Genomic DNA, 71,815 nt, shown 5'->3' on the forward strand with positions numbered 1-71,815 from the left:
CCGCAAGCCAAGGAAGTGGGCTAATTGAATTTGAGTCTGTTAGATCTCAGGGGGGTGATGGACTGAAAAATTCAGGTCCTTCAGGAACTGGGCTATGGCTTATTTATTGGAAAACTGACATGCCATGTTTTGCCCAGAAGAGGCTTCAGGGTAGCATACAAAAACCTGCAATCCTAAAACATCCCAAGCTGAAATCGTAAAAACCCCAACAAGAAAAAACTGCAGTAAGAAAAACAAACTGTTTAATTGCAGTATTGATATTTTCTAGCCAGGTTTCTTACATCTAAGAGCAGTAAATCAAGAGTTTCATAAATCAGAGTCCCCAGCATAGTTCAGCTCTTTTGGGCCCTGCTGAGCTGGCTGGGTTTGGTATGCCCTCTTTTGAAGCACATGGGGTTTGGTTGCCCATCCGAGACCCCGGATTGTTCCTCATGATGACATGCCATGATTCCCAGGAGCCCTGTGATTGTGAATGTTTCAAGCACGCTTCGCTACCATCTATAGTTATCCACAATGCTGTTGATGAAGCAGCGCCCCAGGGCATGGTGGGAAATGTAAATGGCGGCATCTGACCCATCACTGCTTGAGTGCAGCCACCCACTTCTGCTGTCCCTGCCAAATACTCCTGCCTGCACTCACCCTCCAGCAGAACTACAGTTCCCAGCCCTCCCCAGGAGCAAGAAATGACTGCTAAAGCCATTCACACTGATCTTGTAGATAAGCCCTGAGTAAAGAGCGCTCAAGGAGTAGAGAAACTTCAGCCTGCTGCATAATCTCACAATTTGGAGTGAGCCATTTGAAAGAGGCTGGGATTAAAACCCTTCCCTTCCACTGGCAAAACACAACGCGCAATAAAGCTCTTATACAGGAGTATTTTGTATGCCCCGTGCTGTTGACACAAAACCAGTGTCCTCATTGGCAGCGTGGCCTGTGGGAGGGAGGTTTTTATTTATCTGAGACGTATTAGTCAGCGCAGGGCAGGGCTGAGGTGATTCCTGCCTGTGCAATTAATATTGCTCAAGTGATTGTGTCTTGTTGTGTCACTGAGAGGTAAGCCAAGGTGCTCCTGTACAAAGACTTCTGGCCCCAGGGCTAAACTCCTTGTTATTATGAACTTGGAATGACGGCAGCCACCATGTTCTGCTGGGGGAGCACATTTGAGTGTGTGCGTGCCCGGCCTGGGCTTGTTCACCGGCCCTTTGCCCACCCTTTAAAACAAGGGGCGGCCAGTTCACAAAGGGCGGCTGCTTCTGCATTGCAAAAAAGAGAAGCCGTGTGCCAGTTTGCATAAATCTGGGCAAAGGCGTGAAGAGAAACATGATGTCGTTCACCGTGGTGGGAACACTTCTGTGGCCAGGTGACCCGCTCCGTCTGCTGCCCAGTTCCTAAAAGATTACTGCACCGGCTGAATATGGGTGGGAGGGAGCTGTTGCGTTCAGGTGGAGATGGCCGGCCACTGTGGGAACAGAGGAAGGGAGGCTATTTTGGAGGGAGAGTCTATGCTTGACACCCAGAGGGTCCCCAGATGCCCCCACCAGCACTTTTTGTTTTTGTTTATTTATTTATTTATTTATTTATTTATTTATTTATTTATTTAAGGTTTTTGTATGCCGTCCCAATTACTAAATAAGTCTCTGGGTGGCTTACAGAAAGCGCAACAAAAACAGAACCCATAACAATGACCAAAGGGGGGCACTGCCTCTAAAATAGGAATAAAAACAAGAATAAAGCCAGATTGATTATTAAAATACTGGGAAAATAAAAAGGTCTTCGCCTGGTGCCAAAAAGAATAGAGCAATGGCGCCAGTCGAGCCTCCCTGGGGAGCAAATTCCACAGTCAGGGTGCCACTGCTGAAAAGGCCCTTCTCCGAGTAGCTACTCTCCTGATTTCCTTCAAAGAGGGCTCCCAGAGAAGGGCCTCTGCCTCTGATCTCAGGGAGCAGGCCGGCACGTAGGAAGAAGGCGCTCCTTCAGGTGTCCAGCACCCAAGCCATTTAGGGCCTTCCTGGCGGCAGGAAAGACGCCTGCCGGAGACTCTGCAGCTCTGCTGCCAGTCAAAGCAGGCAGCCCGGGGTATAATGAAGGGCAGCTACACCAAAAGCAACCCACGCGGTGAGAATGTTTCTTTCTAGCATGGTCCAGCCTTGCAAGAGATGGATCTGGCAGCAGTGTGGACGGGGGCCTGCTGAGGGTTGTAGCCCAGCATATTTGGAGGGCAACAGCCTGGGGAAAGCAGGCATGCCCCCTCCCCTGACGGAAAGGCAAACCCAAAGACCGTGTGACAAGGCAGCGACAAAAGCAATCCTGTTGTTAAGTTCGCTACCTAAACTCCAAAGAATTTCCGCTGAGAAGCCTTTCCCCAGAGGTCACACCAAGCTCCGCAGAAGTCGCAGCTTGACACTGAAAGCAACGCAACACTAGAAAACCTTATTTTACCTGCACAGCCCATCTCTTGAAGGCTTCTCGCAGGCCATCGGGGCCCTGGCTGAGTTTACCCTGGCTAACCCATCTATCTATCTATCTATCTATCTATCTATCTATCTATCTATCTATCTATAGTGTTTATATGCCATCCAATATCACAGTCTCTGGACAGCTTACAAAAAAACCAACAACATACCAACAAATAACACAACATTTGAGCAGTGTTGCACCATCAATGGCTGCCTCTTCATTTGAAGATGGAGGAGGAGGAGAAGATGGAGGGGAGGGGAGGGGAGGGGAGGGGAGGGGAGAGAGCAACCCGTTCATCTTCAGTTGCTGAAGTCAACTTCCTTAAGCAACCACAAAGTGAAAGGTTCTCGTGGGAAAAGCAATGGCAGACTTCATCTTTCATTTTTGATGATCCTGATTAAATCTGTGAACCTCATCATGCCAGAGGAAGAGAAACAGATGAGAGGGGAGGAAGGTGGATCCCCAACAGTTAGTGAAATATAAGCCCTTTCAGATGATGCATCGTAAGCGCGTAGGTCAGGCTGCACCCCGTGTTGGTTAGCAGGCCCCTGTCTGACGCCTGCACCTTGGGGGCATGGCTGCCTGTTGGCTCCCTGCCCCAGAAACCCCCCGTCCCCACCACAGGAGCCAAGCAATCCAAACTCGGCCAGCGCAGAGCCTGGGGGCCCAGCGTGTGCTTGGAGGATTGCAGCTAGAAGAAGCAACGCATAGCCCTTTCATCCCCAAGCCATTTCCTCACTTTCAGCCTCCCCTCCCATGCTAGCGGTGTGATTTTGAATGGGGTTGCCCCCTCTGGCTTGGAGGAAGATGAGGGTGCCCGGTCCCGATGTTTGCCTGGCTCAGACACAGCCACAAGCTACGCAGCGGGGTCACGCTCAGCTGCCCCACTGCAGTTCCCATGCGGCACCCCCTTGCCCCTGGCCTTCCCTCCTGGCTGCTGAGCTCCATCCCCAGAACAGACGTCTCCCGCCATGGAGCCTCCGAGAAGACGGGGAGCTGCATGGAGTGGGTGTCACCAGCCTGCCCCTGACAGCATCCCTTACTGGGCAGATCACGAAGCCTGCCGAGCGCCTGTCCCATCTGCAGCGCAGACAGCTTTGATCCGCAGCATCTTGGTTGAGGGAGGTGCGGGAAAGTCCAGCCAGAGATCAGCCATCGCTGACCCAAGTGGAGACTCCGGGCCGACGCTGTGGAGCGCAGCCACGCGGGCGCCAGGCTTTCGAGGGCCTCTGGGGTGGCAAGTCTCCTCCACGACAACCCTCACGGCCATCGCACTGCTGTCGCAGCCCTGCCGCCTCTGCTGCTCCTCCTTCGCACCACCAGGAACGCCCAGGCCAGACTCAGAGAAAAGGGAGCAAAAAGGCCACAGTGGGGAGGAGGAAGAGCAGCTGCAGCGGTCTCAGCGGTGGCCCCTGCTGGAGTGTGGGCCCTCAACAGGGGCCCAGCCATTCCTGCCCTGAAAGCTGCTCTCCATTTGGCTCAGGGAGTTTTGCATTCCGAACGCAGAGAAGCGGTGCTTGGGCTGAATCAAGCAGCGCCTTTCCCCTCCTGTTCCCCTGTTGCAGAGAGGGACTGGCGTGCAGCTTCAAATGCAAGCTTTTATTTTCACTCATCTGGTTCTTGAAACATCTAACCAGCTTGCTCAGCGTGCCTGTGTTGCCATTTGTATTTCAATTTTAAAAACTGAGTTCGAAATGTGTTCTGATATTTGATATTGTAATTAAAATAGAAATATCGAGACGAGGTACCCAGCTGCAATGAGCGCATACCTACACCTCAGACCGATGCTGGTCTTAATACTCGCGACTTCACCTCAGGGCAGTTTTGTTTTGAGCAGTGTGTGAAAGACCACACTGAGAATATCCAGCTGGGGAAAAAATAACCAAACTGCATTTCTCAGGTTAGGCACCAAATGAGAACTGTTGGCCTATCTGGTTTAGTATCGTCTACATCAGGCTAGATGACTTGATGCCCTTTTGGCTACAACTCCCATTATCCCTGACCACCAATGGTGTTGGGGAGTATGGGGGTTGTGTTCCAAGCCCTCTGAAGGGCACCAGCTTGCCTGTGTCTGCCCTTGATCTACACTCGCTGGCAACCTCTCCGCAGGTTTCCAGGCAGGGGTGTTCCCACGTCCCACCTGGGTCTGAACGCGGGACCCGTGCAAGCCAAGCATCTGTGTGACCACATCCAAGGAGGTTAAACAGGCCTAAAACACCAATGCACATTTGGAACATAGGTATGCCCTGGGAAATCCAGGGGTCCTCCGTGCTTAATAGCATTTTTGGTGGGGGATTGGGACTAGAAAATCCATACAGAGGGGAAAGGAGAAAGCCCCTTGTGTCGTGGCCCAAGCTGGGTCTCGAGAGGCTGCTTTGAGGAAAAGAAAAGATATATCGTGATTTAATCCCAGATCATTCACAGTGTATCATTTGGCCCTTCCGTCAGCCCCCTGAGCAAGTTCTATGGCCAGATGTTTTTTGAAACTGGATCCTTATTGATGTTTCCTGCCCTGGCAGCAACTGACGTGCAGGAACAAGAAATTGCAGCTTTAAATGCACACAGCTTTACACGCAATATTAAATGCATGCAATTCTTCCTCCTTCTGCCAGTCTCAAATAGTCTCTTGTCCAGAAGCGGCCAGATCCTGTGTACTGTGATCATCCAGAATATGCTAAGTCCTCCCCAGTCCTGGTCCCCTCCAGCAGCCCCCATGGACACTGGCTATGCTGTCTGGGAATGATGGGAGTTGCAGTCCAACATACCTGGGGAGAACCAGTTGAGGAAAATGCTTTTAATGCATGGAAAATTGACTTAGGGCATGATCCTACGTGCATTTAAATAAGGAAGTCTGCTCCAGTTCCCAGCATGTCCCAGCCAGCACAACTGCAAGAAGCAAGAGGAGTGTTGTAGGTGCTTTTTTCCTGTGAAAACTTGTATTGAGTGGCTCCCTTGGGAAACTCAGCATAAAAAGATCTGGGGAATAAAGTGTGAACAAAATACACTTGTGATTCACCGTTGCTCCCTGTAGCCACGGGCAGTTAGAAAAACTAAAGGATTATGGAAGCCGTAGTCCAACACTAGGGAACACGGTTTGCAGTCCTCTCTTCCCAACCACATATATTCTGTACAGTTCTCCTCCTGACAATATCAGGCGGACTATAGTCATGAAAGCACATGCCATAATGAATGTATTTTTAGTGCCACAAGACTCTTTGTGGTCATTTGTCCCTTATTCTGAAAAGCACTTTGTGCAACGATGACTGTATAATAATACCAAAAAATAACAATCCCTAGTGTTTGGGGAACTGAAATATTTGTTTGCATGTATTTTTTTAAAGTGGGTTCTTAAAAGCAGACAGACAGAAAAACAAAACTTAGATTTATCTGCAGTGTCTTAATGCAAAACTTTGCTAAGCACACTGGCTACAGGGACCCCTTTAAAAGACACTGAATATTATGCGATAGAAATGAAAATAAATCACATGGTGAACGAGGATGAAGTATGAATTACATTTTGCAGGGAAAGTCTGCCACCTTGTGGTGAACGCGGGCAGTGATCAGTCTCGTCTCCATCTGGAGACAGGATCTTGGAGTTCTTGCGCAGTCCGTATCTCGCGCTGTCATCCCCGGTCCCTGTTACTGCTATTTCTGTCACCTTTGTCTTTTGCTCCTGGGTCAAGGGTTCTGGGAGGATCTGGGGTGAGGAGGACCTCTATTATTATTTATTTCTTTCCTTTATACCCCACCCCATAGCCCAGAGGGCTCTCTGGCAGCGCCATCTTAACAGCATTATGGGCCCCGGACAAAGCAGTGTATTGGGGCCCCTGCGACAACTACAACTACTGTTAATTTTGGAAGTTTTCTAATTTTCCAAGGGTTAATATACACAGATTAGTATGGGCCCCACGGGCAAGTGCCCATCAGGCCCATGCGGTAAGACGGCCCTGCTCTCTGGGTGGTTAACAATAAGATACGCTAGAATCACCAGTACGTCAATAAAACATAATGAAACAATAGGAAGCAATTAAAAACAGCACAAAAATCTGACAGTTAACTGCCAAATGAAGATAATAGCAAGGCATGCAGCAAATAAAAAATAAAAGTGAAAAACCGATTCAGTTACTACAACACCTGGAAAATAAAAAAGGACTTTGCCTGGTGCTTAAGGGAATCAGTGACGGCAGCAGGCAAACCTCGCTGGGATGCATATCCCACAGTTGCCGCGCAACCACAGAGAAGGCCTTCCTTCTCACAACCACGCCCTCACTTCTTGGGGGATCGCTCGCTTACCTAACTTACTTAATTTGCACTTTCGAACCAACATGCAAAAATAGCAGGCATTCTCCAAATTTTGCAACTGAATTCTTCAATCACAAAATGTGTACCAGAAAACCCTGCAAGTATTAGGGCGTGGACATGCAAAATCCAAATATTAATGAAAATGACATTAAAATGCACTATACTGGGAATACTGCTTGCAACAAAAATGCATGTAATGGAAAATCACATACAGAAATGCAAGCATCAGGAGAAATATTAACAACAATTGAATACTGTTTCCCCTGGATGTGTCCATGTGTGGGTTTAGGAAGGAGGTAGCTCTGTGACCCCGAAAGACAAGACTATGCCAGCATCTGTTTACATTCCTGTAAAATATGATAAAAAGGGAAGCTGTCCCCCGCCCCTGGAGGCTCCATTTTGTCTGCTTTGTGCACAGAGACCTTTTTCTGCAGAATAAAGCTTTTTCCACTCCAAACCCCGGACTGCTTGATCAGCTATTGCACACGCCAGGACTGCACCCCACTTTTGTGGACAGCACAATGCATACGAATGTCCGCTGCACTTTTCAAAGATCTCAAAAGGCAGCCTCTGACCTACGCCGTGGCCACCTAAATAGCCTCTATGGGGTACAGGACTGCACCTTCAGTTTTGTACAAACCAAAGCTAAAACTGTTCGGCATGAACTGAACTTAAGGCCAGAAAAACAAGAGGTAAAGAGAAAGCAAGAACCCTCAGGCTTTTCCATCCGGAAGCGTGAGTGCCTTACACCTCATCCCCAACACTTTTGGATTTTCTGCAAGGGAAAGAGGAGGCGCAAGTGGGTCCCATACATGCAGTGGGGCAGCTCACCTGTCCCTCCCATTTGAGGGACTGCAGTGGGGGTTTCACTGCTGTAACTGCCCCCATTGGATGAACCTCCATCACTGTCCCCTGACCTGCTGAAGGCAAGAGCGTGCTCTGCAGCTGATACTTTACCTACGGAGTCCCAGAAACAATCAGGTCCATGGCCATGCATAAAAAGGCAGGCATGTCGGTTTTACCAAGCACGATCATTTACTTGCAAATCAGCAAATCAGTCGTAACTTCCCAGCACAAACAAGAGGGGGGTTTGTTGGTTCCTCCCCATGATGACATGAGGATATAAAACAAATGGTTCAGGTGCCCAACAGAAATCTCCCCTAGTCCAGGACAGATTGACTTTATCACTGAAGGAGAAAGAAGATACTGACTTCTATCAAACTCGGGACCTTTTTTATGATTGGCTGGAGAAATGGGACTTGGCTTAGATTTAAAGATGTTTTTAAGTTATTATAAATCAATTTGAATATGACTATAGACTGTTAAAAGATATGTAGCAGGGGGCTGACCCAGTACATCCAATGTATTTGATGATTGATGTTTTTAGTATTAGTTTAAAATCTTAATAAAAAATCTTTAAAAAAAAAGAAATCTCCCTTAGTCCAGCATTGTGTTCTGCTCTGGATAACCAGATGCCTATAGGAAACTGACAAGCGGGATAGGAGAGCAATCGTATCTTCCCACTCATATTCTCCAGCAACTGGGCATGAAGGCAAACTGCCTCTGCTACTGAAGGCACCGTCTATCCACCTGGGCTGGCAACCACGGATCGCCTTCTCCTCCCCACATTTACCTAGCTCCCTTTTAAAGCCATCCCAAGTTGCTGTCTGTTGCTACATCTTAATCTTTGCAATCTATCTGGGGCGTTTTGACTATTGGGCAATGCAGAGATGGAGTCAATGGAATGGAATGGAATGAAAACTTGTAATAGGGAATTCTGTAATTTAACAGGGAGCTGCATGAAGACCTCCCTTTCATCCGTCCTGGATCTCCGGCCGTCCAGAGCCGTCTTCGGGTATTGTGAGAGAGGAACAAAAATGCCTCTCTACCTGCTTTCTCCAGATATCATTTCGTGCATCTGTCTCTTTCCCCCTGGTTCTTATTCATGCTTTTTCTAAGCTAAAACAAGTTATCTGAGGTTGTCAGGCGAGGGCTTAAATATAAGTCTATAGCACAGAACCTATTTATTGAGTAGATCAATATTGTCTTGAGGCTGGCAAAAGCATTGTTCTGTTAAGAATGTGTACCGTGTTCCAGGTGGAAATTTGGGTCCTCTTAGAAATACTAGTCTGGTTTTCATTCATTCTTTTATGTTCCTCTTGAAATTTCTTCATGATATATTTATTCAATTCCTACAGCACCCATTAGTCAAAATGTCTCCCTGGGTAGTCTACAAAATCATAACAGATAATGCATACAATAGAAACCATAACATTTGATCAAACATTGAAATATATCAATAAAATAGTAACTATAAAATATAACAAAACTCCCCAAATGGCCACAACTTAAATTAATCCAGGAGTATAGTAGCAATAGAATATAATAAATATGAACTAGATTAAAAGATTAAAAGTCCTATTTTTAAAAATCAACTATTAAAATATTGGGCAAATAAAAAAGTTTTGCTTGGTGCTGAAACCCTCTTTGGGGAACGGATTCCAGAGTCATGGTGCCACCATATATATATGCCTTTAAATGTCCAATTATTTCCATATATATAATGGAAGTGTGTAATTTAATGCTTAGCTTGCTAAATTTGCTTTTGTTGCTACTGCATTGTTGAGAACGATATTGTTGGTTCCAAAGAGGAGGGACCAAAACTCAGCAAGAGGGAACAAGTTTTGCGCCCAGAATGTCCCAGTTTCAATTCCTGCCATTTAGGAGGATCGAAGAACAGCTGGTGGGAAAGACCCTCCACTCAGTTCCAAAAGAGGAGCTCCCATTAAAAGTTTGCAATGTCCAGCTCAGCTAATGTGGCAACCCATTCTCAAGGGCTGGGCATGGGTTGAGCATGGCTTGTTGTTGAACAATCAGATCTTCTGAAACCAGCTGAGATAAACCACGGGAGCAATCCACAGTTCACAACTCAACAATAAACCATGGATGCTCTTCACATACGAAGCGCTGCCAAGGCCTATGCAAGGCCAAGTCAGTTGAAATGTTCTTTGGTACCATGAAGGGAGCTGTTTTCAGGAATACTTTAATGTGGCATGATATACTTCACAGAGTGAGCTTGTGCCATGAACAGAACATCTCAGTTTCCAGCTGATGTTTATCCACCAAGGAGGCATGTGATAATGTTCCCATGGATGTCCCATAAACCAGTCTATATTCCATGCCCCATCAATTTGCCCATATGACCAAGAAGGCTGCAAGTTTGTTATGGGGTTCCTCATTGTTTGATGTTATTATTAAACCACGATGGAAAGGGACTGCTTTCCCAGAGGCAGACTCTTAGGATGCAGTCCTTTGCATGCCCAGATAGAAAAAGGTCCTACAACTGCCAGCATCTGGGGGAGTCCTAGGATTTTTTTCCTGCCTAAACATGCACCTGATTGCACTCTGACATCGTTTAACAACCCTTTTCCAGTCAGAGGATGATGGCTGAACACGATAGCTTGGAATTCTGCTGCTTTCTGAGAAAAGGGTTTAGGTTTGATTTTATAACACAAAGGCCCATATAGGCAAACTTTTTCTGCAATGATTTATTCTGAATTCCCCAACAGCTCGAACCCGTATGAAATAAGGGAGCACTCCAGAACACACCCCAGAGTCCCTTGCAATGCATACAAGTTCCTTGGACAGAAACAAACCTTGATGAAAAGAGGCGTGGGTGGAGCCATTGTCTTCAAATTTCTGTTTGTGTTGCTTCTGACTGATGGCCACCCCATGAATGAAAGCCCTCAAAATGACAGGCTCACTCAGCTCTTCTAAGTCAAGGCTGTGGCTTCCTTTACAAAGTCAGTCCATCCTTTTCTTCTTATATTTACTTCTAAGCATAAACTGAACAAGGCAGGAGCAGATCGATGGAAAACCAGAAAAGGAGGACACAAAACTGGCAACAGCTGCAGACCTGGAGGCTGGGCCTCCGGCAACTGCCCAAGGTTTCCAGGCCTCAGTTCCAGCTCTGCTGACACTTTAATTCATCTCTCTAACTCAGCACTGTCTTAATTTTATCAGCTATCTGCTTGTTATCACAGGTAACCCCTTTTCCGTATTCTGCAGAACTTAGCAGGTGATTGCTTACAGTTCCAGGCCAAAAAAAGTGTGTGGGGGGGTGGGGGGGGCTACCAATCATCTTCTGCCTCTGAAGCTTCTATTAAAAGCTGAGAAACGATCTGGAGCATTGCTGTCGTCTGCTAGGAATCTTCGCTGAGGTGAGGTGCAAAGACAAGCCCCTGGTTGAATGTGAGGGCACCTGATGTGGAAGCACAGGAAATGGCACCGGATGAAGGTGAACACAGTCTTCCCCACCAGATGCATTGGACTACATACCCCATCATCCCCAGCCAGCATGGCCGTTGGGGTAATGAATGTAGTCCAACACATTTGAAGTGCAGAAGACTGTCGAAAGCATCTCTAAGGTTCTGCATGATGCCTTCATTTCTAGCCTCACCTCATGAATGCCTCAACGTCAAATAGAAGCTGGCCTCTTGAATTGCTGTGGACAAATTCTAGGGGCGCTGTGGCTCATGGGCCCAAGAACCACCCGAGGCTGCATCTCACCCTACTAGCTGGGGGGATGTTGGGAGCTGTAGGACTTATTTCTGCCCAGTGCTTTTTTTGTAAGAAAAACGGTGCCAGAACTCATGAAATTATTTACCTTTCGCACATAGTCAATCACTGAACACACACCCACACACATCAGTTGTGTAACAAAACATAACGGTCGCTGCCTGCAGTATGCACTCAGCGCACGACCACATGACCAATCACAAGCCGAGCAGCACCAACACAACCAGCGCGGACGAAGTTCGCATGCATCGGATTCGACACACAAGCAGCCCCCATGCACCGTTTTAATGATTTTGCCGCCGACCTGCTACGCTCGACATGGCAATTCAAATCCACGTGGACCAAACATCAAATTTTCAAAAGTTACTTTTAAAACTTGGAAAATCTGTTGAAAAATGGTGCCGGAACGCCATTCTGGTGCATTCTATGACCAAAAAATAGCACTGTTTCTGTCTAAATGTGCACAGGATCCATTCACTAAACCTTGTGCAGCTCGGTTTGCAGCACAATCCCATGTGGCTGCCAGTAACCCTCTGGGCTGGGCAGATGCCGGGCATCCCATTCAGCACAGCAGGACTGCAGGTGAAGGCCGCCCTCTGGTTTTGCCATCCCACAAAACACCCAGAGGGCTGATGTGGTACCTAAGTCTTTTGCACCAGCTCAAGAGGACGATGGGCTGGGGTGCCACCAGGATGCTCACCCTCCCCTCCGGGGCCCTGGAATGTCCCCCAGCTCTCCCCGAGGTTGGCCTTCCATCCCTGGAACTGCAGCAGGCACAGTTCCGGCCATGAGGGTGCAAGAGGGCACTCAAGATTGGACTTCCAGCTCTGGCTGCACACGCCTTTCTGAGGCCGGAGCTGGAACTCCCTCGTTTTCTGTGGCCATCTAGGCAGCGCCTCACCCCCAGGGCTTTGCGCCCTCATTTACAATAAAACGGGCATTCGACTTCTGATTCAAACATGCACTGCAATTGTGTTCGAATCAAAGCTTGACCCTGTGAAGATTTTAACCAGCTAGGCAGAGCCATTATGTGCAAAACCGGATTCCATCGAAGACCTTAAGATGTTTGTCAGAGACGTTCCTGGACTGTGATCTTTCATTAAGATATATTTATGCTTATTATGGACCTTCCTCATATTCAGATGATGATATTGGTGGTGGTGGTGATGATGATGGTAAAACTAACCGAAATAAGTAGGGCAGCCTTTCCATTCCTGTTCACGATAAACCACACATGCAAAGAGTGCAAAGTCCAACCCAGAGACAGAGACCTTCAGGGCACGTGTGGTGAAGAGGCACCAAGAAGAGGCAGAATAGCCTCATGGAGACCGTCACCGAGCGGACAGATGGAATCCGGGTTGGGCCAGGAGAGGAATTAGGACAGCACCCGCTCGCCTCACTGTTCTCTCCCCATTCCCAGTTACATGTGAGCTTACCCCGGGCCGCTGTGCACACTGCTAGTGTTGCAGAAGACAGAACAAAATAGACCACCCTGTGACCCCCACATGCATTCAGGGACCGGTGCGTAAGTGTGGGGCAAATGGGACCTCAGACATGGACAGCAGGAATGGGGACGGTGGCTGCAAACACGAAGCACCCAGCCACCCTCCACTTTCTGAATGTCGCAGGGCTCATGTAGTGACCTGTCAGTGCCAGAAGATGGCATCCTTAGAACAATTCTGTAGTATTATCCCATGCATGAGCCGAGATTCTGTGCCTTTTACAGGAACAGGAGAGGCGGAAAGTCAACCGGTGAAGCTCTCCCCGGGGTTGTATCCGCTAGAGCAGGAGGAGGCAGAAAGCAGATTGCCTGATGTTTAAGACTGCAACTCCCAGCATTCCTGACCATTGTTCAGCTGGCCGAGGCTTCTGGGAATTTGTCCAAAACATCTGGAGACCTACCTTCTGCCCACCCGCTTGGGTTAAGGAGAAAAACCCTCTGCTGTTGATATTCTGTTACCTTTGCAGCTGCAATGCCACTGCGCTCCTGGCCATGGAAAAAGCAGAAACTCTGCTGCCTACGACCCAGCAGTAACAGATGCAACCAATCAGCTAAGCCCGCAACTGATTGCAGGAGCTGCAACTCAGCTTTTTGCAAGTCTCTTTTTTGCAACTGCTCCAAAGTGTGCTAACATCTAAATTCATTGCAAAAACAAGTCAGTAAATGCAGAGTACTTAAATGCTAAGCACTGTTTCTGATAGCATCGCTATACATTATCTTAGCAACTCCCGGAACACCCTGTAAGGTGAACCACAATTACTGCGCCCGCGTTACAGGTTCGTGGATGGTATCGACCAGTATCAGAGCCTTTACACGACGGCAGGATGCAAAGCGGGCAGGGGTCCGGCATCCTTTAACTCTGGGGTCGCAAAGGCCATTTCAGCGGCGCAGCCCGCCAGCGCGCAGCCCCAAATGCAAGCTCCCCTCCCGCGGGATTGCTCACGGTGACGGAGCCGCGCCCGCTCGTGCCCCTCGCTCCCCTCCTTGCCTGAGTTTGGGCAGAAGGAAGACTGCGCTGCGGCTCTGGCGGCTCATTTCCCGAACTAGTAGCCCACGCGGCTGTGAATGCAGACCTCAGGCTGACGAGAGACTGCCTCAAGGGCGCAGCCGCCTCTGTCCTCTTCCTGCTTTTCCTCAGAGGAGGACCGGGCAACTCACCTTTGCATCCTGATCCTGAGAACCTCGCTGGGGCAGCGACAAATCCGGAGGGGTCCCTCTTCCCCCTTTGCCATCTTCGAGAGCAGCTGAGCTCCAACCCTGCTGCGCCGCTTCCCCTCCGCCTCCTTTCCTTAAAGAGTTGCTGCTGCCTCCGGCCGTGAGGGGAGGAGTTTCTTGACAGATCCGCGGGTCCGTGTCCAGAGCTGCCTTCTCCAGCCGATGTCTTGTCTTCCCGTGAGGGTCACCTTCGGGCCATTTTTAAGCTGTGTGTTTATTTTGACTGACCCCGCTCCACAGGAGCTGCCCGGGTCACCCAGAAGCCTTGTGAGGGTTTTCCTTCATCTCCAAGTTTAATAACCGGCGATTAATTACAAAAAAGAACATGAAACTCCTTAAAGAAATAGCCATACATTTTTAAATGCTTTCCCACATGTATCTGAGAGGCCCGAACATTATGGAAGACTTTTATTATTATATTATTCCTGGCCACCTGAAGCCAGTGATGCTTCTGCTCTCCTGACCCGCAATCTAGTTCTCCATATCCTGAACATTTCCGTGCTGCATATTCTTGTCCGGATGTAGCAGAACTCAACTTTTCTCTGCCTGGTGTGCTCCAAACAACTCCTGGTACTGCAGACTTTTGGCCACACCGCCTCTGCTAACGGGTTGGAAGAATCAGAAGGGTACAGGCTGGAAAAGTTGCCGCAGTGCGTGGCTTAGTGCCAGATGTCAGCACGTGTGACTGGCCCCCATCTGGCCCCCGGAAGTGATGCACAGGGTTCAGGCCTGGGGATTCTGCTGAATGTAGTGACCAGTGGTGTGAGACAGCAAGGGGGATGCCCGGAGCTGAGCCAAGGCACCCATGCAAAGCAGAACCCTTCCGCCAAAAGAGGCAGCTCCTGGATCCAGCCTGGTCGTCCATCCTCATGGATCTGCCCCAATACAGAGGAAAGCAGGATCCCTTTCCGTGGCTGATGGATACGTGCCTGCCCATCCTTGTTGGCAGTGGCAGCAAGCAGCTGGACGGCGTGTGTGAACGAGGCATGAGAGATCAAATGGCACAGAGCCGGGACACCCCCAGGTCCCTTCATGAGGAAGCGATGGCCTGCAAGTCTGGAATCTAGTGGACTGTCTATTCCAGGATTCAGTTTGAACTTGTCCGTGGTGGTGGACCCTATCCCCAAAATCGGATCAGCCTTGCATCTGATAACAGGCCAGTGCCTGGGGATTCGGCAGGGCCTTCCTTGAATGGGGCCAGCTTCTCCTCACTGCTGCTCTCCATAAGAAAAGCCATGCTGGATCAGACAGAGGTCCATCCAGTCCGGCACGCTGACAAAGCAGCTGTCCCCACAATCTCTCCAGACCTCTGCTTGCCCAAACTCCTCAGCAACGGGTGCACACAGGCATGTCGCCTCTGGCAAAGCGGGTAGCCCATGCGGGTAGCCAACAAGGCCAGTAGCCACTGATAGCCGCCTCCTCCTCTCTCCTTTGCCTGCCCTCCTTCCCTCAGCCCAATTTACACAGCTTGCCCAGAGGAAGAGGGTGAGGGGGACAGAGGCTGCGGCTCCCTTTTGTGGCCCCTGTCACTGCTTCGAGGGGTCCAGGGAACCGGGAGTGGTGCTAAGAGGATCTAAGAGAGGCGTGCAATCAGGGGACACCCCATCCGACCCCAGAACCCACCAGGTGGGCACAAGTGGCCCGGGGCCCGGACCCTTGATCTAAGCAGAGGCTGCAAGAATGGCTTTATCGCAAACTGCTTTGTTCTCGACGAGCACCTGAAAGGCTATCACAGAGAGGGAGGACAAGGTCTCTTCCCGTCCATTCCAGAATGCAGGTCACGGAATAAAGGACTTAAGTTAAAAGGAACCAGAATTAGACTAGACCCCAGGAAGAATTCCCTCACTGTCAGACAATGGAATCTGTTACCTGGGGAAGCTGTGGGCTCTCCCTCACTGGAGACATTCAAAAAGTGTCTAGACAGCCACCTGAGTGGGATGGGTGTAACTTGGTGTCCTGCAACAGCAGGGGCTTGGACTCGGTGGCCTTCATGGCCCCTTCCAACTCTACTATTCTTTGCTCTTGTCATTCTGTGATTGGAATTCAGGGCAGGAAGGCCTGGAGGCCTGGTGCTCGGACCACATGCAAAGCACAGCCCACGAAAAATGGGTTAAAGTGAAGCAGCTCCACCCACAGCAGTAAGCAGCTGCTTCTTCCAGAACCACTACAGCCTCCCCCAACCTGGCTTTCTCCATGTGTGCTGGTCTGTAGAATCACAGAAACAAAGCAAGTCAGAGGGGGTCTCCCAGACCATCTAGTCTGACCCCCGACTCCAGCCGGCTCCACTCATGTAGTCCCCAACATGTGGTTTTCAAATCTTTCCTTGAATGCCTCACTGATGGGGCCTCAACCTCCTCCCTTGGAAGCCCATTCCGTATCTTAGGGGTCCTAACCATCAAGAACTACTTCCTGACATCCAGCCTGAATCCTGGTTCCTTGAGTTTTGCCCCATTGAATGCGTCCTGCCCTGCACTGCAGGGAAGAACAGGTCACAGCCCTCCTCCACATGACATCCCCTCACATACCTAGAAGTTGCCAAAAGAGTCTCCTCTTCTCCAGGCTGAAAAGATCTAGTTCCCTCAATTTCTCAACCCAGCTCCCAACCCGACTACCATTCCTGTGACACTGTGCTGAACCAATTCTAACCTAGCTATGTCTCTTCTATAATGTGGAGCCCAGAACTGGATGCAGTGCTCCTGTTGTGGGCACACCAGAGTCATGTAGGACAGGAACAAAACCTCCCTTGATCTGGAAGCCACGCTTCTGGCTATGCATCCAAGGGTGGTGTTTGCCTTCTTAGTCACTGCATCACACTGCTGGTTCATGTTCAGCCTGCTGTCAACTAGTTCCCCAAGATCCCTTCCACCAGTGCTGCTCTCCAGCCACTTGTCCCCCATCCTGTACCTGTGACACCTATTCCTGTGTCCCAAGTGCAAGACCTTGCGATTATCCACATTGACTATATCACCCATCACCTTCATCCAGCATGATCGGAGGTGTTGTCTGTCCTCTGGAAGACACCAGCTTGGAGAAGGAGATCCTGGTTTACAATGATCATGAATGGTGTCCGTTCAGCACCTCGGGGATCTGTTTTGAATTCAATGTTCAACACTGGACCCCCCTGGGACCCCCCAACCCTTAAAAACATTTCTGCTCACAATGGTTCTTTGTCAAAGAAGACATGTACACGCATCATTGCATTTCTTATTTTCCCCTTTTTAAAAATCCCACGCCCATTTATTCACATTGGTGACTGCTGCAAGTTGACAGTTGCAGTGGGTGATTCTTTAATGGGATAACAAAGGCAAATACAGCAATGGAAGAAAAGGGAACTGTCCGGCCTCAGGCGGCCAAGGCCAAAGCAGCATCCGCTGGCAAAGCAGGAGGAGGAGAACACAAAGGCAGGGGAAGAGAGATGAGAGAACGGGCAAACAGAAGCCGCCTGGGGCAGCTGCTTGAGCGCTTTTCTCTGCTGTCTAGAGTCGGCAGTTGTTTTGTGGTGAGTTTTTCCTATTTCGGTAGCACAGGAAAATCTTCTTGAAAACGAAATACAACAAAACGGCAAAGCAGAGTACGTGGTGTTTCATAATAAAATAGAAAGCCAGCTCCCTGACTGTGTAGATAACATGGATAAAGATGAAACAGAAAAAAAATAGGGCATACTGGTTCTGGGGCTGGAGTAATTCATGGAGCTCTTGTCCAATCTGAAATCGGAACAAAGGGAAAGGATGTGTCTGTCAATAAAGCGCTTGCCTCCATCCGCTGCCCCAGCACTCGGTGCATAAACCGCCGAAAGGGCACAAAGCCGTCTTTTTCACGTCTGTCCGGAGGCGAGCTCTGCTGAATGCAGCGGGACCTGCTCCGGAGTGAGTGTGCATCGCACTGAACTCATTTCTGAAGAGACGCGCCCAGGATATTATGGGAAATGTGCCTGACTTGGGGAGCAGGCCTACCACCTCATGGCAGATGCTCGTGAGCTTCTGGACGCGCATGAGCATTTGATGCAAGGCATGCCCGTGAGCAGTAGGGAATCCAGCCACGACCGCATCTCACACTTCTTTTGTCTAGACGGCTGTTTTTGGCCATTTGGACTGAGCGTGGGGGAAGGGGACGGGGGGAGGAGGCTGGAGCACTGATGGAATCAGCTTTCCTCCAGTGGCAGCACAATGAAGCAAAAACTCAGCGGCCAAAAAGCAGAAGCTGGGTTGCATCTAGGGCTGGTGCTGCGTTCCACCCCCAGGGCACTGCTTGGGAATTTCTCCTTCCTCTAGAGAGATGCTGCCTAACGTTCCTGCCCTCTCCCCATAGTTTTTCTGCCCACAAAAGGGGTGTGGGGTTTCAAGAGGCCCTTTGCTCACAGCGATTCATTCTTGTTTGGAAACCTGGGAGCAGAATTTTTGCATAAGGGGACCCTTTACAAAGAACCAGCCCAATTCAGAGCCGGCCCTGTTCTTTGCCTTGATGGCAAAATCCTTTGGGCAGGCCTTGGCCAAGCTCTCAGGATTCCCAGGATCCTTTAGAGAAGGGCACCATCTTAAGAGATACAACCTGGATATGCTGGAGCAGGCTGTCAAGGTGCTCCACAGGTGGAAGCAGCCTCCTGAGCCATGCCGATGGCCATGGATTTGAGGCAGAATCCTAAGGCCTCCTGAGAACATCTGAGAGGCTGTATGATTATAGGATTAAGCCCCAGAGGGGAGAGGGGCATGCCTGGGGCAGGGAGGGAGGGCGTTCTGGCCACAGCCTTGCACCAGCGCCAGTGGTGTCCCGACCTCCTCGCCACCCACATCCTTAGTGGCCAGGAACGCCCATCTGGATGAACAAGCAGGAGAGAGGCACAGCAGCAGCTGAGATGGCCACCACAGCATCTCTTTCTGGGCATAGGGGGCTCATGGGCCTCTGAGTACAGAGGTGGGCAGGCCCTCCGGCCACAGGGCTGAAGCCAGCACTTTAGCCAGCGCAACGCTTATCGGAGGGTTGCGTAGCCTGCCCGCTCTCGCACATCACTTACGGATCGTGCAACCGTCCGCTGACGCAGCTGCTCCATTTTCTCCTCGTGCCGCCGCCGCTTTTCATTATCCTCGTGTCTGTACTTCAGCCTGGCCATCGCACCATCCAGCCTCAGCTTCTCCAGGTCAAGATCCGCCGCCGTGATCTGCCGGCTGCTCAGGGGACCCATCCCTTCCAGACTGCTGGCCACGCCGATCCGGGAGTACGCGCCGGTCTGCAAAGCACTGGTCCCCCGCTGAGTGCTGTTGGCCAGGCGCTCTGCCTGGCTCTTGTTTTCCAGGGTCTCCGTCATATCATCAGGGATGTAGGAAGAGGCGGGGGTGTCCCTTGCAGTGTCCTGAAAGCAAGGAGGACAGAAGAAGCGACTGTGTTGGCACAACGCTCAGCTCAGCGAGTTGCCGTTTTCAGCTGGCATGGGCGGTTTTTCCCATAAGGAACTTTTCTGCAGTGGCTGCCTGAAGAACGGAAGATGTTAAAAAGGGGCTGGTGGGCTCAGGCAAAGGTCCGTCTCATCGCCGTCCTCTTTCCCATCCCAGCAGCCAACCAGTGGCTGTGTTTCTTCCCTAGCAACGCCTCGGTCCACTTTAAGTGCTCCTGGCCAAAGGGCCAAAACTCTCCCCTTGAGTCATTTGCCGGCCTTGTCGGCCTGGCACAGGGATGAGGTGGGGACATGCAGGGCACAGGTGGCCTGTGCCGGGGCCCCTTCACAGGGGATGCTGGTGTCCTACTGGGAAATTGGAAAAGGAAGCTCCCTTGGCGCAGCGGAGGTGGCCTCGCTCCAGCTGTCTTCATGAAGGGCTGTAAGGCACAAGTGCTCCTCCCTCTGTATGGTTCATTCCCTTATCTCAGTCCTGTGATGGGTCTGTTAATCATGAGGCTTAGTTAACAATTGTATCTCGAGAGCTGTCTGAGGATTACCCTCTTTGTGGGTTGGCTCCTTGGGAACGCTACCCAGCTTAAGATCTGAATGAGAAAAGGGTTGTGAAGGGGAATAAAGCCCCACAAATGGAAGCTTTCCTAAGCGGTCCTTGATGGCTGTGTTACTTTTGCAGAGTTGTTGCTCAACACCTGGTATTGAAGCGACTCACCTGGGACAGGTAGTGGTACCATGACTGGTGTGAAAATTTATTCAGCTTTCACCTGAATGTGAATTTACCACATTTCAAAGCAATGGATGAGCCAAAACTTATTTATCCTTCAACATTTGCACTTTGTCGAATTTTGCAATGGATTTCTACAATCCAAATATCCATATTAATTTGCGTTTATTAGGGGAAAGTGCACACACAGCAGAGTGGACTTGTGAAAATAATGTTAAAATCTCATTACGTTAGGAAGGTTGCTTGCCAAATATGCCTATATCAGGCAAAATCACAGTAAGAATATGTGTATTTGGAGAAATGCACAGAAAAATGTGTACCAATTTTAATGCAAAGCTTTTCCTTAAAGTTCAGGAGTAACCAAATTTAAGACTGGAAAAATTGTGTTTGGGACAAACCAAACTTAAAACTGGAAGAATGAGAAACTGACAAAAGCTGAGATTTCACCCATCTCTTGTTCAAAACCAACGTTTTGGAGCAATTGATTCAGACTGTTGTCTTATTCCATCAGCTGCTTGGAAGCTGATGTGCTTGGCTGGACCTAATTGGGCACTTGTGCTCTGCTAGTTGTATCTTTGTGAGTAGTTTCAAATCATTTGATGCTGCTGGCTTGCTTTGTAATGCATGCCTTGCCTTCTGCATTTGCACAGACATTCTTTTATCAGTTGCATTGGATCCAAAAATCTACCATCTGAATAAAATGGAAGGGTATTTTTCTTTTTAAAAGGAAAGGAAATCTCAGGTAATTATTATGGTGGGATTGACCTGCTTTTAGGAACTTATGGTGCAATTGCATCCAGGTTACTTGGAAGGAAGTGCCACTGAATTCCAAGAGGCCATATTAGAAATGCATGCTGATTTGACCTACCTTCCAGCACTACAAGAACACATGAAGGGGTCGGAGGACCATGCAGGCTAGCGCTGGCGGCCAATGTCCACGCAGTTCATGTCCCCCTCCAGCCACACACTTGCAACTGTGAGAAGTGCCAGTCTGCCTGCAGAAGGATCCTCAGGACAAGTGGAGGCCCTGCCTGGACTGGCACCCGCTTCCCATGAAGGAGCCCCTTCACACACCTGGTGAACACAGGGTTGTGCAGGGCAGCTCACACACGTGGTGCTGAGCACTGCGGCCAGCAAACTGGATCCTACTCCCCGAATCCTCATCCTTCCCCCACCAGTCAAGGTTCCTGGTACCCATCCCCTGCCCAGAACAGCCTCTAGCACTTCCCCAGTCCCTGGCTGATCATTATTACAGTTATTGTTATTATTTAAAAAAAGATCACTGAGCTTCCAAAGTCAATCAGCTTATTCGAAGCAGGTAATGGGTTCCCCAGCAGTTGTTTTTCTTCCATTTTATGTTTAAATTCCCCCTGCTCCTGCAGTTGTTTTCAAGGGAGAAACAATTAGCTGTGCTGTTTTAGGGTGGGGGGAGGTAAAAGGCCCAGCAGATCCATGACTGAACCACCCCAGAATGCCCTGAAGGTGGTGATGGGGGACCTCCATCTGAGGAGCTTCCTCATGAGGTTCCTCACTCTCCTCAGCAGACTTTCTCTCCTCCTGTGAAGGCACCTTCTGCACCATCCCCTCCGGCCTCTGGTCTCTGCCACTTACCGGTCTCTGCCACTTACCGGATTTTCCCTGTGCCTTTTGGGATCCTTAATTGGCATTATCTGCACAGCAAACTCAATTCCTGCCTGCATTTCCTTGAACTCTGCATTGCCTCCTTGGTAAGAATAGTCAGACCCTTCCAGATTGCTGGTATGATCCAGATCTGCTTGAATCTCCTTGTCTGTGTGATGCACAGACTCTGTCTCGAAGTTGGAGAAATCAGAGGATGAATGGGGCTCTTTGGCTGTTTCCTGGGGGAGATGAAAGGAGGGTTGGGGGAGAGTTTGCATTTCATCTCATGCAACAGCAATGGCCAGAAAACGGCCAAGAATGTGGTGAAGTTGCCACAGGGAGCTGCCATGGCCACAATTTATGTCAGGAATAGGAACCTCTGACCCTTGGGTTGAATGTGGCCTGCCCAGAAAGGAGTCCCAGCGTTATCTCCCATTCCTGATCAGAGATAACCTCAGGGATTCCCATCTGTGCACCATGCGCCACCCAAACTGGGATGCTGAGCAGCAGATGGAGGAGGCCCCAGCCAAGTGACAGTTCCTGTGCCGCTTACTGGTCTGACTGGGAGGGTGAGCGGTGCTTGCATAAGGTCCATGGAAGAGCGGTTCCTCCAAGTGCCCTGCCATTTTCCCAAAATGGGTGGGGTGGGGTAAGGATGACTTCAGGGACAAACTCGACTGCCCTGGTGCAGCCCAGCCACCAGATTGGGGTGGGGGGCAGCGAATCTAGCCCTCGGGCCAATAACAGTTTGATATCTCAGATTTCAGGTGGATTGGCTTGGTTAGTTTATATTAAAGGGTATTGACTGGTTTCCTGACAAATTGTCAGTAGAAGGGTTTGCAGTAAAAATCATGATAAACCCACAACCGCACAGCTTTGCAAACTTGGAATGGGCTGGGAGGAACCGTGGCACACGATCCAGCCAAAGCGAATTACTTCAAAATGTCCAGTGGTTTCACTGCTAAGGATCTGCCCAATCGTCTAGAAGTCGAACCACTGGAGCTCGCCCTCCACAACCTGCCTGGAGTCCATCCCGAGCTTGCAAAAAGGACTCTGTGTGTGGCCAGTCTTCTCATGTCAGCTCCAGGTCTTTGAAACCCCACCTACTTCTGTGCAGCTTTAAAAGAGAGCGACCGACTGCCACTTCTTACCATAGCAGATTTAATCCTGGAAAGAGAATGTGCATTGGATTTCTAGGCAGACGCCTCTATTTCCCTGCCTGCCCCATGTAGAAGAACTGAAACCAGCTGCCCAGTTTGAAGCAGAAATTCACTGCTCACATGCGAGCCACCGGCCCTTTCTTGAACTGCCACAATGGTGCCCACTGTGATGACATCATAATGTGGCTGTAACTACAACAGCAGGGCAAGTGTTGCTAAGGTGCCCTCTGTAAATTGCCAAGGAGCCCGGCTGGATACACTGAGTAGAGGGGCCATTTTCCTTTTATGATGAATCGGGGCCAGATGTGTAATGAGGCAAGCTCCCCCAGCCTGGCGCCTTCCAGATCTTCTGGATTGGGACTCCCCATAATTCCCAGCATCAACCAGAAGCCCCAGCCAGCATCACTTGTGGCCAGGAGTGCTGGAAGCTGAAGTCCAAGACATTGCAGGGGCGACTTTCGGCCTACCCCTGCCCTAGGGCCCCGTGCGGCCTGAAAAACACGCCTGCGTGTTTATCACTACTGCCGTTGGCCACCTTGGAGCCATTTCCTAGAGAAAGGCAGAAGAAATGTGACTCGAATGGACAAGCACAGTGATATAATTAAGAACACCATCCTATGTGGGTTTAAATCTAAAAAAAGAGTCTTCCACTCTTAGCCTACACATGCATGGAAGTACATCCTGAAATTAGGGGATTTAAGGTGGGCAGATCAGAGACCAGAATCTACCGGTAGCTTTCTGAGTGCTTTGCCATAGATAAGCCAGATTCCTGACTCCCAGCAAACAAAATGAACAGGTTTTTTAAAAGAAACAAACCAAAAAGCCCTTCCTCATACATCGCTTCTATATATCTTTCCAGTTCTGTGGTTCCAGAAGCCATTGGAAAATTGCAGCGATATTTCTTTGATGTCCCAAGGTCACTGTCTGGCACTCTGAGAGACGTGATAATGCTGCCTTTATCCTTGTTTGTTGCCTGTCACAGACTGTGGCACTCTAGCCCACGTGTAGAAGGGAAAACAAGAAACACAACCTGCCCCCACTCAGTTTTGCCCTTTTCTGGGGGCCTCTTTCTGCTGCGATTGGATGGAAATCTTTACTCCTCTTGTCTGCTTCTACCAAACAAGCCTTGGAATTCCATGAACCTCTGTATCTTCTTTAGTGTCCGTTGGCCATGAGTGTGTCAGAGACACACCTGCTGCCAAGCTTAAATTTCCCCTCTATGGTGTGATTCCTGAAATTGTTTATTGTGGTAGCTTGCTTTTGAGAAGATGTTGCAAGTACACAGAATTGGAGAAGAGCAGGGACCATCCAGCCCAAGTGAATCCCCCGCCACCCTTTCAATTTCAATGAAAAAGTTAGAGAAATGGCTGAATTTCTTACATTAAAAATGGACACCTTGCTTTTTCTCCAGGTAATCAATAGAAGGCAAGTTGTTTTTTCCTCATGTTGGCCTCATAACAACCCTGTAAGGTAGGCCAGGCTGACATACAGTGCGAGCTCCACGTAGAAACATTCAAAGTATATATGTTGATTAAGTTTATGCTATGTGTTATCTCATTGCAGCTTTTTGAACAATTGTGCTTCAGTTTTATAACAAAACATTTGTATATTTAGTGTGGATGGCAAGATGAAGGACCCTTGGGTCCCAAACAAGTTTACTTATAATACAAACTTCCTTTATCTACCCTAGTTTGTTTGCGTCCTTGGAGGCCAAGTTTTGTGGTTGCCATCTTGCTTGGATTTTATTGGGTGAGTTGCGTTTTATCTGGGGAAAACCTTCTGCAAAGTTTCAGCTGTTGTCAGTGTATCAAGAACTTTTGCAGGGGGAAGGTCAACAAGCAGTGACTTGTTCATCTATCCATCCTTTTTATTTTTATTTAATGTATAAATTGCTCTATAGGGTATGTCAGAAACCACCGCATTTCAAATGACATCATTTAAATTTGAATGAAGAAAAGTGTCAATAGGAAAAAGATTGAAAAGCTGAATAGACAAATGCACAACATGCACAATTTGGAGGGACCTCTGTCCACAGTTGTGTAGTTTATTCAATGTATTTAGCTCCTTAGTTTTTTTCAATTGTTTAATTTGTACTGAGTTTAATGCTATTTTCATTATATCTGTTTTTTTGGTTTTTAAGCATAGTAAGTGCTCAGAAAATTTTAACTATTGGATGGTATATAAATGAAATAGATAAGCAATACTAAAAGAACATATAAAGCATAAAGCAGTCAGGGTAAACCTGTCCAGCTAACTTCATAATCTCCTCACCTCCTGACCTCTACATTCTTTCAAATCTTTCAACCTCTAAACTATTAAGCTTTTGGACGGAATTTACAAGCCTGTGTTCAGGAAAGATTTAACTCCATAGTATTGCAAAAGTAAGCTGAATACAAAAATGGAGGAGGGTTCTGTTCTTTCACAATGCTTTTTTGTTGAATTGACTTTATTTTTTTCTGTTGCCAAAATTCAGTTCTGGTGACTTGGCCAGCAAGAATTGGTCTAGCTCGTAACACGTGGCAGCTTTATGGATTAAGAAGGGTTCTTCTGCAGCTTGAAGCACATTCCCAGCCGGTTGCACGTGCCTCCAAGTCCTTTCTTCCTTGCTCCTGCAGCCCTGCAGTGCTGATATCCCTGCCGCTGGGGGTTCTGGGAAATGTAGTTTTTCAGTAATATCCCACGTGCAAGATGCCCAAGGAAGGGAGTGTCCAGTGGAATTGGCATCTCTGCTAAAGACTCTCAAAGCCTTTCTGATGCCCCTTTCGGACAGCTCCTTATCCATTGCAGCTTTCATTTTGAGCTTTATAGGCTAGTGCTCCATGGTGATGAACCTAAAGGGTGGGGGGTCAGCACCACAGATAGATCACCAGCTCTCAGAGGGGTAAGGAAGGTTTGTTCTTTTTTAATTAGCTTAATTCTGAAATTCATGCCTGCTACATGGCCAAGTGCCCCCCACACACCAAAGTCTTTATGAGCTCTTTTTAGGGCCATGGCCCACAGAAGGAAAACAATGCATGACTGTGAAATTCCACAGGGGTCTCTCTCTCTCTCTCTCTCTCTCTCTCTCTCTCTCTCTCTCTCTCTCTCTCTCTCTCTCTCTCTCTCTCTCTCTCATTTTAACGGACTTCACAGAGAAGAAACAATGGTGCCAGCAAAATCAGTTGTGTTTTTTCGGTTCTTCCAAGAGTGCCACATCATTGTCTAGCAGATTTTCGAAATCCATTATAGGGTGCAACTAAAGCACATCAGAGACTGTGTAACATGAGGTTGTTCAAACCAGGGAATTCTCACAGAGAATTTTATTTATGTGAGCAGTTCCTACTCCCAGTCCTGGAGAACAGCAGCAAAAGTGCACTCTCTCCTAAAAAGATAACAAATTGCCAAACCTGCATTAGGAAAAAAAAGTACACTTTTTAAAAGAAAAAATATTTTTCTTTCTTTCTTCTAAAAAATACTTTTCTTTTGAAAATGTATATTTTCATCCTTTTCATGGGGGAAAGTGTGCATTAGGGTAACCCCCTCTTTTTTTAATGATGCACATTTTCCACATTTGAAATGTGCTTTTTTTCCTGCTTGAAACCAATAAAACAACAAAGAGTGTAATCAAACAGAGGACACAAGGTGTGTGGAGACTATTGGCCACTCCACAAATCCCTCATGTTGCCCAGAAAGCAGACAGGTTCATGTTCTGGTGTGCGTAAATCCCCAATGAACACGCAGCAAGTGTGTGAAAAGTTAGTTTACTCTACAGAATAACAACACTCAGTGAACTGTTCCAGCTAAGCGCCCCGTGTGGCCCTTGGAGCATCTTTTGATACATCATGAATGTAAAAGTTAACATGCTGTACACCTAACTCTCTCTGGTAGGTTGCGAAGGTGTTTTCGTGGTGGTGTGATCTTTCCCACTTGCATACTAAATGAGGGGCTGCTCCAAGACGAAGGGGAGCGAAGGAAGTGGCGCTTGTTCGTTAATTGCTCTTTGTTGCTCATCTTCGTACGTGCCTAACAGCCTGCATCTAAATGGGCATTGCAGTGCAGTGAGAGTCCAAGGGAGCAGAAATGAGAAACTTCTTTCTTGTGGCTGCGGATCCCTGATCTGTGTGCATAAGCCTGAACCAATTCGTTCCGCTCATCACGAGCCCAGCCTTGCCTTCGCAGGCTGGCAGAAGCTTCCCTGACTCTCAGAGGGCCGTCCCTTGGGGCTTTCCGCTTTACACGCCTGAGCCTGAATCAGGGGCTCTTCCGGCGTGCCCAGCATGTGTCCTGCTGCGGAGCTAAGATCTGGCCTGGCCGAACCCGGCCTGCTGCACAGGGTGGGTGCCTCTCGCCAGGCGGGTGCTGGGAGAATGTGGCGGCCGCTGCCTGCGCCTGGAATCTTGTGACCTCATGAGACAGTTGGTGTGGAATGTGGTTCTGCGCCGTGGGGCGGCAGGGATCTGGCCGAGCGGGGGACTCGGGCCGACAGACGATGCGTCTCTGCATGTGCAGGGTCCAAGTCGCTCTGTGCCCAAGCTCTCCATGGTAAGAGCCAAGCCTGTCCTCTTTTTTCTCTGGCCTTTCACTTTGTTTTTACTCTTTTCAAATCTGTGTATATCCTGCCTTTCTATCCTGGAGGTCAAGGCCATGTGGATGACTCACATCCCCCTCCTTCATTCTGTACTCACAAAAACCCTGTGAGGTAGGTCAGGCTGGGAGTGGCCCAAGCAGGGTTGGCAGCAGGCTTCAGAGGGGCACCAACAGCAGAACTGGGAAAGCCTCTTCTCCTGCCAGCAAAGGAGAAGTCCCCTTCCTAGCAAGTAGAAGGAGTAAATCCTCTTTTCCATATGGAGGCTCTTCAAAGTTCACCTCCCCTTCTCTATGTGGGAGGCAGGCATCAGCCAGCAACAGAAAATGCTGGTCTGCCTGCTGGGAACCCACCATTTAAGCCCCTCATCAAAGCTTCTGGGGCCATTTGGTCCCATGGTACAGGAACTAAAATGGCGGCTGCAAGAGCGGCATCTGCCAACTAGGCTAGTGTTCCTCTGTTCCCTTTTTGCTGCTGCAGTGTCCCACCTGCACCATGGGAAGGGAAAGGAAGAGGAGATGGGTGTTTCGAAGGCCTCAGGCTGGTGGCAAATGTCTGATAGTGCCCAGCTCTGCTACCAGGCCAGGAGAGCTTCAGGCCCGAGGGAAGTTGAACCTCAGTGTCTCTGTATGAGCCCTTCCCAGCTTTATGCTCCCCAGCTGTTTTGGGCTGCAGTTCTCATCCATGTCAGCCAGCATGCCCTGTGGTCTGGAGTGATGCATTTTAAAAACAAAAGTGAAACTGGAGGGTCATGAGGTCAATTTCAGACAATCAGCAGGGAATCCTGAGTGCACAGGAAATGCCTTGTATAAAAAGCACTCCATCACAGTAACCAGGAGAGGAGGGCCATTTCCTGATTTTCTCCTGCAATCGGTGGCCCTTTGTCCACTCGGTTGTTCTTCCCACAGATGTCCTTGCAAACAACAGAATTCCCCTGTACTCACTCACCTCCATCTGCCCCTCAGGGCTCTGGCTTCAATATCCTTCTGGTCAGGGTGAACCATGCACACAGCCGGCAAACAGAGCAAGCCCCTCCAGACCAGGGCACAGCAGAGTGGCTTCACATGAGACGGTCTCCTTTATATGTCCAAAAACTAAGACAAGGAAAACCTCACTTTCCTCCTCTCTATGTGCCGTTATAAACTTCTGAGACCCATTCTGTTAATCACAAAGGTTTTCTGAACCCTGATCTATCCTGGAACAAAGTCTCCTGTGGAATAGAACTTTTCCAACATGTGCAGTAGGTCCATTTAGGAGTAGAACATTGCAAAGATGAGGGAGGGAGGGAGGGCTGGCTGGCTGGCTGGCGGGATGGAGGGATAGATGATTGATTGATAGTTGTCCCCTGTGACTTTATTCATTATCCCCTCTCAGAAGTGCATGCTTCATTTGCTTCCCTCCCCACATGCCTTAGGATGCCAATGGAGATCCTCCAGCACCGCCACTGGTACCCACAGTTGTGGCTGATATCCTGGCTAATGGAGACCAGCGAACACCATTAGAGACCAGGAGGCAGCTGGAAGCCATCCATAACCCTTTGCAATTAGAAGCCATTGCCAAGGAGGGTAAGAAGGACCACAAAGAGGAAAAGCTCAGCCCTCTGAAGGAGGCGGAGCAGGGAAATGCCCAGCATACCCATGGAAATGGCAGCGAGGTGGAGAAGATGCGCCTGGACTTTGAGATGGCCATCCTGAAGCATCAGCATGAGGAGAATGACAGGCAGCGTCAGCATGAGGAGAAGATGGAGCAGATCCGCCAGCAGTCACCATCCCGGACGGGGTCCCATGGGGAAGAGCAGCGGCTCGTGAGCAAGCTGGATCCAATCACAGAAATTGAGCTAGAGAAGATGCGCATGGAGTTTGAGCTGGCCAAGCTGAAGCAAATCTCTGAGGAGAACGAGAAGCAGAGGCGGCACGAGCAGCGAATGTATGAGGAAAAGGAGAAGCAGCGGCAGCATGAGGAAAAGATGGAGCGCCTGCACCAGCGGCACGGAAGTTTCCGAGTGGTAAGCCAGAAAGCTGCTGTCGGTGGCCTGGCCGAAGCTGCAGGAGAGGCATCGTCGGTGGCCCTTGCCGAAGCTGGAAAGATGAGGCTGGAGGTCCAGCTGGCTGTGGAAGTCTGCTTGCCAGAGACACATGACCAGAGACCGCCCTGTGAGATGGGCAGGCCTCGGGAAAGCCCCAAGGCAGAACCACGGGGGGAGCCTCTCCCCGAAGCAGGGAACCCCCCAGAGCAGCAGAATGATGGGGTGACGGAACACCTGGGCCTTCAGGTGCCCCGCATTGTGGTCAGCGGGGCAGAGCCCGAGTGGTCAAGCAGCAGGCTGGACTTGGCCATTGAAACGGAGCTGGAGAAGAGGCGGATGGAGTTTGAGCTGACCAGGCTGAAATACGAACACGACGAGAACGAGCGCCAGCGCCAGCACGAGGAGAAGATGGAGCAGCTGCGCCAGCAAGGGCCTCCCAAGGCGGTGCAGCAGCAGGCCTGGTGTGTGACTAAGGAGAGGGGCAATGTTTTGGGCCAGTTCCCGAATCCAGAAGGCCCTGGGCAAGGGGGTGTTTTGGGGACCCAGCCTCTGGGCCCCAGCAGGCTTACTCGGCAGCCATAGCAGTGGTGGAGCGGTGAGGTCAGGTTAGCCTTTACATTTCCCACAATGCCCCAGTGAGCCGCAAGTCAAGAGCTTTGTGGGACATACAAGGGCAGGCTAGATGCCAGGCAGAGGTAGAGGCTGAGCATGGGGCTTCTCCTGACCGTGGTCGTGCCCCCAGAAGGAGTCCAAAAATTCAGGCAACGGCATTGATCCATCTCAACAAGTCTCTCCCAGGAGCCGGTCTTCTGTATTTCATGGGTCTTCGTTGCCCACTCAAGACTAAGCTGCTCCTGAAATGTAACAGGGAACACTCCATGGCTGCTGGAGAGAAAAATTGCTTCTTCCCAGCTGCTGTGAGGAATGGGAGTATGCTCAGGAGGAAGGGGGCATTTGTGTGCACGGCTGAAGGCAGCATCGGACCTGCTGGGGAAGCGGTGCCAGCACCGAGTCCCGGCAAACCCCGGCTCCAGCACGCCACTGCAGAAGAGGCCCAGCCTTTGCCCTCCAAGCCTGAGTCCTTAATTCCAGTTGTGGGGAGGGAAGGGCATTTTGCACATGCTCTAATACACTCACTTCTTTCTTTCACAAGTCCTGGGCACTGAAGATAGAAATGGGACTCGGCTTCCGTAAGGGCTAGCTTGAATTAATCTGAGAGGGAATACAATGATATACATCCTTGGATCTGGGGGTGTCTGCATTGTTCTAAGTGAGGGTGAATATGGATGTAAGTTTTTCAGAGTGGTAGCATGATGGTTCTATCACTGCACATTTTTATTTACACATACCTTTGTATTTCCCTTTTTGTCCTTGGGTGATTTTCAGGGAGGGTGGGAAAAGGGAATCAATCTGTAGATTTTTGACGCAGTTCAGTTCAAATCAGAAAAATCAGGTTGGTGGCTACCTATTGGCCAGTGATGTCACGAAAATGCATGCTTGCGCATGCACACACACACGCACATGTGCACACTGCCACTTTCAGCCTTTGTGAACATTTTTGGTGCTTAAGAAACATAAACATGCATTTATTTATACAAAAAAGCATGAACAAGCGTGGTTTGAAGATTAAGGGGGGTTTGGGGTTTTTTTCTTTAAAGCAAGTAGACTGCCTGCTTGGCATAAGAGGCATGAGAAACATCTGTGGGTGCTTCTCAGATCAGCTGAGGTGTCCACGCCCCAGGCAGAAGCATAAGAACGTGAGAAAAGCCATGTTAGGTCAAATCAAAGGCCCATCTAGTCCAGCGCTCCACACACCCAGTGGCAAATCCTATGTACGTCTAGGGAAAAACAAGTCATACCAAAGTTGTAGGCCTTGTTTCTGCCTAAACATGGGCAGGATTGCTCTGTAACTGGCTTATAAGTTGGCTTGGAACAGGGAAGAGTAAATTGTGTCCACATGGTTGGAGAAGAAAATGCTTTCACCAACCTCAGGATCTCATGTTTTAAGAGGGATAGTGGGTCCTACATCAAATCAAGCCCAAGCTTTCCCTAAAAGGAAAAAATGACGAAGCTGAGGCTGTCATACTTTGGACACAGCATGAGAAGGCAAGATTCACTGGGGAAGACCATTGTGCCAAGGGAAGTTGAAGGCAGCAGAAGACAAGGAGGAACGACTATGGAAGGGAGCCACTGCCTTGAATTGAACAGCTAAGCCAGGATGTCTTGAATAGGACGTTTGGGGGCTTTCATTCATAAGGTTGCCGCAAGTCGGAGACGACTTGATGGCACGTAACAGCAAAAGCCGTTTCAAAACACATCTTCAAATGCACTTTCAGATCCTGGAAGATGTTTTCTGGGCAGGGTACGCTCAGCTCAAAGCATGTAGGTTAAGATTCCAGCTGTCCTGACCCTTGTGTGGAACAAAAGCTGGCATTTTATAGGAGCAGGAAGGGATCAGTGCAGGTTTTTCAGTCTGAAAGTTATCAGATTCATATTTTCAGGTCTTATTTTGAAACACAAGTAGAACACAAGTGTGTTCCAAAATTGCAAGCAAGCTCATTAGTTTTTAAAAAATGTGCACAAAAACCTGTACATTATTGAAAAGTACAAACAAAATACATTCATCAAAGGGAAAAATGTGCACTATCGCTACATGCTCTGGGGGAGGAGTACATACATTTTAAAAAGTGTGCACAAAAATGCATGTGCTGGAAGAAATATATGCAAAATATGTACACTATTTTCCTGTGGAATTTTTTAAAACAAAATTTGTTACCTGCTATGGAAACAGGATAAACCAAATTAAGGGTCAAAATTTGGCAAACTGAGCAAGAATGGCCTTGGCAGATCTGCCTGTCTGCAGGGGCAAAATGCTGGATCAGCCTTCTGCAGCCTGGTGCCTTCCAGAGGGTTTGGACTACAACCCCCAACACTCTGATGAGCATGGGGATGCTGGGAGTTGTAGTAAAACACCTGGGGAGGCACTGGATTGAGAAAAGATGATCCAGAGCATCCCACTGCTTGGGACATGATCTTGTATGGCCCCTTACATTAAATCAGATCAGCCATTAGGAGCTCACGATTCCTGTTAATGCCAAGAGCAGAGGCTGTTGCATTTTAGCCGGCCGGCGGCCTTTCTGAGTCTGGGCATTTCCCACTGCTTGCACCTTAGTGGGTCTCACCTCTGAATGACGGAATTGGAGGGGTCAGATGCACCTGAACGCTGCCCATGCAATCTAATGGGTCCCTTTCTCTTTTTCCCCGCACAGCCTGAATGAGGAATGCATGCCGTGAGCAGCTGCCACCTGTCTTTCCTGTGCTGGGAGGTCGTCAGCAGATGCACACAGAGTACCTTCTCCTCATAACTGTAAATCTCGGTATAGCTAGGAGTATATTATACTTTACCTGAACGCTCCGGTGTACCTGCCTTGTGTCTTTGCTTGTGAGAAGGGCACTGCTCAGCAGAGGGTTGAGCCTCCTTCCGCCCATGGGCCAAATTCCACTTCAGAGAAGCTCCTGGAGTGCTGCATTTCAGGAGTGGACAGGCAAAAGCGAAAGGCCAGGGCCAGAATATTCCACATACCTGCACAGTTTAGCTTAAAGTTCTTTCTGCTGGTCACCAAGCCTCCAGGGAGGCATTTCAACCTTTCAGGAGGAGGAGGACCAGCACAAAAGCTGGGAAATCTCCAAAGACCTTGTGGGAAGCCCAGCATGTGTTGGCCTTTTTGACCCCACCGCTTTTGCCTTTGCCCCGCCTGCCACTGGGACATGGCCCCACGGGAGCTTCTCCAAAGTGGAGTTTGGCCCTCTGCCCAAAATGTCTCCCATGTCCCTGGCCCAGGAGAAGAAGATTCCAGAGAGGAGGGACGGCCATCAGAAACGAGTAGCCAAGCCTGTAGTTGCTTCAGCCAATCCACACAACTGCAGCTCAATGCATCACGAACTGCCGCCAGCAACAGAGTTATGGAGCTTCAGGACTTTCTATATGCACAGGACAGAGACCCAACTGGGAGACCAAGTTTCACCTTGGCCCAGTCTCCACACTCCCAGTCTCCCTAGAGGAGCAGCACATGCTCTCCTAGTCCATGGCTAAGAGGACCGAGGCAATAACAGGGGCTGCGATAAGTACTGCATGAGAAGTAGTGGTTCCTCTATAGTCCTCACTAGTCAGACCTCACCCGGAATACTGTGTCCAGTTCTGGGCACCAAGATTTAAGAAAGATGCAGGTAAATTAGAAAGGGTGCAGAGGAGGGCAACCAAAATGATCCAGGATTTGGAAACACTGCCCCATAAGGAGAGACTGAGGGAACTGGGCATGTTCAGCCTTGAGAAGACTGAGCGGGGACATGATCTCCCTCTTTAAGTACCTTAAACTCTGTCACAAAGAGGAAGGCCAAGGTCTCTTCTTGTTGATGCCAGTGTGCAGGGTATGGAACAATCAATTCAAGTTGCGACAACCCAGATTCAGGCTGGACATCCGGAAAAGCTTCCTCGCTGTCAGAGCAATACGACAGTGGAACCAGCTGCCTAGAGAGGTCGTGGGCTCTCCCACACAAGAGACGTTCTGAAAGAGACTGGACAGCCATCTGAGTGGGATACTGTGAACTGGTGTCCTGCAGCAGCAGCGGGTGGGACCCCATGGCCTTCGTGGCCCCTTCCAACACTATTATTCTATGACTTCTATGATAAGTTCAGTCCCCATGTTCTGAGATAAATGCACCACTTACATTATCCAAGTCGGAAAGAGAGTTGTTCACAAGCACGAAATACAGGATGGCAGACCAGGAAATGCTTGGCACTGGTGGCCACGAGGGCCAGGCAGGCAGGTTGGATCTCAGGTGGCACCAGCAGAAAGAGGATCCGTGGCAGTAGATGACAGACAGAAAGCTGTTCTCTCTGCCCTCCTGGCAGAAGGTGCAGTGTGGAGTCCAGCCAGCAGAGCCTGCCTCACACCAGCTGAAGTCTAGGTTTCCTATGTACCTGTGCTGATTGCATGTGCATGCCACCCCAAAGCCCGAGGGCTCTCTGGGAGGTGCACACGAAACAGGGGCAGCAGCTTCACCATAAAAACCGGAACAAGATCGAAAGTATAACATCTGATGCAACATAAATCCCTGTTAATGTAAAAAACGGAACAGGGGAACAAATGAACCAACGATAAAAACCAAGCAGCAAAATAACATGGTAAAACCAAGAAGCATTCTAAAAAGAACTACTAAATGGAAATATCTTTACGTGGCAGCAAAAGCAGAGTCATGAGGATTCCAGTTGTACCGCCTTAGGAAAAGAATTTCATAGATGAGGTGCGATAGCAGAAAAGGCCCCTTTTCTCTACATTTTCCCCTGTATTATTAATGCAATAATAATAATGGTCTGTGCTTCTCACTTTATTTAAATCAGGGTGGGCAACTTGTGGCTTTCCAGATGTGTTGGCTTTCAATTCCCATCAGCCCTAGCCTACATAGCCAATGGTGAGGGATCATGGGAGTTGTAGGATGTTATTTTTAAAGTTGCTATCTTCTACTATCTCTCTATCAGGGCAGAGAAATGATCCACATATTTATCGACATAGTACATTAAAATGAAACATTTCTTCCGCCGAACACGCATAACCATCTACCCTGTCCGCATTCACCGTTCAACAATATATTTCTTTCTTGGGAAAGAAGAGTGGGACATAATTAGAAATGATGAAGAAATAAATAATTGAGAAGTTTCAGGCGGTCAGAGGAAGAAGAGAAAACATTGCTCACTTGGAACTTGGAAATGGAGTAATGCCCTGTTGACTCACAGAGAGCAGCAGAAGGGAAGACAAGATAAATATGAACTTAATGGAGACCTTCAGGATGCCTACAGCCTCAGCGTCTCACAGGGGGCCTTTTGTCTTCCAGGCAGTCTGTCTGCAGTGAATCAAAAGGACAACAAATCCCATTCAAGCCACAGACTCAGCCAGTTACACATAAAGCTGGACACTTTGCGCCTGCAGGCCACAAAGAGCCAAGGAGAACAAAGAGGCTCATTGTGCCGTAAAGACTAAGACCAGCATTGTGGCTTAAGCCACCCTCCCCAAGGCGCAGGAGCCGGCTGTCTGTCGGCCGTGCTGCCTGAGGATGATGTCGGTTGCAGCCCCTGACGTCTGGAGAGCTTCAGGTTGGCTCCCCCGGCCTGACAGCAGCACACAAATCGAGACGCCCTCATCAGCCGGATGCTTTCCGCCCTGTCCAAAACTGGAACCACATGCAGGTGTTTTTAGAGTTTTGCCACCATCCTCACTTCTGACTTTGCTTCTACCTCCTTGCCTTCAGCCCTGACCACCACAGGAATGTGACCCCACCTCCCCCAATAATTTATCTGATATTTAATTTGGCCCTCAGACTAAAAAAGGTTTGATACCCCAACCTAGAGTAAGTGTGGGCAGTCTTCTTCTGTGCACCAAGCGGGTGCGTCTTAAAATGCTATTCCAAACAAACATGTCCAGAATTCCTGATTGTAGAGATAAGCTTAGACATCTCACTATTTACCACGAGACTCTCAGAACCAGAAAAGGCGCCCATGTTCATGAGTTTAATCACTCCACTGCCACAACCCCACTGGAATAATTTGAGAGTCTGATCTAACCTACAATTCCTATTACGCTTATGGGTGACCCTGGCCAATCAATGACTGCGACCCAGAATGGATTTCATGCTGTGCAAACCCAGACTGATTCCCGCGAGAGAGCTTGTTTGAGGGCAACAGGGTACCCTGGCAACCCTTGGGTTGTTCTAGGGCTTGCGTTTCTCACGATGGGTTTACTGATGTCTGAACCCAGGCAACCCACCCCATCCTGGGTACCAGGAGTGACAAAAAACTCTGCAAAGCTCATCCAGGTCACTGCCAACGCAGCTGCCCCTCAAATGCCCAAGTATCACCTTGAGGTGGTGGGCACTGGCTGGGTGCCCCCACCATGATAGTAAGCCACCATTGGGGCTTTTCTCTCCCCCCCCCCCCCATGTTTATTTTATTTGGTTAACAATTGGAAAGTTCTGCTTGACAGCTTTTACAATCTCAGTTTTGACAGACCCTAACAACTCCTTCAAAGTGCCACATGAAACTTTGGAGGGCTGACGGTGATTGGCTAGCATTTTTTTTCTGTTGTTGCTAACATAAAATGAAAGGGCTGGGGGTGGGGGGGACCTTGTATGCCTCCTGGTGCTCTTTGGAGGAAAACAAGACATACATTCAATGAAATATTTTCATAACTATATGACTTCTGGATCATCCAGTGAACAATCAAATGCCTTCAGGAAGCAAATTTTTGGCCAAACTTCCCATCTTCTTGACAGATCAAGGAGAACCAGCTCAACCACATACAAACACAACTAGGGCTGATGTTCTTGGTACCTCCATTGATGCATCAATCAGTGGAGTTCTGGCACTTGAACCACCAAACCAACCAGAAACCATGTAAATGGTGCCTGCAGGACCAATTTGGCTGGATCTGTTGCTGATAGTTGGCAAATTCCAGCCAACCCTAAAGAAAGTGCATCAAAATATGGTCATTCAAAACTTATATGCACAGGAAATCTGAAATGCCATGGGTTTCTTCGTTGCCTGTGTAAAAGTTCTCTGTATCAAATTGTGGCCAAATATTATTATTTACATAAACAATTTCCAGTAATATCAAAGAAACAGACAAATAAAACCCAGTGAGGAATGTAAGTAACTGAGTATAAAATGAGTGACAGCTCCAAAATGAGATACACTCTGGAGCCATGTCTGCAACAAAGGAGACAGGTGAGTGTTGCCATGCAGAAAAAGAGCTGTTCGGAGTTATCTGCCCTCTCCCCACCCAGCAGATTCATGGTGGACTGAACTGCCACAGCACTGCCCAGTCTGGTGGTGGTGAATGCCAGTCAGTGCGCAGCAAGATTGCACTTATCCAAGATAGGGACATGGATGCAGAAGCTGGCCTGACCTGCATCGTGGCAATCAAGGTGGACCAGCTGGGCGGTGCAGCCATGACCGCCTGGTTGCATCATGACATGCAAACCCACCCACTGGGTCGGGAGTCAGAGCACTGCTCTACCGTGTTTTGATTCATACTTGCAGAGTCAGTTCCAGAAAATAGCACTGGGTGACTGCACCCTGGCCCCATGGCAACAGACCTGTGGGGTGCTCCCTGGCATCACTGCTTCCCCAAGAGTCGCTGGGAGTGGCCACCAAGTGACCTGGGGCAAGGTGTCATCAGTATGCTGATGGCACCCAGTTCTGTTTCCCTATGACTACTGGATCAGGAATGGCCGTGCACATTCCGGACTGGCGCCTGCTTGCAATTATGGCTTGAGTGAGGGCTAATTGACTGAAGCTTAATGCTGATATGACAAAGTTTCTCTGGGCTGGCAGTTCCCAGGTCCAAGAAATGGGTCACTTACCATTCTGAATGGGGTTCGTTCCCTCTGAAGGAGCAGGTGTGTTGCCTGGGAGTGTCCCTGAAGCTACCTGTGTTACTGAATTCCAGGTGACCTCAGTGGTCTGGAGCACTCTGGTGATCCAGCATTTGCAGGGACTCTGGCTATGGGCACAGGGACGGCAACAGCAGTGCCCAAATGGGTGCCAGCTGCTACCATCAAGAGTAAAACAAACCCAGTCTCTTTAGTCCCCCAGGCAGTCGATTGGGGTCCCTGTGTAGCCACTTTTCACCCTCAGGGGAGCACAGCTAGGCTACAGATTTTGCTCACTATATAGTGGGCAACCTAGCTATTCAATTAGTATTAGTATGTTCATTAACATGGTGCATCAATTTCTTTACATACGGGGAGAGAGAGAGAGACAGAGAGGGGGAGAGAGGGAGAAATGCACAGCATAGGTTTTGGTGACAACAAGGTAGAAATTTTATTAGGGATTTGGGAAATATGCATCACAGACTGCCCAATAGGCAGTTATTCCATCTTCCTCTAATAGATTTTCCATTAAGCAAGAAGAGAAAAAAGACCCGGCAGGCAGAGCTCTTCTACAGCGAAAGCTTGTCCACAAACGGCCAAAACTGTGACACATCTCCTACGTTCTCAACAGCAACACGTTCCGGGGTGAACCCTAACAGTTTTAGCCTGCGATCCTATAGCAATTTCCCCTGGAAGCAGATCCTGTTGGACACTATGGGGTTTATTTCTGGGTAGACACGGGTAGGATGGCACAGTACTGCGATCTTTGAAAACTTTTACTGATTTAGAATATTTGTTCTCTTTACAAAATTTCTGGCAGAGCCTCAGCAGAGTAAGGTGGTGTTGTTTTATTTCCACAAAACAAGAGAGCTCAGTCAGTGAACTGAACCAGGACCTGACACTTAAAAGGCCCTGTACTCCCACTGGGGTCACCCCATCACATGCCTCCGTGTCCCAGTTGAAAAAATACAGCACTTCTCTCTGGTCAAAAGAGGGATCGTGAATGTGTGTTGGCCTCAGCTGACCACAAAAAGTAAACATGTAGGTATGATGATCCACAATCAACTTTGCGTCACCCCAAAAAATGCATCCACATGTCCAGGAGGGTATCGTCCTCGCGATGGCCCTGAATGGCCTCTGGTCCAGAGCTTCCCATGCACACACACCTATGCATGGTGCAGGCCAACCCAGAGGTAGGCAGGAGCAGAGCAAGGCTCAGCTGGAGCCCTCTTGTCCACAGCAGGCAATGGCCCCTCTCGTTCAGACATCCGCAGATCCAGGCAGTATCCTCTGCCAGAGGGCATGGAATCTGGCCCAAACCAAAGCTTTCCATATATGCAGACTGATGCGTGTGTAAGGGGAAGCCTAGCTGTTAGCATTTTCAGTCTCTCCTTCTTAAAAGGTGGTATTTATAGATGTGAAGAATTCGCTATTTTGAATAGGCCACAGTATGATGCAAGCAGCTCAAAGGGAGAATTTCAAGCCTCTCCGCTAGGGCACTAAGCGTAACTCAGTTGCGACAACCTTGGCGTCCCTTCCTAGCTAAGCAAACAAACTCACGGCACAAACTGGGATGGGCACCACCAAGTCAGCTGAGCGCTGGTTACGATTGTGTGTTCATTTTGCCCCCATCCTTTTTTAAGGTGGCTGATTTGATTCAAACCCACCCAAGGATGTGGCCCATCTCTTCATTCCCCCCCATTTGAGGAAGGGCAACAAAACATTTTCTAACGGTGATCTTTATAGATGTGAAGAATTTGATATTTTGAATAGCCACAGTATGATGCAAGCAGCTCAAAGGGAGAATTTCAAGCCTCTCTGGTACGTCACTAAGTGTAACGTAATTGCAACAAACTCGGCGTCTCTTTCTACCTAAGCAAACAAACTCACGGCAAAAACGCGGATGGGCACCAACAAGTCAAGCAGAGAGAGGTGATGGGGGGTACTGGCTGGGCGAGATATTGATCATCATGATGTTTGCGCCCACCCCCCCTACCCAACAGGTTACGGTAGCCCGTCGGCCCACGATGTATCCGCGTGCAATTAACGACCTCAGACTGCCTTTCGAGTAGTAGCGAAACAGACCCGTTTCTTCGGAATGGATTGAAGCAGGAACACCTTATTTTGCAAACCTGAAATGCAATCGGCATTTTGTCTATATGCTGGTTCAGGCAATGCACTGCAAGTAAACCTGGGTGCAGCAGCCAAGCCTGTGCTACTGCTGAAACCTGTGGCGTATGTACAGTTTGGGGCCCTAGACATGCTAAAAGCATCACACTTTGCCTCAAGATACAGTGGTACCTAGGCTCACAAATGCCTTGGTTCATGAACAAATCAGGTCATGAACAGAAATTTCATTAAAATTTTGGCTTGGGTTGCAAACTCCATATTGGATGGCGACCATGATCACAGCCATCTCCCCACCCCACCACCACAAGTGGGGAGATGGCCATGATCACAGTTGCTTTCGTGCAGGGAAGGCGTGCGTGATCACAGGCGCACTCCTGCAGGAAAGACGGGTGCAATCGTGGCCATCTCCCCTGCGGCTGTGCTGTGCTGTGCCCGACTTTCCTGCAACGGTGGCCTGTGATCACGCACGCCTTCCCGCACAAAAGCAACTGCGACTGCAACCCCCCCCCCCCCGCAACTAAATTCTAGGAATACTCTTGTTGAACTGCCATGGTTGTCTCCGTCCATTTTACCCATACAACAACCCTGAAAAGAGGGTGAGGCCAAGTGAATGGGATTTGAAACTGGGCCTTCTAGGTCCTAGAGCCAGGCAGTCCAGTACAACGCTGCCCAAACGAGTGTCTTCCAGATGTGTTGGGCCATAACAAGCTGTCATGTCTTGTTCATGGACAGCAGTGGCAGAGGAAAGCTGGATCATTACCGGTCACAATACAGTCAGAAAAGGTAATAAATGATGAGCACTATTATGGCTATTATTTGTCTCCGAGAAGAAGGAGAGCACGTGTAAGAACTTGGCTGGTCCTGATGCTGCAGGGTTAGCCAGGACCTCGGAAACCTGGTCGCTAGAGCCCACTCGACCCTGAAGCTCCCAGTCGCTGACTCGCAGCCTAACCTACCTCACAGGGATAGGACTAAATGGAAGCCAGCTTAAATTCCCCGCGAGAAGGAAAAAAGGGGGGGTTAAATAAATTTAAGCAGGAGCTGGGGCGCCGATTACTGCTTTTCCTCTGCCAAGAAATCCCGGGTTAGCCGTGTCTCTGCTGCGAACGTGCTTCGCTGCTGCAAACGTGCTTCTCGGCTTCCCATCCAAAAATAGCCGCTCGCTGCAGGCGCGCAGGCCCCGCCGCCCCCGGCCTCCCTTCGCGAAGCGGCCGAGGCGCTCCCGACACAATGCCGCCCTTCCGGAGCCCCTCGGAGGGACGTGCCGCGTGCAGCGCTCGGGCCGGGAAGCGCCCTCGGTACGTGCCGCCTCGGCCTTCCGCTGCTGCAGGAGGGGCGCGCTCTACGTGAGGCGAGGCAGCCGCGCGGGCCGCGCCGCCGCCGCCGCCGCATCGCCGCGCGTCCCGGGCCGGCGTCAGGGGTCTTTCCCCGCGCGACTCGGGGCGGTGGTCCGCAGCCTCCCCGAAGGGCTGGGCGGCGGCCAAGCCGAGCTTTAGCGACCGCGTTGCCCTCCTTTGAACAAGCACTTGTTCGTTAAAAAAAATAAGGGCACGGAAGAGTTGCAGGCCTGCGAGGCTCCGTGACTTTGCCAGAACCCCGCAAAACACAGAGGCTTTGCAACGATGGCTGCTCTTGCTGCTGCAGGAGCAGCATGGAGGTTTCTCAGCTTCCCCCGTGCCCCATATCCATACCCGCCCTCTGTGCAAACTAGGTTGGCCGCTTGTGTTTCAGCGGAGGAGAAGCAATGCACGTTAAAATGCCACCTTTTGTATGGATAGATTCACGCATTTGAAAATGAAGGTGGGATTTATTATTTAAACGGATATTCTAATATTTTAATACTTTAAATAGAAATGCAACATATCTTAGTGGGCTACGAATGAAATTCTTATTATAAAGTTGGGATGTCATGTTAAAGCAGATGTCATGTCTGCTTGGGGATATCTACCATTTGTTTACTTTTGAATCAGAGGTAACGACTTTTAGGGCCCAGTCTTATATGTACTTAGATGGGGAGTATTTCTGTTCCTCCCCCCACCTCCAGGAAGGCAGAAATTGTTTTCAAATAGAGCCCTACTTCCGACAGCTGCCAGAAGCAAATATCAGTGAAAAGGGAGTGTGATGCTCTTTTTCAACTCTCTGCGTCTTGGGAAAAGGTATAAAAATTGGGCTAATGTAGGTACCTACTCTGAGGATGCCCAGAACCCTGAAGGGAGGGGAGGTGGCTACCCCCTTTAGGTGCACCTTGGACAGCAGTCACATCAAAGTTATTTTTATATATATATATGTATGTATGTATGTATGTGAGCATCTCTAAGGTTTGGCAGCTCCACACTTGTGCAAATGTGACTAGAATTTTTTTAAAAAATGCACACATTTGGAGCTCAATGAAGAAAAAAATTGACCAACCAGTGACATTCCCTCCCATGATCTGGTCTGGAACTTTGGAGGGCCTGTTGCTGGTTGTCAATTTGGACATGGATGTTCACAATTCGGGAGGGAGGAGGGAGACAGGCTGCAGTAACACCCCTCCCCCATTGTAATCACAGCAGGGAGAGAAGAGCAGGCAGCTTCAGCTGCCAATTTCCCGGGGATGCCATCTGTAGGATTGAGGGGGAAGGAACAAGAGGACAACCCATGGAGAGCTGCGTTGTCTTCACCTACGGACCAACCCATTGTGGCTTATTGCCAGGTTGGTTTAACATGACACCTGAAGCTGCCCTGGGATGGTGGCTGCTGGCCTGCAGAGGCAAGGCATTCCAGAGGCATGGAGCTGCCTTCACACACCAGCTGCTGGGGAGATTGAACCGGAGGGTAAGTGCTGTACTCATATCCTGCAGGCACCTGCTTTGCCACTGTGTGAAGGGAAAACTGGACTAGATGGACATTAGGCTGATCCAGCATGGCTCTAATATTCCAGTTGGTCCACAGGTCCATGCAGAAGCACCAGGAACATGCCATCCAATGGCCTACGTCGCCATGCAGGTTGATATGAGAGGAGGAATTCTCCTAAGTATTCTGGTCCCAAGTTTTTAGGGCTTTATACACTGATACTGAAATCTTAAATCACTTTGAAGTATGAGTATAATATTAATAGAAATACAACTGATTGGACTGGAGAAGTCATTGTGTGGGTTATGTATGTGCTGTCCAGGTGCAAAAGTAAATTCAAAGCTCCCAGTCTCACATTTTTGGAGTTCTTGACCTTAAAACCAGACTTGAACCAGGGCAGCCTTTCAAACTGCAGATACCTTTAACTGGAGAACTGTCCTCAACAGCCCTTAAAATAAAAATGAAACCCTTAAAATTCTTCTAAAATAGAAGAATGACCTCTGCAAGTAAGGTATGCAGTTTAGTGTCTGTCACTCATAAAAGAAAGACTTTTGAGTCCTATGAAGTTGCCAACTGATCAGTGGAAAACCCAGCCTGGCTTGCTCCTGTGTCTTTTTACTGCACCTTCTTCTTGCTCCTCCTCTTGATGCACATGCAGGGAGGTAAACAGGATGCGACTTCAAGGAAGAGGAAGATCCACCTGTGTGCTGCTGCTCCACCAGCTCCTGCTTGCTGTGAAGGATCTCCCTGTTCTCAAGACAAACACACAATCCTGTTTTGTTGTGGGTGCTTCTATTGTCATTCCCTCTACCTCAGATGCTGAGCAATGACAGGATGCTAGCCAAATGGGTTGGCTACTGAGAAAAGAGGGAGATATAAACAGGCTAAGTGAAAACCACAGGGCTTTGTTTTCGATTTTGCTTTTTTTAGAAGTGCAGAGAAAATGGTGGCATGTAAACATAAGGGAGCAGAAAGACCCCCAAAGCATTCCAGTGGTGTCTGAGCATGCTCAGGAGCTACTAAATGGTGGGTGTTGAGGGGAGCAGGAACGGAATGGAGTGGAAGCCTGGACAGGAGCACATCATGCTGCAACATTTTGTTGCAGAGCTGACTTATTTAATGTTTCTGTTTTAGAAAGCTTTCCAGCCTCGCCACTGTGCTGGTGGCTGTACAGCTTGGCTTGTATTCAGGAAACACTCTGCCGTGTGACTGGAAAAAGCTTAGTGGTTTCAGTGATGTAACAACAATACGGAGCACAGGCAGCTGAGGCAGCAGTAGGAGAAGGCCCAGTGGGGAATCTGGGATTCCTCGCCTTCAGGTGGAGCTGAGGCTTTCAGGGGTGGTTTACAGTTTGCCTACATCAGTCACTTAAAAAGAGACCAGGCTGAAAAGTGACTGCCTCCAACAGAGCCAAGCTCAAGGAATCAAGGTTCAAGTTGGATGCAGGAAGTACTTCCTGACAGTTAGGACCCCAAGGGTGTGGAAAGGGCTTCCACGGGAGGTGGTTGAGGCCCCATCGGTGCGGGTGTTCAAGGACAGGCTAGACATGCACATGGTGGGCATGTCATGAGTGGAGCTGGCTAGAGCCAGGGGTCAGACTAGATGGCCCGGGAGGCCCCTCCTGTCTCACTCAGTTTCTGTTTCTATGTTATTTCAGAAATGTATCCATACAATGAAAAGGGGGTCTATTTTAACACAGAAAGGGGAAGCAACTTGGGGCCTCCAAATGTTTTGGACTACAGCTCCCATCAGCCTCAGCTGGGGTTGCACTATGAGTTGGCCTGCCACTGGCTTAAGGTCTTTTAAGGCAAAGATGCCTTCACACAGGATGTTAGAAAGCATGAATGCAACATGGTTTTCACTGCAGTGTTTTTATAATTAGTGTGGCTAACTGCAAAAGCAGTGATTCATTCCCCATAATCTGGCTTTAAGTGCAGAAATATGTTCTTGGAGCCGGGGCAAGGGAGTTTGCTGCAGCTGGGTTAGCTAGTTGTTGGAAGGGAAACACTCATGAACTCATGATTTAGACCTCCGCAAGGGTGTTTCTGCAGTTAACTGTAACCTGATAGTGTTAAGAAGAGGCTCTCCAGAGGTTATGGACTGGATCTCTGACTAGGTCTGAAGCTCCTGGTCATCAAACTGCACCGACATCTGGTTGAGATAAGAAACTAGAGCTAATGTTAGTCTGGATGTTATGCATACTGAGATTTTGGCTTGCTTGAGCAGAGAGATCCTGGGCGACTGGGTTCTACTAGCCACGCCTGCCAGATAGGTTGTCTCAGGGGTGCTTGTTCATTTGGTTGAGACAAATTTAAAAATGTAAACTTTATTAATAATATGCTAGTTACTGTTTCTGTTATTTCTCTGACCATTATAATTGTATAATAGGTAGTAATGTCTCATTCATTTTATCCTTGCAAAGTTTCCTTGTTCTCTAATAATGTTTGAACTTGTGTGTGTGTGAGTGAGTGAGTGAGTGAGTGACACCACTTTCTATTAACTGGTTAGAGGAGGTCTTTCAAGGAGTGCAATCCATACATTGCAATAATTCTTGAAGTCCAAACATGGGATTTATACTCTTGTTGCTAAGTGAGGTCATCTGTACAGCCAGGATTTCTATCTTGCTCTGGCAATTCACCAGCAAACCTGTTCCGGTGACAGGTACAAGCTAGCTGGAGGAAGCAGGAATGCTTCCACTGTCTCCAAAGTAGGGCAACATGTAGGTATTCAAATCTGTCAGCCTACCACTCCCATCAACTCTAGCTACCACAGTCAGCCAAGAGGGATGATGGAATTCACAGGCCAAGCTATCTGAAGGAGTCTAAGTTGCCTTAGAACCTTCTGTCAGCATCTTGGAATGCCCAGGTCTTCACCCTAGCAAAAAAAGCGAATGCTTACCTCTCTTGGTGTTTATATAGATTTGTTTCCAGTGAACACCTCTTGTCTGGAGGGGAGATTTTTTTCTAGAAACTGAGAACATGTGGCAGATGATCCAAGTGCTTGGAAGTACATGGTGGGCAGGTCTGCCCTGCTTTTCATGTTCTAACATACTTTTCATGGGAAAACCCCCAATGGGAAGCAGGCATAACTGTCTGCTAAGCGGAGATAAATCACGGTGACCAGTTAACTGGAATGTCTGTAATGCTGATGCAGAGGAAGAGCACAGCCTAGAGAACCAGCAACAGCTAAACTAGATGGGATAACGGAATCCAGGGTTTTGCTAAAGAGCCATGGGCTGAGGGGCAGAGCAAGCCCACTAGGAGCACCATGCTAAATGTAGTGGGTTCTTCCACACATTGTCGGCCACTCAGTGTTTCGCAGATGCAAGTTCTTCTTTCCATTCTGCTGTTTAAAGGAAAATGCACAGGCAACAGAGGCGGACGCTGAAGCAACTAAGAGCCATTTGTCACGAAATCCCCTTGAACAGAAAGCAACAGAATGGGCAGGGCCAGGAAAAACAGAAGCCCTCTTATGAACGAATTCATAAAGCCTTAATAGTGCTGCCCACTATTCTTCTGCAGTGACATTTCGTTGCCGTGCCACAAATCTGGTACTGGGGGCAGCAGGGAGAAGGAGCGAGATCGGAGGACAACACAGGAGTCCGGCAATTTAACCACATCTGTGTTCTCCATAAAAAGAGAAGAAAGGATGCCCATTCCGAGGCTATATAGCAAGGAGGTGGCATACAAAAACTTTAAATAAATAAATAAAATTCCCTGGGCTGGCACAGGGGGTGGGAGCACATCACCCCCCCACACACATGGGCTTCACAACAACAGGGACTGGTAGTGCTAGGAACCGTCCGCCTAGAAGTCAATCCAGCACAAAGTTAATTGCACTTTGTTCGCTGTGGAAGTCACTGGGAGTTCCATTATGACATCTCAGCCTTCCCTGATCTGCTGCTGAGTTGGGCATCAGGTTCAGGAATACTGACCTGTCCCATTGCTTTCAATGAGGCCTATTTTCAGCTAACTTAAGGCTGCAATCCTGTCTCTGTTTATGTGGCAGTAAGTCCCACTGAAGCTGTCTGAACTTCCCAGTTGACAGAAATAGGATCGCACTGTTAGTCTGAGTCCAGCCAAACATCCAACCCAGTAAGTACCAGCTCGGCTTCCAGGGTGACATTTCCCCAACCTTGTAGTGCTGCTGCGTCCTGGCAAGCGGCTCCGAGGAGCTGACCTCCATCCTGAAGGGATAGAAAGGTTGGATAGACGTCTCTCTGCACGGTTGAAGCGCTCACCCTTGTTGAAGCTGTCGATCTGTCGGGAGATCACTAGGGGTCCCCAGCAGACCATCATCGCCTCACTCACAAGCCCAATTCCCAGCGCTCTCTGTAGAAAAGGGCAGCCTTGGGATCAAGGGTTTCTTCACAACCGTGGAGGCTAATTGTATTTCACTTCCATTCCCGTAGGGCAGCAAGTCTGTTTCAGCATTGCCAAGTGCCACATTTTGAGAAGGAAGCTCGCAATGTGGAGCTTGTTCAGAGGTCATCCGTCAGGATGGTGAGGGAGACGTAGAAAAATGGCCCGTGAGGAATATTTGGAACCGAGGCTATTTTTCGCTGGGGCAAGAAAGGTTTTAGGGGAAGCATGATAGCAGCCTTTACTCCTCTGAAAGGATTTCACACGAATGCTCCTGTGTGCACCAAAGCACAAAACTAGAACTGATGGGTGGAAATTGCAGGGAAACAGATTCTATTTAAACACCAGCATCTTTCCTACACGACATATTTTATTGTGGGTGCATGTTTTGTTGATTATTGGTTCTTCAGATGACCTTATGACCCTCCAATTTCACTTCTGTTTCTCTGTTTCACTTCCCTGGAGTGTTTTTGTTTATTTTGTTTTGTTTAAGATGAGGGAAAACAGGATGTTATTTCTGAAATGAACTTTTCTGCTTGTGAATGTGCACTATTCCAGTACAGCGGAGCGCCATCTAGAAGTTATGTAGTCGAAGAACAGGAAAAGGAAAAACTGCACCGGGCTTGGATCTCAGTTCAGCAATAAAACAAAAAGCAATTAACAGCTACATGTAGAAAAGCAATAGGAGAAACATTCGAATAGGAAAAGCTGGTTGACGATGTAACAGCTTGCTTCAGGATGTGGCAGGCCATTCTTTGCTGTATGTGTGTTAAGCAGAGGCTGGAGAGCTGCCTGTGGGTATGTACCTTGAGGTCATCTAGTCAAACCCTGGCCAATGCACTCATGTGCAACTGCAAAACACTTGAAAGGTCCAAAATACTTTTAGCATGGTCTGTAACAGGGCTGGTTGGCTGTCACAGGACCATGGAAGCCCTTTTCACTCACCTGCTGTCACTGTTTTTAAATAATTAGCAGTCATAAAGCGATTTGGCATGCCATAGCAGGATTGGATTGCCACCCTTTTTGACAGAGCTCCTTTGGCAGCTATGTGAAGATCAACAGACCCAGCCTCAGTCCCCCCTCACTGAGTCTCCGTCCCAGGAAAGGAAAAGTCTCCCCTTTTGCACTAACACTTGGTCACGCAACTAAGAGGCATGAGCGTCTTCTCCCATCGTGCTCCCCACAAAGTGAAACCCTGCTCTGAAATGGGCAGCTTAGCTTCCAGTGCTTGCTATGATGAAGGCCTTGTCTATAAGTCAGTAGAGATGTTTTAATAGGTGCTCACGTTATCCCTTCTAGGATTACGGAAGTGATATCCGGCTAGCATCTTCCATCAGCAGAAATGACATCCATCAGCAGAAAGAATGGTCCTTCCCTCTGTAGCCCCAAATCTATTGCAGAGGGATGGAGGACCCACCGGAGCAGAATTTGGAAGATATGGAGGTTGCCAGGAAAAGTTAAGAAAGGGAAAGTTATGTGGCTATCACCTAAAGACATTCCTAAAGAAACAACCATCTCCTTGGAAAATCATTGGTCTAATCTTGTTTTTTTGGTAATCTTTTGCAAACTATATTGCAGTTATAAGCATTTCATAATATGGGGTGCCAAATGATTTTAATATTCTGTTTTGGTGGTTTGCAGATCTTGCTCCTAATCTCCTTAACCATTCAACAAATCCTAGCATCTTAAATTAAGCCTCTGCGTTAGGATTATACTTTTTTCCCCCTTTCATATAATCCTCAGTTGTGCATCTTGGATGCACAGGATAATCTTATGGTCTGGTGATTGCTTTGGGACCTCCTGTAGACTCTGAAGGATTCTCCAGACTGGAATACTTTGACTATCAGAGAACAGAAGGATAATGAGAGTCTTTCTGGTCTCTTAAGAGCCCTGTGCACATCCCTGTGAAAGACAGACCCTTGTTTTTCACCACAGTCAACTGTTCAGCTTTTGTGAGTGAGTGAAGAACAGCCCTTAGGTGTGTGTTTTCCTCATAGGCTTGCCAGACACCTGTTCCTTAACAGTAGTGTTTAGTACTGCATAAGGAATAGTTAGTTGGACCATAAGGAAGACTGAGTGCCGAGGAACTGGGTCCTTTGAATTGTGGTGCTGGAGAAGACTTCTGCGAGTCCCTTGGACTGCAAGGCGATCAACCTTGACTGCCCTTTATAAGGCCAGATACTGAAGATGAAACTCAAATACTTTGGCCACCTAATGAGAAAGAAGGACTCCCTAGAGAAGAGCCTAATGCTGGGAACAATTGATGGCAAAAGAAGAAGGGGATGGCAGAGAATGAGGTGGCTGGATGGAGTCACTGAAGCAGTTGGTATGAGCTTAGGTGGACTCTGGGGGATGGTGGAGGACAGGAGAATCTGGAGGAATGTTGTCCATGGGGTCGTGATAGGTCGGGCACAACTTCACGACTAACATAACATAACGGAATAGTTCCCTAAAAGAAGCCTCAGTTTCAGAGCTACAAATGTTATTTAAATGCATGAGATGGGATGGCACACCAACAGCCGGGAGGCCTTATGCAACCCTTCACCTAACTTCAGCAGCCCTCTGCAAGTGTCCTTCAACCAGTTGCTTGGGGGGCAGAATGACTTTTCCCATCAAGAACACATTGGTCCTTCGCTGAAATTTCTTTGTGGCTGTGTGAAATGCACCTGTGCTCTATACCAGCAATATTATGTTCTGACAGAAAGGCCAATTCCACCAAAAAGCCTCAGGGAGGTTTACAAGGGTTGAAAACTCAGAAAAGCAACCCACATGGAGAACTGTACCCTAGAATTTTATGTGCATGATGCAACAGCAAAAGAGAAAGCCTTTTCCACGGTGGTGCCCTCCATCTCCTGCCCTTCTCCAGAATGCCCTTGCTAAGGAGGAGTGCCTGACATCTACCATACAGTTTGTTGGTTTTGTAGTTTGTTTAGTCTACCCACTAGCAAATATTCTCCAGGTGGAGAACAAGCATTTAGAAGCCAGTCTAAGGCAAGTTTCTTTGCCCAGATCTTCAAGAATGTGTGTGACACCTTTGCATTTCTCCACCTGCTGCCAATTTTATTGCTGCCTCGTCTGTGTTAAATGACTGTCCCTGCTTGAATACATTGCAACCTGCCTGTGTTGCGTGCCATCCGTGAATCCGGAACAGCGAAAGGCTGCTCTAGAGATATTTTCAATAAATAAATAAATAGAAGGAGAAATGGGTCAGAGCTATGTCAGGATCTGTGAGGAAAGCCAGGTGAGTACCAGACAGGGAAAAAACAGCGTGGGACTGATGTAGTGGGAGCCAACAGGAAGCAAGCGCCTCTTACACTGCAAAACAAGAACTGAACCTTTGCCTTCTAATGCACAGAGCCTAAGCTGAAGGGAATGAGTGCAATGCTAAGACATCTACAATGATTTTCTTCTTTTCCCATTCATAAAAAAGAACCTAGAGACGGGAATTCCAACCCGAGGGTCAGATACAGCCCTGCCTGGGCTTTCCCATTTGAACCTGCAGGGTTCTTTTGCAAACAGCTGTTGCAAAGATTTTTAGCCATGCATGTTGCAGGCAGGAGAGCAGCTGCACAGAACTGAGATCAGACTTCGTCCCTTGTGTTCATTCCTTCATTTTTATGAATGGGAGGAGAAGAAAATCAATACAGATGTCCTCGTATTACATTCATTCCCTGCAGCTTTGGCGATATGCATGCGCCTCTGAGATTGCTGTTCCCCGCGTCTGAATTGGCTGTCATGTTTACCATTTGCTCAGAGCATCCTCTCGACTATAAAATCCATGCAAGCACCAAACTGACAGGCAAGGCTGCCCCAGCAGCTGCAGAACGCCACTGCCCTGGAGATTTGCCAAGGTACAAACCTGGATATTTTCCAGTAGCAACGCAGGCCGCATTCATTTTGGCAGCTCTTAATCGCTGGAGTTAAACAGGTCAGGGGCAGTCCTAATTAGGGCTGAGTCAAACCTGATCAGTCAGATTCAATTTCGTTTTTGCTGAGATAACAACACAGATGTACAACAGGTTTTTGGTCCACCTGTCAAAAATGTCTCTAAGTGGCACTAATTGGTTGAGCCAGGAGGGAGAAGAAACAGGATATGGCCAGGTTTTCATCAAGGATGGGGAACTTATTTTAGTCCAAGGGCTGACTTAGCAATTATGTCAGGACCAGCACGCTAGTTGGGCCAGTCAAAAGAAAGTGGACCCCCAACATGCTTGTGCAGTGTCTCACACACACATTATCTGTCGGTTTGGAGGCACCTCAGCTTTCCAAAACTAAGTGCAGTATTGGACAGTGACATTACATGGACAAAACAGCACTAGCGGAGCTTTGCCAGATGTTTCTGTTGTGGTCCATTATCCTTGCACAAGTAGCATATGAAAGCACACATGGATAAACTTAACTTTAGGGTTTCTTCTCATATGCTAGGGAAAACAGGGTTCTGAACTATCCATACTATCCTTTGCATTAAGAGAAGGACACTGACTTAAATCTGACTTGGCTGTGTGTTGTAGTTGTTGTTTGCTGTCTAGTCATCTGCAGCTTATGGCAACCCTATGCATGACTGTTCCCCAAGATGGCCTGTTCATGGCAGCCCTGCTCAGCTCTTCTTTCCTTTGTGGAGTCAGCCCGTCTCATAGCTGGCCTTCACCTTCTTCTGCCTTCAGTTTTCACTAGCATGAGGGTCTTCTCCAGGGAGTCTTGCAGGACGGCCTCAGTTTGGTGTTTTTGCTTCCAGGGAAAGTTCTGGTGTGACATGATCTAGAACCCTCTCTGTCAGTCCAGAGTATTCGCACAGTCTCTCCCTACACCATGTCTTAAATGCATCAGCTTTCTTCACTGCCCAGCTTTCACGTATTTATTTCTTTATTACATTTATACCCCACCTCTCCAAGGTGCTGCAGGCAATATCATTTCTTCACTCTTTAAGTTATCCTCACAATAACACTTGAGGTTGTTTAGGGCTAGAGAGAGTGAATGGCTTAAGATAACATAAGAAGCTGCCTTAAACAGAGTTAGCCCCTTGGTCCATCAAGCCCAGTATTGTCAACATCAACTGGCAGCAGCTGTCCGGGGTTTCAGGCAGGAGTTTTTAAGAAAAGTGCAAGGTGACCTGCATGCCTGCTGGGTCTCCTGCCCAGCTGCTAACTCCTGAAGGGTCTGCTTTAAATCAGACCTGGACAGAGGCCCACCTTCAACAGAAGACTATCCTCTGCAAAGTGACCACTTTAGATTGCAAGAGGTTCAGTCCCAAGCATCACAATTTAGAAGGAAGTAGATAAGTCCCCCAACAGGCACACGTAGAACAGATGAAAAATCTTCCCTTGTGATGGAATGCCCTGCCGGACTCTTTTTATCAAAGGGAGCAGATTGCCCATTCAGGAATGTAACCCCAGCATGTTACATTGAATGGTGACCCCCAGGCCAAGAAGTGAACCACACGATCTAGAACAAAGATCAGGGACATCGTGGGCTTTGCTGAAATCTATTTGGTGTGTGTTTCTAAAATGTTTAATTAAAATCAAACGGTGTCCCTTCCTGGAGGAAAATCATCTGAAGACAGTTGTGGATGTACAAACATGCTAACCTCTAAGCTCGGTTTCTGCAATGCACTCTACACAGGGCTACCCTCGTGCCTACTATCATGGAGACACCACATATCACCGACTTTAAAGTCTTTGCACTGGCTGCCAATACATTTTCTGACAGGATACTTAGCATACTTTCTTAAAGGAAAAAGGGAAAGGAAATCTATAACTGGGGTGAAAAAAGACAACAAAATTGCATACATAGAAAGGGGAATTCATGACCAATTCACCAGTTGTTGCTTTTTTAAATTTATACCAAAAATACCAACTTCAGAAGATGGAATGGAGTAGTATATAGAAGAAGCATGTCTTGAAAAATGTACATCTGATCACAGGAAAATATTGAATGATTCTATCACCATTCAAGAATTCTTAGAAAATTTTAAAAAGATAGAGCTCCCAGACCGGAAGGATTTGCTGCTCTGCACTACAAATGCCTACAGGAAAAATTAATATTGCTGCTCCAACAAATAACGAATGAGATTAAAGAAGAGAAATGATTACCACCAGCATGGCAGGAAGCCCATATAACACTCATATACAAAGAAGGCAAAGACCACACCTTCCCACACTCTTACTGACCTGTCTCATTAAAAAATGTGCATTACAAACTTTTTACTTCAATAATGGCAGAAAGACTAAGAAAGTATATAGAAAAGCAGATTCATATAGATCAGACTGGATTTGCCCCAAAAAGACTTATGAAAGGTGATGTTCATTTTGTGATTAACACAATTGAATTGGTCAAGAAGAAGAAAGCAACCTTTATTTTTCAAGATGCAGAAAAGGCTTTTGACAATGTGTCTTGGTCCTTTTTATCAAAAACTCTACAATATTTAGTCTGTGGTTCAAGTGCTATGAATTGAATTCCAGCAATTCATACTAAACAATACGCTAAGATTTTAATTAATGGAGTGCTAACTGACAGCTTTCAAATGGAAAATGGAGCATGCCAGGGATGGCCTTTATCACCTCTTTTGTTTATTCTTGTGTTGGAAATTTTATCAATAAAAATAAGACAAGACCCAAAAAGTAAAGGCTTACAAGTAGATGGAGAATAATACAAAATGAAATGCTATGTTGATGACATAGTCTTGACCATTTTAAATCCACATCAATTTATATAGTATATAATAGACCAAATTGAAGAATTTGGATTTTATTCAGGCTGAAAGACCAATAAGAAGAAAACAAAAATTATATTAAAGTTTACAATGAAACAGGAAGAAGAAAGTATAAAAAAGACTTCAAGATGTGAAATAACTTCAAATCAGGCCAAATATTTAGGGATAAACATAACAGGACATAATGATGCATTATTTCAAGACAACTATAAAATAACATGGATGAAAAATGGAATCTACAAAAATTGATTAAATTAAAAGTATCATCTATTATAAAAATGAATGTATTATTCAAATTGATTTTTTATTTCAAAAACTCTCCAAGAGTTTCCAAGATGATTGAACACTTATTGGAATGGTAAAAAGCCAAGGATTAGATTTAAAATTCTTCAAGATGAAAAAGAGAGAGAAGGTCTCACGGTACCTAATTTAAAGCTATATTATTACACAGCCAGCATGGTTTGGATTTCAGTCTGGATGATAAATGTTAATGATAGGTCAGTGAAGCTAGAAATAGCAGATCTTGAAGAAGGACTACACAATCATTTATGGGTCAAAGAGTCAGAAGAAAAGGTCTGGACATCAAAACATAATTATGTACTAAGAGATGGTTTAATAAAAATTTGGCATTCTATAAGAAGAATTAGCCCTGCAATTTCTCATTTGATATCCCAGGTTAAAGCATTTAAATATTTAAGGAAAGTATTTAAGGAAAAACAACACTCATATAACCTATGGGGATATGATTGATCAACAAGGATGAGTTCAGCCTTGGCAACAACTAAAAGATGAAGGGAAAGATATAGAATGGCTTGTTTATTACCAATTGGTTTCAAGATTGAAATAGGAAAATTAGGGAAAGGTACTGTAAGAGACCTGACTGATTTTGAAAAACTGATTATGCAATGAAAGGATCATATGTCAGGAAGACTTTACAAGCAATCGCTCCAATTCAACACTGAAACTCAGCAAGTTAAGATAATATGATAATTTGGACACAGAGCCTTGGTGAAGAAATATTGTCCCACCTATGGAAAGCTTTCTGGAAGAAAAATATTAAATTCACAGCCAGTCAGGCACTAAGAGAACATTGGTATAAGCTATTTTTGGTGGTACAGTAAAATAGCAAAAATGGACAAGAATTAAAATGGAAAATGTTGGAAATGTATAAAAGTAGATGGGACTTTCTACCATATGTGGTGGGCTTGTGATAAAATTAAAAGATTTTGGAAGCTGACACATGTGGAAATACAAAAAACCTTTAAAGTTACCTTTCCTATGAGTCCTGAGAAAATGCTTTTGAATATAATGCCAGATACTTTTGCAAAGCACATGTCAGAGTTATTTCAATATGTGACAACTGCAGCATGTATTACAATTGCGTCTAAATGGAAAACAGCAAAATGTCCAACAATTGAAGATTGGAAAAATGAGTTGGCTGAGTATGCAGTTATGGCAAAATTAACTAATGGTGTAAACAGAAGACTGATTGAAGAATATAATGATAAATTGAAATTTTATTACATGCAATGTAATTAATATGGAACAAAAGAAAGCTTGATGCAATATTTTTGATGATCTATAACTGGTTCAACATGATTGGAAAATTTGTTGATTTAGAGAACTATAATTATATTTTTTGCTTCAACAAAGTACTAACTGACGGAAAGATAGAAAATTTTGGCTTCTTTGGGAATTTACAAGTTATGAGTGTATATAAGATACCTTGGCATTCTTACTTTAATTCCTTTTTGTACTTTATTTCTTTTAAGAAAATTTACAAAGTACATTTCCAGATACAGTACAAGGCATTGGTAATCACCTTATAAGCCCTTCATGGCTTGAGTCTAAAATACCTTCAGGAGCACCTTTGTCCATATATTCTACCTTGCCAGGTAAGGTCCTCTCGAGATAATCTTCGAGTTTGCTTCTGCAAGATTAAGGGCCGCTACCCAGAGGACTTTCTCAGTGGCTGCCCCTGCATGTGGCATGGTGCTCCTGACATCCCCGATTGCTTACCTTCAAGAGGAAGTCAAAGACATCTTTCTTCCAACAAGCCTTCCCAGATTAGTTCTCAGATCAGTTTTATATAATAGGTTGTTTTTTGTCTAATTTTGATCATCGTTGATTTTAATTTCATGTACATTGCTCAGAGTCTATGGGAATGAGACAGTATGTAAAAAGAAAAAGAAATGCAATTTGAAAAATTAAAAATGAAATTAAAATATCTCAGTATTTCTAATTTGTTGCTTTGAATGTAATGCAAAAGATTAATTTAAATGTTGAAACCCAAGGTATGCTGGGCCCATTCTGAATTCCAGCCCTCAACAGCAACAAGGCACCCTTTTATGTTAAAGAATTTGAGTCTTGTGGTTGTTTTGCCAGCTTTAATTGGTTTTATTGCATTCTTGGTTTTGTCACATCCTTTAAAAATGATTTCACTATAAGCATCCCTCAGAATTTTATGGAAATGCAGGATATAAATATTTCAAATAAATGGAGTGATACATTTGGATTAATCTGAACAAAATCCAGTCTGAGTGGCAATTCTATACAAATTTTTGCTGGTTGAGATAGCTCAGAATTTTGGTCTCTCGTGACTTTGCTTCTTGACTTTTGATTATGACTATAAAGCCTCCATCCTACTTGAGTTTACAAAGGAAAACTGCCTACAACTCTCAACATAGCTGGCTGGGGCATGTTGGGAGTTGTCTTGTCTAAACTTGCACAGAGTTATTTATTTATTAGATTTATATCCTGCTTTTTTCTTATAATGTGTACATCAAAGCAGTGCACATCATTATCCTCTTGTTGCTCTCAATCTTATCCCCACAACGACATCCCTGTGAGGTAGGTTGGACTGAGGGCCTGACCCAAAGTCACCCAGCTGGCTCCATGGCTGAGTGGGGACTAGAACCTGGATTGCCTGAGGCCCAGTCCCAGGCTCTTAGCCACTACGCCACACTGGCTCTCAAGTGATGCCTTAATTCATCCACTTTCCTATTTGGATATGGGTGAATTGAACAGCAACTGCCTTCTCTGATCTGCCAATGAGTGAAAAGTCGCCTTGCAGTGAAGGAGTACTTGGAACTGCCATCTTTACATTACGTAAATTACTATTCTTGGCTATGCTAAATTTACCAGGGAGCTCCACAAGGTAACAGTTCTATCAAGCTAGGAGTAGGATCTTTGGCTCTGATTAGGCTGATTTTGAAGAGCTCTATGGCTTGATTGAATTTCTACCCCAAGTTTAAGGAATATAAATTGCAAAGCCTCTGACAAATTGCCAGCAAAGTTGCTGGTTAATCTCCACTAAGAATAATATTTTCTCAACTGTAGAAATGAGGTATTATGTGGCAGAAAGTACCACAGCATGAGATCCTGTCTTTATTTTATTAGCATGAAGAAAGGAAAATGGTCCAGAAGAAGCCTTTGTTCTATGCATAAAGAGTTGAGATGATAACATCTCATGCCCCACCACACTTGACTTGGGACTTGCCACCTTCCTATCTGTAGCACTGCTAAAACAAGCACTAATTACACTAATAGGCACCAGAGGGGGGGATTATGGTGAAATCAAATTGAGAGGAGTCAGGATCTAAATGGGATTGTGGCACCCTTCCGGATTTAAAAATGGGTCGTATTCAAAGCAGCCCAGAGCCCTGGGCAGTCTGGCTCATGCCACATGCTCTCCTCACTCCCAAACAGCAGGAAAAGTCAGCAGTGCCAGCACTTACTTAGAATTCAGTCCCCTTCAAAGGGGTCATGGTGGATGTATGGCATTTCCTTGACCAAAGGTTTAAGGACATGTATATACAGATAGTGCTGGAGAAGACTCCTGCGAGTCCCTTGAACCGCAAGGTGATCAAACCAGTCAGTCCTAGAGGAGATCAACCCTGACTGCTCTTTAGAAGGCCAGATGCTGAAGATGAAACTCAAATACTTTGGCCGCCTAATGAGAAGGAAGGACTCCTTGGAGAAGAGCCTAATGCTGGGATCAATAGATGGCAAAAGAAGAAGGGGACGACAGAGGATGAGGTGGCTGGATGGAGCCACTGAAGCAGTTGGTGTCAGCTTGGGTGGACTCCAGGGGATGGTGGAGGACAGAAGAGCCTGGGGGAATGTTGTCCATGGGGCCGTGATGGGTGAGACGTGACTTTGCAACTAATAACAACAACAAATATACAGACTGAGGATAACTTAACACCCCTGTGTGCAAGGACTCGAAAGTCCCCCCTGTATGTAGCAGACTTACACACTCCCTGGTATATTTGCATGGGATTGCCATCTGAACTGTTTGCAATGTTATCCAAGGAACCACTTTAGCCACGCTCAAAATCTTGCATGTGTCCTGTGGTATTTCTGACCTGCACTTCACAGAGGACAGTCCTCTGCTCTGGAGAGCTGTCAGAGAAGAGTCCTCTATTTGAGGGTGTCCTCTGTTCCCTACCAGGAAAAATGGAAGGGCCTGGATATGTTTTGTCTTAGAAAGTGAAAACTAAAGGTGGGGAGTGATGGTATGGGTCAGGTGCCTAAAGTGTTGGCACACAGAACAGCTCTCTTGCCTGCTGTCTATTATCAGAGCCTTTGCAACACAACATCCTGGGCTTCAGTCATCGAAAAGCAGATTTCAGGTGAAGATCAGCAAAACGGTTGTAAAGGCCAGACATTGGCACCAACTACTTAAGCAGATGATGGGCTCAACATCCACCTGTCTATAGGGATACTTAATACTGGATTCTGGTTCTAAGCACAGGGCTGGATGCACTAGTCCAAATGGCCCTTTCCAATTCCACACTCCTGATTTGAAATGTCATCCAATCCACATCCAATTCCAAAACAAAGAATCATAGGAACTGAGTACAGAAGCTTTGATGTTTCCACCAACAATGGACACTGAGACAGTGGACGGAGCAAACACTCAAGCCACTTTGTCAGTCTACCATAGAAATTATGTTTGTTTAAATTATGGTGGTTATCTCTAAATGTGTGCCTGCAGTCATAAATTGGCATATTATACATGCTGTCTGCTTTGGCAATGCATTCTCCTGTTATCAGTGATAAGTGGACACCCTACCCACAATGCCTTTGATGTGGTAGGCTCAGGAGCATTGTAACAAACTTTAATAGGGGGCTCCCCAGGGGACACCCTTTCTTTAATCACCCACAATGCCCTGGAGCAACACTGTATCCAGGGATTGTGAGTCACTAGAATGGTGGAAGGCTTTACAGTTGCACGCCTTTATACTACTGCTGCTTGCTGTTTAAGGCAGTCCTTTGGCTAATGATGCAGGATAAAAGTACAATCAAGGAAATCCATGGGAAGCAATGATCTAGGAGCGCATTGCACCAGAGGGCGCATGGCCTGAGCCTCCTCAGACCTAAAACCTGGCCTTGCATCTGTTGCATTGAAAGTGCTTTGCTCTTATCCCCTGAACTGGACTTGTGCTGGAAGTGTGTTCACAGTGAGAAGAATCGCCACAAAAGTCTTTCATAAAGGCATGGGGACTAAAGTGGGACCCAGTGGTTTGGCAGCACTGGTTGGGCCTGTTCTCCATTCTAACTCCAGTGCAAGTGAATAATTCCAGAGAAAATGGCTAGCATGGCAGTGCAAACACCCTGTTTGGAAACTGTACCGGCTGCAAAATGCATCAGCGAGGGCTGCCGCTGGAACCAGTGCCTTGTGCTAATGCCACTGGCTGCTGAACTGGTTTCATGGGGTTCTGATGCATTTCCAAGTCTAAAGGTTATTATTACCTTTTATACCTGTAAATGCTTTGGCATCTTCTCCTGCCCAATCCAAGCAAAACTTGGCTCTGCGTAGAATCTTATATGGTCTATATCCACATGCTTTCCATCAGGAAAACAGAATTCCTTGAGCACGGCCACAAACATTCTACCTTACAGCAGAAATACCAATATATTTTTCATTAGACAATCACATGAAAAGTACTGTTGGAACTCTTCTGGAAATTGTCCCTACCTCTACTCCCAGTAATACTCTTTTCATTTTATTTCTTATTGCCTCCAATGGGAAACTGTATTTGCTATTGATGAGCTCATGGATCACAATGGCTTGACTGAATCTTCTCTTTGCAAATTTCCATGTGTTGGCAGTTCTACATTTACAGCAACATCTACTGGTTGATTTATTAGGGAAACCTTCTCTGATTCAGGGCCAAAACATTTGTGCAGCAAAAGAGTTTAAATATTGTGTAGCTGCTTCATCCCTGTCCAAACTCCATCATTCCAGGCTGTTCTCTCCCAGCCGGACCTCACAATCAGAACCGAGAAACCCAACGGGGAGACGATCATGGGATGAAATGAATGTAGCAGGTGCTGTTTCAGTTCCTCTCATATGCACGCCACTTTGGGTGTAAAATTACACTTCCCAATCCAACTTTCAGTATAGGAATGGAGCAGATAGAACCTCATTTCTTTAAACTTTATGGACTCTAAAGCATCTGGCATTGGGGCCCAACTCCATGAAGCTCCTGCCAGGAGGCTAATGGTCAGGAATGCTGGGAGCTGAAGTCCAAAACAGCTGGAAATCTCTGCCTACCCCTGGATTAGAGGACATTTCTTCACATGCTCAGCAGAGAAGTGAAATGCGAGGCATCCATCATTATGGGAAGGGAATGAATAAAAAGGAAGGTAGATTCTACTCTCAGCACAGTTTGGAGCTTGTGGCTGAAGGAAAAGGTGGGCTAGTTTGATGTTTTCCGCAAGATCCTGAACTGCACTGGCCTTGCTTTTCATGTGTGTCCAAAATGTATTAATGTTGATTTGACCTAGCAAAGTCTTGTGTTGCACACAACTCTGGCTTTTTGTTCCAGGGTGAACAAGGCAAGCTCTGTATGCAGTGCCCCAGTATTAGAATATGGTGAAAAGTTTGCAAGAACGACTTAATGCAACACCCATGGCTGTATGCATGGCTTTCATTTCCATCTCTGGATTGCTGTCACTATTATTATGTACATATTCTACTATTAATATTTATGCAGATGTTTGTAAGGAACTGTGTCTTATGCCCATTACCTAAGCAAGCATTATCTGGGTGACATTTTCCCAACATCTGGACATGCTTCTGTGAATTTATTCTCCTTAAAAGCCTGCTGACTCTCTCCCTCCCCCTCCCTCCCTCCCTTTCTCAGTCTCAAACATACATTGGCAAGTATTCTGCTATTTCAGCTTATCAGCTCCTTTAAAAAGGAGTAACATCTTCACCTGATAAAAGGACAGCATAGATGGGGAATGCTGAATGATTGCTAACTCCAAAGAAAGCAGCCTGAATCTCCAGCTCCTCATGAGAAAATAGAACAGAACACTTATCCAAGAAGAGTCCTCTAGAATAGATGATTTTGCACGAGGCCAGCCCCACCGTTAGGCTGTTGGTGCTGCAAGATTTAGAGGAACAGTTAAAGGGTAGCAATTTGCTAATTATTTAGGTGTGATATTCAGTTTGCAATGCCATGTAGGCAAGGGTGTCCTTTGGACTGGGCACCTCATGGCTTAGTAGAAGTTTGGGGTTACGACTCCCATCAGTCTGCACCTTTGGCAATACTAGTTTTGAGGACAAAAAAGTCCCTCTTGTTAGTTGCCTGATCGTGAGAGAGACAGACAACACCAACAAATTGTTTTAAATATAAAAAGACTCTTTATTGTAGATGCACACAGACAATATAGAGTGAGCCCGTCTGCAGTCAGGACCAGCTGCCAAAGTCATCATGCACCACAAATGTATTTGCTTAGCTTTTTGCATTGATAAGTAAGAGAAAATGCCATAGCAGGAACCATTCAGTTACCTTTTGCACATGGTTATCTTGACTTATACTTCCTTTTAGGACATTTGGTATCAAAGCATCTGCCTCCAGGCTGATCCTTACAAATTCTGACCTTCTTGAGGGAGGTTCATTGTGTATTTTTGACCCTCTACTGTCTCTCTGATAGACCCCCAAGGAACTGGTGCTTGTTGTTTGGTCATCAGGAAAAAATTATATCCTTTGCTAGTTAAAGTCGATGGGAGCTGTAAGTCAGAATACCTGGACTGGAGAGTCACCTGGCCTAAGCTTTCTCGGGCTGACTCTAACTTAAAGAGACTCTGCCTTCTCACCACATCACCCCCAGTTGTTCTGATCCTCATCTTCTCACTGCAATCCCCTGCTGGCTTGGCAGGCAGAAAGCAGGCCTGGCCTCTGCAGTGTCTCCTTCTCACACCCACTGTTAACTGGGCCACTGAGAGAGGCTGGTGAAAGGTATTTTGCACAGGGGAGGGGGCGCAAAGCCCAAGACTGCAGGTGGCAGGAGTGAAAAACACACTTTGAGAGTCCAGTGGAGGTGTTGTGTGCGCGCGCCCAGACGAGATTCCCAAGCGCACGCAGGAGATGGGGGGCATTGGTGGGAATGGTGGCTTAGACTCAGAAGAGCAGGAGTGGAGAGCTGACCCAGCCATGGCTCAGAGTTCTTACTCTGATGTTGGAGCTGTTGAGACTAGCGAGGCCCCAGTGGCCCAAACCCTCCCGGTGAGCCAGCCCGAGCCAGCGCTGGATCAAGGCACTTCAAGGACAACCACTGAGCCCCCTCCCACTCCTGATGGTGGGAAGGAAGCCGGTGGGGAACAGGCTGGGGAGGGATTTTGGGAGGAGAACTTGGCCCCCCTGGAGATGTGGACACAACGGCCCATCAACACACTCGCCGGCTGGACCAATTAAAAACTCAACAGGAAGAGCGTCAGCATGCCTGTTTTTATAGCGTCCCCCCCCCCCCCCAGAGACCGGTCCGAAGGGTTCATAAGCAGAGCTTTGGGGGAATACGGTCAGAGCGAGGGGTGAACTTTCCACCTGGAGTCTGTGTTTCAAGGCTGGTGAATACATAGCTTCTGTATGGAATAAAGACTCTTCTAAAAATTGATGAAGTGCTTGTCTCGTTTGGGAGGGGACGCCTAGCTCAGGACAGGTGTGCAATCAAAAGAACTTTTACAGTTTATTCAGACATACAGGAAAATGCAGTCCGAAGGGATTACCAGGATGGAGTCTGTACAAGATGCTTTCATAACCTATCGCTTATGTACAGTTTGGAGGAAGGTGTGGGAACACAGAGGCAGTTTGCTAGAGGCACAGTAGAATAAAACAGTAGGGATGAATACAGTACAAAAGAGAAGAACCTTCAGGAAAGGCTGACATTAGCATGCCTAAGGTATCCCCCAAAGGACAGGCCTTTCTGGGCTGGGACTTTAGCATTTCTAAGGCGTCCTGGGAAGCAAGACTGCATCTTAGTCTAAAGCTGTTCTTTCAGTGCAGGACAGAGCTTTTGCTCCTTTGTCCTGACACCAGCCTGCTGCAGGTCCCCAGCCGTGCCCGTTCTTGATGTCAGCCCTGCCCAGGGGGAGAGGACCTGGTCAGCAGTGCCTTTTCCTTGCTCTTGCTCCTGCTTTCAGGCTCAGAGAAGGGAGTTGAGCAGGCCACCCCTGGCCAGCCCCAACCTTCAGGCAGACTTGGGAGAGCAGAAACATCATGGTGAAATCCAACCCATGCTTACTCCAAGGAAACTCTCCCTGTACTTAAGTGGGCAGAGCAGTTACGCACAAGCAAGCATGCGTAGGACCTCAGCCTTCAGTATTCATCAGTGCACTTCATACCACTGTGGATCATAAAATACTGTCGCTTTAGGAGAGCAGTCCTTGGAAAGTTCATCATGGATTCTGTGCAGAGAAGATCAAGAACCTTCTGCCAGGATCAGAGCCAGGTTTACCCTGCAAGTGCTAGCAGGTGCTAGCAGGGAGCAGCTGAGTAGCAATGAGAGAGGCATACAAGGCTTTGCTGCATTGCTGCTCCTGGCCACAAAACATGAGCTGTCTTGCTGCGGCTTCCTGCATCAAAGCCTTGCCTGAACCCTTGTGCCCCTCTGCCTGCCTGCCTGCTTCTTGCCCAGCTGCAGCCTAGCCCTACCTGTTCCTGCTTCCATTCTTGTCTCCAGCTTGACACTGCCTTACTAGGTACCTGCACCCACCCTCCCTGGCCTTGCCTCCTCCAGAACATGACTGTCTTCCCAGTGTTTGCCCTTTGGACTGTGCCCTTGGACCACGTATTTGCTTGGACTTTATTGGCTCACTAGCTCTTGACCCTGGACTGTTCCAAGACGTGCTTCGTGCCACTGGCCCTCCAAACCTGGCACAAGTCTCTGCCCCATATCTGCCCCCTGCCCCCGGCATCTTGTCCATGGCCACCTTCTGCCCATGTCCCGGGAACTTACAACTTCTTGCACAGCACTTTGGCATAGTTACAAGTGTCCTGCATTGAGAAGGAGGTTAGACTAGAAGATCTCCAGGACTCCTCACAGTTCTAAAAGTCTATGATTCAACTGTAGTAGGCACAGTCGGGATAACAACAGCAAAGGTTCTGTATGGACCTGGGTTCTGTCCTTCGGATATTCTCATTCTTGGGAATTTACTTTTATATTGAACTTTCCAAGAAATAATAAGATATTTGAGGGAAAGATATTTAGGGAAATCATCCCAAATTAGTCTCTTTTAGTGGCCAGAGGGTTATTTCCAGCAGCTGTGAATGAGAAAAAATGGTTTTATGTTCTGATAGAGTAATGGAATCGGATATAATCTGAAGATCTCAGCATCATATCAGTTTGTGCAAGGAAACTTTTTCAGCTACAGCATCCATGCTTATGTGCATTTCATATTCTATTTTAAAAATATAGTTACTATTTATATTCAATGAATTAAAAATCCTGCCCATTTACGACCTGAATTACAGCTCACTGGTGTTTCCAGCAGCTCCACAAAACTAGAAAACTGGAAGCTAAGGCCAGTGTCCTTTGAGCCTTGGAATTGTGCAAAGCCAGAAATCATTCTTGCCCAGACGGGACTCTCCACGCTTCCCCTTGTTCTCTCAGGTCCAAATCCAGATGGGGAGGATGGAGATCCTGCAGCCAGCCAGAATGCCCCATGCAGCCCTGGTCCTGTATTGTCTTAAAAAGCATCTTACTGTTTCCAGAGGACTCTTCCAGTGCTTTTTTTTTTTTTTTTTTTTTTGCTTACATCGGTAGCTGGCAGGATGAGCTGAATGGTGTGAGGGAGCCCAGGGCTAGCAGTAAGGCTTCAAAAATGATACAGGACCAGGGCGGCACAGAGAATCCTTGCTCACCCAGAAAAAATGCAGGTGTGTGGAGGGCCCATTGTGCCCATTTAATAAGGGATACGTCGCAATAGCATATGCATTTTTCATGTTTTAATGTATTATTTAATAAATTGTAAAATTTATTAACTATATTACTTTACTTACATGTAACTGGTCCTTCTGACCTTGCCTGAGATTTCCAGGTGTGTGCCAGGGCCATGCCTCCTGTTCTGCCAATGCCCGCGCCCTGGAGCATGGTCCTCGAGTGAACACGTACTGGATTGTGTCGGGAAGATTCGGATCTTCCCAGTCCTTGCAACTGTGGCTGTGGCTCAATGTAAAGAGAGAAATCATTCTGTGTTATGAAAAAGCAGATGCAAATCTTCTGCCTTTCTAGGTTTCTTTAACGGGAGTGAAACCTTGCAGAAGAGCAGCCAACAGCAAACTGACACAAACAGGTACTGCAGTGGGTGACAAATGCCTCTTGTTGTAGCACTTACATTCTAATGAACTTCCTAGTGGAGTGTAAATTAATTCAAAACAGGAAAGGAATGCTGGGGATAGTTGAAGGCAGAAGAAGAGGAGGACCAAAGAAGAGATGGGTCAGTTGCATGAAGCAAGCCACAGCCTCACATCTGCAAGAGCTGAGCAGGGCTGTCGAGGACAGGAGATTTTGGAGGTGCAGGTTCATACGGTCGCCCTAAGACAGAGGTGACTTGCTAGCATTATCAACAAAATCAGATGCGTAGGATGGCATTAGATTTAATTAATATGAGAAAGAAAAGGAAAACGATTCTCTATCCACCTATGTAGACACGGTGAGCTTAGGTGCTTCAAAATTTTCCGCTTTGCCGCTGGGAACTGATGGTACTTTGCTAATACTGGCAGGATGAACTGTTTTTGCATCCTAAAGAAACTTTCCTTTCAGATCACCCAGAGCATTGCAGGAAAAGCTGAAGAGATCTTGCCCCACCTGCCACCCCATCCCCACCAAATAGAATAGTTGAAGCAGTTCTTTCCTGTCAACCCCAGTTTCTCTCTGGCATGTAGGAACAGCTGTGAGGAACAGCTGGAAACAGCCTCCCTGGGAAAGCTAAACTCACAGGAGATGTAAGAAGAAGCAGGAGACCAGAATCTGGACATCTAAATCTGCAGAGCACTGAAGACATGTAACTATACAGTGCTACCGTTTTCCCTGCTATGGAGAGATGCATTGTATTGTTGTCCACACTACAATTCAGTCCTGGAGCTGAACAAGCACTCCTGGGGTGTGAGGTGGAAAAAGCTTTATTCTGCAGAAAAAAGGTCTCCATGCACAAAGTAGGCAAACTGGAGCCCTGAAGAAAAATCAACTTTCCTTTTAACCACATTTTACAGGAATATAAGCAGGTGTTGGCATAGTCTTGTCTTTCATGGTTACAGAGCCGCCTCCTTCCTAAATATCATGTATGGACACATCTGAGGGGAACTTGGGTCTGTCCTTCAGTACTATTTAAATTACCCCTCCTCACTTTTTGCACTGCATTTTTGGCAACGCACAAGGCAACACTCTTCTCAGCATTCCAGAGGACAGCTGTGGCAGTGCTCCAAGAGATGCCGGGCAACTGCGTATAGCCATTCTTAGATTTCCCACAATGCCTCAGAGTTTCTGTTCTAGGTTAGGGCATTGTGGCACTTCAGAATGATAGACAGATCCTGCCACCTGGCATAGCCTGGAATGCTGGTAAGGTGGCTGCTTATGAATCGTCCTCCCCTCCACCAAAAAAAGGAGGCAATGCATAACCAAAACACAGGACAAAAGAGGTCAGGCATTGCCATAGAAATGGCATAAGCTAGTTTATGAGTACCAATGCTGATTTAGACATTATGATTATAATTTTAATAGAAAAAGAGTGTAACTCACCACAGTGCATGTCAGCTGCAGAACAGATGCAGCGGTTGACTTCAACTGGAACACCAGGGCCATGAGTGATGGAAGGGGAAGGAGAATCAAGGCTTACCCAGGCTAGGGCTGGACACAGGCAAGGTGTATCAGGGCCAGAGACAGGAGTAAGTCAGGAACAGGTGTGATAATACACGAGTGAAAACAGCAACCACATCAGGACCACAAAGTGGCTGCAACAAAGACTCACAGTGCTCTTGCACAGCCAAACAGGATTGGGAAGTCTCTTTTCAGCCTCCCAGTGCCCAACTAGTCTGATTGCGCTAGTTCTAATCCTGCAAGCTCCTACTGTGCCAATGCTGAAGCTGCAAGTGCTTGCGAGGTAAACCAGTGGGCACTGCACTGCTCTGCAGAGCCTGACCATGGGGCAGACGGTGGCCAGGTGACCTCCATGCCAGCCTGTTCCCTCAGCTGTTCAGGTGTTTGCTGCTGATGGGCAACAGGGTTCTTGAGCTTTCAGCTGGGAGTGGACAGGGTAGCCCTTCAAACAGAGGACTGTTCTTTGTAAAAGAAGATCCATGGCCCCTTTCAGTGGTGAGGCAGGAGAGGCACACCTTGGGCAGGCCTCAGGAGCTGGCCAGGGACTGCCAGACCAGTGGGGCACCTAGCCATGGCACCCTTCATTTTGGGAAATGGAGGATGACTGCAGAGGCGAGTGGAGATGAGACAGGGGATGAGAGACCAGGCTTTCTGGCAAGGGTGACAATTACTCTGCATGAGCTAATGGCTCTCGTCATCTCTGCCTGGGATTATTTTAGGGTGGTTTATCACATGGTTTCCCAGTGAGTCCTGCACATGGAAATACACTCTGAGGTCATATTCGTTGGGAAAAGCAACCTCTTTCTGCTGCTGCATGAGGCAAAGCACCATCAGACTGCAAGGAAGAATTTCCAGGTCCTTAAGTAATGGAATAAATATTTGAGAAAAAGTGGGGCTTTGTACTCGCAGCTAGAGAAAGTTCACTTCTGTTAATGTCCGATGCATCATTCCTCACTGCCGCATAGCTGAAAGACTGAGTCAGATCTTGCACGACATAGTCCTGCCCGAAGCAATGAGGAAGCGATTGTCTGGTTGCTAAATAGCAGGAAAGCAGCGTTGTTATGCTCTCCACATCTTCTTCAAGGGGTTCAGGGCTGATCCAGATTTGGTTTTGCCAAAGTTCACAGCTGCTGCCTCCTAGAGGAAGGCAGAGCAGATGGAGGGTAGATTGGGATGGGCGGTTTGCACTGAGTTTTGGGGCTCCCAAGGGTTTAAAAATAGCAACAATAACAACAAAAAACTGCTTTCTTCCAGTTCTAATCCTTACTGAAATCCAAAAAGCTTGGAAGAAAGCAGAAATAGGTGTGTGTGTGTGTGTGTGTGTGTATGAATGCATTTGTGTACAAGCTTCTATTCTGGTACTGAAAACAAATTCCTGAGCTGAGCATATGCTCAGAAACACTCCTCAATTTTCTGTGCACCATGCCTTGCCGAGTCTATTTTCTGCCTGCCTGCCTGCCTGCCTGCCTGCCTGCCTGCCTGCCTGCCTGCTTGCCTGCACTGGGGCTTCAGATGATGAACCTCAGGACCCTGGATCCTGGTGAAAACCAGAGTAGGTCCCATGAGAGGCCGTTGAACTACAGTAACTGACTGAATGCCTTTCCTGACCAGAATCGGTGCAAGCATCACAAGCCTTGCCCCAAGCGCCGCCTCCAAGGGAGGCTGAGAGGGTCACAATCAGGGACAGGGCCTTCCCAGTGGTGTCCCCCACATTTTTAAATTATTCATGCTGAGGCTTGTCTGGCCCCAACACTATCATCATTTTGCCACCAAGTTAAGATAAACTAACCCTCTACTTCTGGGAGTGTATGGGTTTGGACAGCGGTTTTAACAGGTTTCTTTATTGTTATATAAATTTTCCTTTAAAAATAACCCTCCCCACACACAAGGAGAATATCCCAGGGGAAGAAAAACCAGTGGGGGCAGAAGGTTTAATCATCCTTTCCTGATACAAGCTGTTCCCAGTCTAAATTAATCTTCTCTACAGTAAAAGAGAGAGAGAATCTTTAGCTACATACTATACAATTAGTCTAACAGACAGTTTAACCTCATGTATCTGTGAACTGCAGTTTAAGTTTTGTTTCCTTTATAGACACTAGATTTCAACATGGAGCTTTTCTGCAAGAGACATTTATACTGTGCTTCTTACTACTTACTCAGGGCTGCTTATCATAGAAGTCATAGAATAATAGAGTTGGAAAGGGCCATGAAGGCCACCAGGTCCAACCCCCTGCTGTTGCGGGACACCAAGCTACACCATCCCACTCAGATGGCTGCCCAGTTTCTTTCTGAATGTCTCTAGTACGGGAGAGCCCAGCACTTCTCTAGGCAGCTGGTTGCACTCTGACATCGAGGAAGCTTTTCCTGGTAGGTAGCCTGAATCTGGGTTGTCAACTCAAGTTGTGAGTTGATTATTCCATGTCCTACAGTGAGAAGAGTGCTTGACCTTCCTCTTTGAGACAGCCTTTGAGGTACTTATAGAGGGATATCATGTCCCCCCTCAGTCTTCTCTTCTCATGGTTGAACATGTCCAGTTCTCTGAGTCTCTCCTCACAGGGTAATTGTTTCCAAACCCTGGATCATTTTAAACCTCTGGACCCTTTCCTATTTTCCCACATTTTTCTTAAATTTTGTGTGCTGCTGTGCTTGTAGCCTGCCTTACCTTTCCTGCTCCTTGTGGCGTCTCCTGCCTTGCCATGCTGCCTCAGCAGCACAGGTCCTTCCATTTGCTGCTGCATCTGCATTCTGCCTGCCCTTCCCTGCTCCTGGGTCCTGCCTTGCTATGTTGCCTTGCTGTTGTGCCCGCCTTGCCATTTGTATCCTGCCTTACTGTATATCCTGCTGTATGTCCTGCAGGCCCCCTGTTGCTGTTGTGCTGGCACCTTGCCTGGACATTCTTGCCTTTCCATGTTCCCTCGCTGTGGTGCCTGCCCCTTGCCTGACCTATATCTTGCCTTGCTGTGCCACCTCCGCAACACAGGGCTTCCTGTGAGCTGTGGCTCCACTCCTGCATCGTGCCTACCCCTTGCTGCATCTGGTTCCTGTTGTCTCATGTATCTTGCCGTGCTGTGTCTCCCGCTCTGTTATCCTGCCCAAGGTACCTGCACCTCTGCTTGTTCTCCTGGTTCTCAGCTCATGGCTTGCTCTGCCTTCATGCCATCTTCTAGCTCCCGACTTCAGCCTGTGCCATGGCAAGGACTCAGCCTTTCCGTGACATCCTGTTTTTGGATGCTGTCTCGCCTGAAGTTCTGTCACCCTGGTCCTGGTGCCTGTGCTGCTCTTGCCTTGCCTCTGGCTGCCCATATCCTGGCCCCAGCAGTCTGCGTGAGAAGCCTGTGGTCCATCACTAAGCCGCAGCAGCTCCAGCTGCCTTCTTTTCATAGAGGCTGCTGCTGCTATCATTCATTTATTTATAGTTAAAACTTTTGCGTACCGTCCCATCCCAGACGTCTTGGGATGGTTTACAATAACAAGAATAAAATAAGTAAAAGTAGCACAGCACCCAGTATTAAATGTAACTGTCAAGCCACAAATTAAGATAAATTAACAATTAGGGGGAGAATAAAACAAATAGGGGGAGAATAACAAGGTTTTCACCTGGCACTGAAAAGAGAGAAGCATTGGCACCAGGCAAACCTCTCTGGGGAGTGTATTCCACAGTCGGGGAGCCACCGCAGAGAAGGCCCTTCTCTGGGTAGCCACCCTCCTAATTTCTTTCAAGGAGGTCTCCTGAGGAGGACCTCTACCTCAGATATCAAGGGACAGAAGGGCACATAGGGACTCAAGCCATTTAGGGCTTTATAAGTCATCACCATATCATCCATATCACCATATCATCACAGATCATCCATAGATTATGACAACTAAATGGGATTGCACACTCAGAGGTAACACATTTGTGAATAGCTGTGTACAGTTTATTTATTTATTTAGCAAACTTATATGCCACCCCATTCGCCGAAGCCTCGGGGTGGCTTGCAAACTTAAATAAATAAATATCATTGATACAATTATATAAAGTCAGAGACATCTTGGCCAAAATTGTTAAAAACCAAAAAATAAAATCAACAATTAAAATGATGTTTAAGTAAAAAGGTCTTGCCCTGGTGCCGAAAAGCAAATAACGACGGCACCAGGCAGATCTCTCTGGGGAGCGCATTCCATAGGTTGGGCGCCACCGCAGAGAAGGCCCTCCTCCGGGTACTATGCCTCCTAATATCTTTCATGGAGGGTTCCCAGAGGAGGGCCTCTGCCACCGATCTCAAGGGGCGGGAGGGCATATATGGATGCAAGCGTTCCCTCAGAAACCCAGGGCCCAAGCCGTTGAGGGCTTTATAGGTGATAACCAACACCTTGAATTGGGCCCGGACTTCAATGGAGAGCCAGTGAAGCTGACGGAGGACTGGAGTCATGGAAGTACAATGCCCTGTCCCCGTCAGCAGCCTGGCAGCTCTATTTTGAACCATCTGAAGTATCAGGACCGTCTTCAAGGGCAGCCCCACATAGAGCACGTTACAGAAGTCTAGTCGGGAAGTTACCATTGCTTGTGTCACTGTCGCCAGGCAGTCATTCTCCAGGTAGGGACACAGCTGATGAATCACCCGAAGCTGAAAGAAAGTGCTCCTTGCCACCGCTGTTACTTGAGCTTCCAGCGAAAGCTCTGGATCGAGGAGCACTTCCAAGCTGCGGACCTTGTCCTTAAGAGGGAGTGCAACCCCA

General features: G+C 47.5%; 1 protein-coding gene across 1 annotated transcript; it reads right to left on the reverse strand.

Moving 5' to 3' along the window:
* Nucleotides 1-17,526: 17,526 nt before the first annotated feature.
* On the reverse strand, nt 17,527-26,930 carry TMEM247 (transmembrane protein 247). The gene is made up of 4 exons (XM_044428967.1): nt 26,847-26,930; nt 21,789-22,019; nt 19,062-19,397; nt 17,527-17,754 (listed from the first exon to the last, which is right to left on the reverse strand). Exons 1-4 carry the CDS (start codon nt 26,928-26,930, stop codon nt 17,527-17,529), a joined length of 879 nt encoding a protein of 292 aa, XP_044284902.1.
* Nucleotides 26,931-71,815: the final 44,885 nt, after the last annotated feature.

Source organism: Varanus komodoensis, unplaced genomic scaffold, assembly GCF_004798865.1.
Source record: "Varanus komodoensis strain SLA01 unplaced genomic scaffold, ASM479886v1 scaffold2, whole genome shotgun sequence".
Taxonomy (NCBI): Eukaryota; Metazoa; Chordata; class Lepidosauria; order Squamata; family Varanidae; genus Varanus; species Varanus komodoensis.

What these genes read in the sequence shown, in the direction of transcription:
- TMEM247 (XM_044428967.1), bottom strand. Translation starts at nt 26,930, where the DNA reads ATGAGCAACAAAGAGCAATTAACGAACAAGCGCCACTTCCTTCGCTCC. An exon ending in GCCCCTCATTTAGTATGCAA is followed by an intron (nt 22,020 to 26,846) that starts GTGGGAAAGATC and finishes CATCTCCCCCAG; the next exon opens with GAAACAGCCAAAGAGCCCCA. An exon ending in AGCGGACGGTTGCACGATCC is followed by an intron (nt 17,755 to 19,061) that starts GTAAGTGATGTG and finishes TTCCGATTTCAG; the next exon opens with ATTGGACAAGAGCTCCATGA.